The following is a 72,089-nucleotide window of genomic DNA, read 5'->3' as shown; positions in this document are numbered from 1 at the left end:
GTGTGTGCAGAGTCCTCCCAGCAGTGCCCAGAGACAGGAGGGGTGGGTGCCTATCACTCCCAGCAGTGCCCAGAGACAGGAGGGGTGTGTGCAGAGTCCTCCCAGCAGTGCCCAGACACAGGAGGGGTGTGTGCAGAGTCCTCCCAGCAGTGCCCAGAGACAGGAGGGGTGGGTGCAGAGTCCTCCCAGCAGTGCCCAGAGACAGGAGGGGTGTGTGCAGAGTCCTCCCAGCAGTGCCCAGAGACAGGAGGGGTGTGTGCAGAGTCCTCCCAGCAGTGCCCAGAGACAGGAGGGGTGTGTGCAGAGTCCTCCCAGCAGTGCCCAGAGACAGGAGGGGTGTGTGCAGAGTCCTCCCAGCAGTGCCCAGACACAGGAGGGGTGTGTGCAGAGTCCTCCCAGCAGTGCCCAGAGACAGGAGGGGTGGGTGCCTATCACTCCCAGCAGTGCCCAGAGACAGGAGGGGTGGGTGCCTATCACTCCCAGCAGTGCCCAGAGACAGGAGGGGTGTGTGCAGAGTCCTCCCAGCAGTGCCCAGAGACAGGAGGGGTGTGTGCAGAGTCCTCCCAGCAGTGCCCAGGGACAGGAGGGGTGGGTGCCTATCACTCCCAGGAGTGCCCAGAGACAGGAGGGGTGGGTGCCTATCACTCCCAGCAGTGCCCAGAGACAGGAGGGGTGTGTGCAGAGTCCTCCCAGCAGTGCCCAGAGACAGGAGGGGTGTGTGCAGAGTCCTCCCAGCAGTGCCCAGACACAGGAGGGGTGTGTGCAGAGTCCTCCCAGCAGTGCCCAGAGAAAGGAGGGGTGGGTGCCTATCACTCCCAGCAGTGCCCAGAGACAGGAGGGGTGTGTGCAGAGTCCTCCCAGCAGTGCCCAGAGACAGGAGGGGTGTGTGCAGAGTCCTCCCAGCAGTGCCCAGAGACAGGAGGGGTGGGTGCCTATCACTCCCAGCAGTGCCCAGAGACAGGAGGGGTGTGTGCAGAGTCCTCCCAGCAGTGCCCAGACACAGGAGGGGTGTGTGCAGAGTCCTCCCAGCAGTGCCCAGAGACAGGAGGGGTGGGTGCAGAGTCCTCCCAGCAGTGCCCAGAGACAGGAGGGGTGTGTGCAGAGTCCTCCCAGCAGTGCCCAGAGACAGGAGGGGTGTGTGCAGAGTCCTCCCAGCAGTGCCCAGAGACAGGAGGGGTGTGTGCAGAGTCCTCCCAGCAGTGCCCAGAGACAGGAGGGGTGTGTGCAGAGTCCTCCCAGCAGTGCCCAGACACAGGAGGGGTGTGTGCAGAGTCCTCCCAGCAGTGCCCAGAGACAGGAGGGGTGGGTGCCTATCACTCCCAGCAGTGCCCAGAGACAGGAGGGGTGGGTGCCTATCACTCCCAGCAGTGCCCAGAGACAGGAGGGGTGTGTGCAGAGTCCTCCCAGCAGTGCCCAGAGACAGGAGGGGTGTGTGCAGAGTCCCCCCAGCAGTGCCCAGAGTCAGGAGGGGTGTGTGCCTAACACTCACAGCAGTGCCCATGAAACGCAAAGGGTGGAGTAGCCACAGATACCATACCCACAAATTTCAGTCAGGTGCACAAAGACCCTGCAGTACATGTACCACATGTGTGCGAGGCTGGGAGTATACGCATGCATAGCGCAGCAAAGAAAACATGTACACATGAAGTCATGTCAATAGTCCACATACACAAGTACAATGACTACCAAGAATGCCAGGAATGATGCAGGTGGAGACATCGCTCAGCATGCATGTGCAAAGTAGAAGGAGTCCGTCACACACCCAGCTAATGTACACACAGCCCTGCGCTAAATATTGGGAACACCCTGCAGGGAAGATGTCAGGGTACACAGAGGAAGGAACACACCTTGGGACGATGTCACCATGCAGTAACTGCTTACATGAACAAAGTAATTTAGCCAACAGCTTGTGATGGCACACAGATACCAGGGTCCATCCTATGACCAGCACAAGACTACATTTCCCACACACCCAACACATTATCACCACCCAAAATCATGTAGCAGCCGCACCAACAGCAATATCAGAAAAGCAGTAGTGTTCAAAGGAAACAAAAATGGCTTTAATCAGCATGATCAAAAATTGTATGTTCGTAGAAAGTTCAATATTTACAAAGCCCATAGGGCAGTCCAGAAGTCACAGCTGGATGGGGGACACAGTGGGATGCATGTCCCCTAGCTTGCCTGCACAGTTACATTCCGTCGTCTTCCACAGGGGTGAGGGCATCATGTGGGAGGGAAGAAACAGGCACCGCAGCGGCAGGAGGGTGAAGGGTATGCGTCGTGGGTGCAGGGATGGAGGACTCCACCACAGGGGGTGGGGCAGGGCCAAAGGTGGAGGCCAGGATCTCGCTGCACACCGTAGCAAGGTCCTCCAGGGAATCCCCTGCACCTGAAGGAACCACAGGCCCCAAGGAGGGGGGGGGGGTCAGAGGGATGGGTCGCAGCGCTACTGGGGGAGGGTGTAGACTGGGGGGGGAATCAACCACCCTGACCGCGGACTTCCTTGACCGCTTGCGTGGTGGCGTCACTGTGGGGCTCAGGGACAGAGCGGCCATGAAGGAGTCTTTGGGGGAGATGTGGCCAGGAGAGCTGAGGGGAGGGGATTTGGAGGGAGTGGATTGGGTGGAATGCGGACTCCCACTCTGGCCGCGTGTCACACGTTTGCCCCCCGACCCAGTGGGTGTGCCTACTTCACCCTGTGTGTGCGTGTCAGGAGGTGTACGGTGGACCTTCCCTGCTGGTGTGGTGCCTGTGTGTGTTGTGGTGGGTGCATGCTGACGTCTGGGTGTACGTGGGACAGGCATGGGAGTGGGAAGTGTGGATGGGGCAGGGGTAGGGGGTGGGACGTAGCGCTGCAGGAGACCCACTGCTGCAGTCAGTGTCGAGTCTATCGACCTCAGCAAGCTGCGTTGGTCAGCCTGCGATGAATGAATGCCCTCCAAGTATGCCTCCATGTTGTTGAGGACCTGGCTGTGGCCATGGAGGACATTAAGGATCGCAGCCTGACCAATCTGCAACTGCCGCTGGATGTCCACAGACTCGGCATTGGCGGCAGCAGTGGAGACAGGGGCTGGGGGTGCGGTGCCTGGCAGGAAGGAGACATGTGGTGACCGGGCACGTTGGGAAGGGACACGAGCAAGTGGGAGGCGGCTGATGGCAATGGAGGGGGCGGGGCGAGATGTAGTGCCGCTGTCAGCTGCTGGTGCAGCCGCCGCCCACTCGGAGAGATTATCCTCGGACCCGTCAGCTTCATACTCTGTTGTGCCAGTCGACGGTCCCCGGCTTCACTCTCCTCCGCCTCTGTCCCACTTGATGTGCCAGCCCCGATGTCACCGCTGGCACTGGTGCTCGGTCCCTCTGCTCCGTCTGTGCCCATGTCTCCCTCCGTGTCCCCCGACGATGCTGTGGGCAGGGCGAAGAGACAGAAATTAATTATACACCTGTATACATATGTCACATGAGTCCAATCTACATAGGTCACAGTGCATAGCCTGAAACAAAAGAAGAGTTACATCTACAAAACAAGGTACATATGTAGGGCATGCAAGACACAGTTGTTTGACCCACCATGCCACTGAAAAACTATGGAGAGCATGACACAATAGCAAATGAGATCGAATGGAATTTCGACTGAGGAGCAAGGCCCTGGGGACAATCCAGCACTGCATCTGCACCACACAGCGTGGCAGGAAATAGGGATGAGCAGGGACCATATCCAGGAACAAGAGGCACATGCAGCATAGATTATATTGAAAACATGCCCACCATGACTGGCCCACTGCACCTTGAGTGCATGTCCAGACATACATCACACACTGGCCGATCCTAGCAAGGAGATATCAGGTTGTGACATGAAGGCCATGCCCGCACCACCCACCCCCTACATGAGACAATTATTTGGAGACACAGGAAGTACTTACATCCCTTAGTCTGGGTGAAATGCACATGGGATGCAACAATTCAAGATTGCACACAAAATACCCAAGGTGCGCCTGTCCTAATAATCATGTACAAATGGGCATCATCAGATGATTGTAACAAGACACACAGGCAATGTCCACCGTGAGTATGAACAAGGAAAATCAGGTCAGGCTGTACGGTGGACACTTGTACTACATTTCACGTCAATATACATTTGGCCAGGGGACAATGGCACAGAGCACAACCTATGCTGTAGACACAGAGATTGTCGACATATTCGGATTACACACATGATACCTAGGAAAATATGCCCCTGGGGACAGTAGTGGCCACACAACTCCATGCTCCTGAATGGGAATGACTGCAACACACGCTACCATCCCCACACTATGCGTACCGCACACTCATGCACATCATGTCACAGGCCACCACATAGGACATGCGTGCTGTAAGGCCTCACACTTGAGGGACTAACTCCCATGTCTGGACTCAGCATTAGTGCCAACTGACATGGAACCCACAAGACCAGAACTGGACAGGGCACAGGCAAGGTCCCAAAACCTGTTACACACCACCCCCACACATGATGCTGCAGGCATTGTACACGTGGAGAAGGTGCCAGGCTACATAACCTTGTGACGGAGTGACTTCACACAGAGCAGGGAACACATTGCAAGGAGGGGAAGGGAGGCAGGAGAGCACTGCAATACTGTGCGTAACAGGATCTGCACAGCACCATTAAACCCTGGCAGTGCATCCATGGAACAGTGCACTTACAAATGCTGGTGAAACGCAACAAACACACATGTACCTACCCCCTTCCTGCTGCTGCATCTCCTGTAAGCGCCTGTCCAAGTCTGGAAATACCACCGCCAGCACACGCTTGTGGATGTGGGAGAGACGGCGGCGCCCGCGGTTCTTATGGCTCTCAGGTGAGTCCCCCAGCAGGACCCGTGCGATCCTCCGCGTACAGCACCGGATATCCTGCCAGCGTTTCCTCACCTGGGACAGGCTCCGCCTCCGACCATCCGCACTCCTCACGGCACTGACGGCGGTCAGCCAGATCTGCTCCTTGGCAGAGGCGCCTACCTGTGAGGATGAACAAGTGACACTACATCAATACACCAGCAACATGTCACAGAGACACATATGAGAACAAATTAGCTGGTTACAACAAGGCATGTCATGCAGCCAACGCATTGCACCTTTGCCATAGGGATATACTCCTCTGGGGAAGGGCAAAAGCAGTACGTGCCAGTGAAAGTACACAGGTGGAATGAGGGCAAAGACACAATCAATTATAAAGGCTCACACTGTGCATCACACCCACCCCTCCTGTCTCTGGGCACTGCTGGGAGTGATAGGCACACACCCCTCCTGTCTCTGGGCACTGCTGGGAGTGATAGGCACCCACCCCTCCTGTCTCTGGGCACTGCTGTGAGGACTCTGCACCCAACCCTCCTGTCTCTGGGCGCTGCTGGGAGTGATAGGCACCCACCCCTCCTGTCTCTGGGCACTGCTGGGAGGACTCTGCACCCACCCCTCCTGTCTCTGGGCACTGCTGGGAGTGATAGGCACCCACCCCTCCTGTCTCTGGGCACTGCTGGGAGTGATAGGCACCCACCCCTCCTGTCTCTGGGCACTGCTGGGAGGACTCTGCACCCAACCCTCCTGTCTCTGGGCACTGCTGGGAGTGATAGGCACCCACCCCTCCTGTCTCTGGGCACTGCTGGGAGGACTCTGCACCCACCCCTCCTGTCTCTGGGCACTGCTGGGAGGACTCTGCACACACCCCTCCTGTGTCTGGGCACTGCTGGGAGGACTCTGCACACACCCCTCCTGTCTCTGGGCACTGCTGGGAGGACTCTGCACACACCACTCCTGTCTCTGGGCACTGCTGGGAGTGATAGGCACCCACCCCTCCTGTCTCTGGGCACTGCTGGGAGGACTCTGCACCCACCCCTCCTGTCTCTGGGCACTGCTGGCAGGACTCTGCACACACCCCTCCTGTCTCTGGGCACTGCTGGGAGTGATAGGCACCCACCCCTCCTGACTCTGGGCACTGCTGTGAGGACTCTGCACACACCCCTCCTGTCTCTGGGCACTGCTGGGAGTGATAGGCACCCACCCCTCCTGACTCTGGGCACTGCTGGGAGGACTCTGCACCCACCCCTCCTGTCTCTGGGCACTGCTGGGAGTGATAGGCACCCACCCCTCCTGTCTCTGGGCACTGCCGGGAGTGATAGGCACCCACCCCTCCTGTCTCTGGGCACTGCTGGGAGGACTCTGCACACACCCTCCTGTCTCTGGGCAATGCTGGGAGTGATAGGCACCCACCCCTCCTGACTCTGGGCACTGCTGGGAGGACTCTGCACCCACCCCTCCTGTCTCTGGGCACTGCTGGGAGTGATAGGCACCCACCCCTCCTGTCTCTGGGCACTGCTGGGAGTGATAGGCACCCACCCCTCCTGACTCTGGGCACTGCTGGGAGTGATAGGCACCCACCCCTCCTGACTCTGGGCACTGCTGGGAGGACTCTGCACCCACCCCTCCTGTCTCTGGGCACTGCTGGGAGGACTCTGCACACACCCCTCCTGTCTCTGGGCACTGCTGGGAGGACTCTGCACACACCCCTCCTGTCTCTGGGCACTGCTGGGAGGACTCTGGACACACCCCTCCTGTCTCTGGGCACTGCTGGGAGGACTCTGCACACACCCCTCCTGTCTCTGGGCACTGCTGGGAGTGATAGGCACTCACCCCTCCTGACTCTGGGCACTGCGGCGAGGACTCTGCACCCACCCCTCCTGTCTCTGGGCACTGCTGGGAGTGATAGGCACCCACCCCTCCTGACTCTGGGCACTGCTGGGAGACATCAGGCATTCCCCCCCCTTGGGACCCCCCCTACAGTACATAGCATGTGTGTCACACCTGTACACAATGGCAGAAGTCACAGTCACAAAAAATGGGACACAGTCTGTGCTAGTAGCTCTGCACTCACCTGATACCCTGGTCGCCCATACAGCAGGGGGTACTGTGGGAGGATCACATCCAGCAATGCCAGGTTCTCCTCCAGGGTGAATGGCTGTGACCTCTCCACAGACCTTGACATGGTTCCAGGGAATCAGGAGCAGCAGCAGTGTGGTAGAATCGAAATATGTGCAGGCAAGTGCTCCCTCATGGGACCTGGCTGCTTTATATCTGCCTTGCTGGCCTGTTTCATGCACAGGAGTACAGAGTGATTGGTCACTCACCTTTGCATCCTATGTTTCCTCCAATCCCTTCAAACCTAGCACAGTCAGTGAGTTCTTATTGTGTTTTTTTCTTCAGCATGATGTCAACCCCACAAACACATTGCAACAAAGTAGATTCATTCCAACTGACTTCTGCTGTGCACCTTCCAGAACAAATTCAAACGTAAAACTTGGTCTCCATGACAACCAGCATGCATGTAGGCCTTAATACTTGTCCCTCATGTGTCCCCTATGTAAAATTGAGCTTCACCCACAGGTACGGTGCGTTCCGGGCCCCTAGGGCACCCCAAATGCATAGCAACGGCCTGTACACGCGTGCGTACGTTCACTATCACTATGGGTGTCCTCGCGTATGAGTACTCGTACTGGTACGGCCCGTACACACGCCTGTACGTTCACTATCACTACGAGTACGCATACGCGAGAACACCCATAGTCGTACGGCCCGTACACACGCCTGTACGCTCACTATCACTACGAGTACGCATACACGAGGACACCCATGGTGATAGTGAGCGTACAGGCGTGTGTACGGTCCGTACCACTATGGGTGTTCTCGCGTATGCATACTCGTAGTGATAGTGAACGTACAGGCGTGTGTATGGGCCGTACCAGTACGAGTACGCATACGCGAGGACACCCATAGTGATAGTGAGCGTACAGGCGTGTGTACGGGCCGTACCAGTACGAGTACGCATACGCGAGGACACCCATAGTGATAGTGAGCGTACAGGCGTGTGTACGGTCCGTACCACTATGGGTGTTCTCGCGTATGCGTACTCGTAGTGATAGTGAACGTACAGGCGTGTGTACGGGCCGTACCAGTACAAGTATGCATACGCGAGGACACCCATAGTGATAGTGAGCGTACAGGCGTGTGTACGGTCCGTACCACTATGGGTGTTCTCGCGTATGCGTACTCGTAGTGATAGTGAGCGTACAGGCGTGTGTACGTGCCGTACCACAGCGAGTACGCATACGCGAGGACACCCATTGTGATAGTGAACGTACGCACGCCTGTACGGGCCGTACCACTATGGGTGTTCTTGCGTATGCGTACTTACTGACCGTACACATGCCTGTACGCTCACCATCACTATGGGTACACATACAGCAGCACTCCCATAGTGATATGGGAACGTACACAGGCCCTCTTAGCATCGGTACGGTGGTTTTCACACATCACAGTGGTGACAGGCAGCACACAGGAAGGAATAGGGCTGACATACTTGTCCATGGATGGACATCAAGGCATTGTCTGGGCAGTACTACATGTGTGGGGCACAGGTGTGACAGGCTGTGATGTGGCACATTACTCCTGAGTCGAGAAGGCACCAGATGTATGATGAGATGTGTACAGATGTAATGTGTGACGGTGCAATGTGTGCCAGGCATGCCCTTGACTCCTTTGACATGTGTGCATGTCGTACTGCACACTTGGGATGAGCGTCACTGGCATGGCACGGACACCAACACACGGAAGTCTCCCCTGATGCCCGGTACAGGGGTTACCACACCTGACATGTCACTACCCACGGTGCATGATGTGACTATGTCATGTATGTGTGGGGGGTTCCCATTAGGTTGATGTTGGAGCACCCTCAAAAGCTGCAGCTGTTGCAGCAACCAACATGTGTCTGTGTGTAGATTGACATTGCACACTGTTCCGCACACCATGCCACATGTGGTATCGGATGTGAGGTGCGTATGTATGCATGGGACACGGAGTAGCGTAACAAGGACATGTCTGCATCCTCTCTATGAATGTGTGGTGAGTCATGACATGTACACCTTCATGGCAAGGTGTGTGGGCTGTCCTAGTGTAATGTCATGTGACCTGTGGCTCTAGTGTTCTGCTACCAGTATCTGCAATCGACATCCTACTTCTGCTGATGTGTGGATGTACGTCACTCCTGTCTTGCGTCTGGCTGTTCACTTGCACTGGGACACAGCTAATCCCATGCCATGGCATGTGGAGGTTCAGAATCTCCGTGTGTAGCTGGGTCTTGGTAGGAGTGTCACCTGGCAGCCATACGTGTCCAGGGCATGTGGCACATACCTGACTCCGTATGTAGCATATGTGTATAGACAGATTGACATGTGCTCAGTACAAAATAATTGTTGTTGTGGTGCACTCACTCTTCCTTGTCACTTCCAAATAACTGCAGAGCGCCGCCTCTTCCCCGAGCAATTCCGGACTTGGCTGCCATGCGGGAGAATGACTGTATCCGGTGCTACCGCTTCCCCCAACGGTCGATTCTGGATTTGACGGCGAGACTGGCACCACACCTGCAACCGCTGCACAGGTATCCGACGGCACTGACACCCAAGCTGAAGGTAATGGCAGCCCTACATTTTCTAGCCACGGGTACCTTTCAAAATACCATAGCTCATGTTGGTGGCATGTCCCAGAGTATGTTCTGCCGTGTGCTGCATGATTTCTTAGAGGCCATGTTGATACACCTGGATGACTTCATCCATTTTGCTACCCCTGAAATGTTGACTGGGGTCAAGCGTGGATTCTATGCCCTGGGAGGGATGCCCCATGTCATTGGGTCCATAGATGGGACACATGTAGCTTTGGTACCACCACAGGCACAGGAGGTAGCGTACCGGAATCGCAAGCACTACCACTCCATCAATGCCCTTGTGGTGTGTCTGTCGAACATGGTGATTTCACATGTCTGTGCTCGTTTTCCAGGATCAGCACACGATGCCTACATCATGAGGCGTAGCAGGGTGCCTGAAATGATGACGCAGCTGCGCAACGAACGAGCATGTGTTGTTGGTGGGTACAGTCTGTCTGTCCTGTATTTTGCTTAGACTTCCAGCACGACCGCTTCTCCTGTCCTGCTTATGTCCATGTGCTTTCCATGTAGGGGACGCTGGCTATCCCAACATGCCATGGCTGATCACACCTCTCCGCAACCCCATCACGCCGGCCCAGCTCCGCTACAACACCGCCCATGGCCGGACAAGGCGAGTGATAGAGAGGACGTTTTGCCTCCTGAAGAGCCGATTCAGGTGCCTAAACAAGACCGGCGGCGCCCTCCCATATGCCCCGGCGAAGGTCTGCAAAATCATCATGGTCTGCTGCATGCTGCACAACATGGCAGTTGAGAAAGCTGTGCCACTCATTCTGGATCAAGATGACGAGGACCATCCACCCGTGGAGGACGAAGGTCTTGGCAATGGGGCTAGTGATGTGGAGGATGTGGAGCCGCAAGAGGACATCCGGACTCGGCTCATGCGCGACTTCTTTGCTTAGTGGTGAGTACCAGTGTCTGAGTGTGCACGCATTGGTCCCCGTGTGGCATGTGTTGTGATGTGTGTCTCCACATGCATGTATGGCACGTGAGTCAGAGGTGTGTGTGGGTGTGTCACTGGAGTGATGGTGCCAGTGATGGTTGTATTTCCCCAGTCATAATTGTGACCTAGCATGTTGTCATCCATACATGTGTCGAGTAAATGCACATGCAAGTGGCTGTGCTTTTTGTGGCTGACTTCTTGTGTGTCTCTCTTCCCCAGGTACTTGCGCATGCCGTCTGCTGCTTGCATTGTTGTGGCACTGCTATTCCTCATGGACACGTCATCGTGTGCTGACTCAGCGTTACACGCACGGACAAGTTTGGAAGTCTCCTTAGGGTAAGGGATGCATCAGGGGTGTATTGGGTGTGGCAGTTGTTTCCGATGTGTGCACACTGCCCCTGTCGATGTTTGGTTCCTCTGCAGACATGTTGCATCACCATGGTACACATGACATGCAGCTGGGTACACCTGAATAGATGGTCAGACTTGTTGACAGTCATCTGTGATGGGATAGTGGATTGTGATGATGGCATCAATGTGTGTAACACTGCCCTCGGACACATACGGTTTGCATTGGCTTGACATGGTGTGGGACTTCCACATCAGAGGATCAATGGTGTATGGCAGGCTCTCCGTGAGCAGCAGGGGGTGTTTAGCTGTTAGCCGACACTTGTGTGCCAGTTCCATGGCTATCACGCATTTGTGCTGCAGAAGGGGGGTGCCAGTGTTGGACCCACATGTTACTCCACATGACCTGTGGATGTGTACTCCGAGTTGCCTCTGCATTCCCGAATACATGACTAATAAAGGTGTCCCTATGCCTCCAAGGTGCCTCTTCTCAGTCAATGCTGGTGTGTTGCCACGGTGCATCCGGCATGTCTGGCATGGTTTTCCCTGATAGTGGCTATGTGTCTATGTGTCGAGTAGCACGATGCAAGCTGTGTGTGTGGGATGAGACTGTGTATTGTGCATGATGTCCATGACTGTGTGGGTATTGTGACATGTGCCATTCCCATGCATCCAACGTTGGCCAGGCCCCAATTATCTGCATCCACCGAACTCAAGCTTGCAGGACATGGTTCTGCCACCTGTCTACACATACCTGGGTGCCCCCCAGGACACTGGACATGATCCCTGACCTCTGCGCATGACTGTTGCTGTACTCAATATGTCTGTCGGCACGGTTGTGCGGCCACCCCTCAGCTGGTTGGGCCCATCACGGGTGTGTATGGTGCTCCATGTCTGTCTTGCCTAATACACTGTGACCCGTGTGTCCTGTGCCAGACTCAGGCCCCAGGGTGTGGATGGTTGAAGTCAAAAGAGAACTCAGGCATGTTTAGACTTTACAAGACACATGTAAGGTAATAATGCAACCAGCAGGCATCTTCTCTTCATGGTGTGACTTTTTATTTTAGGGGGGGGGGGGTATGACATGAGGGGCTTTCCGGGTGTTTGGAATCCAAAGTTCAGTAGGGGAGTTGGTGTCCTTGCCATTGGAAATCCTCAGAGTCCATGCCACAGTCTTTGTCAACATTGGTCAGACAGTGACCAGCAAGGCCATGTGGCAGAGAATGTCTTTTGATGCTGTGGTGCTGTTGCTCCAGTGGGCCAGGTGCCATTCCAGGTGTCCTGGGAGATGGTGCTGTAGCGCCGACCCTCACGGTCTTTTCCGTGGACGACCCGCCCTCCTGCGGGGACCCTCAGAAGCAGGCCGTGACGATGTTTGGGATGCTCCATCGGATGTTTCCTCCTCCTCCTCCTGATCCCTCCCTGTGGGTGGTGATGTTCTAGGCCTTCTGGCGCAGGGAGTGTTGCCCATGTTGTCGGCCATCCGACGGAGTGTACTGTGAATTCCCCTGAACACCGTCACGAGCTCAGCCTGTCTGTCCTCCATCCTCCGTTGGTGTTGCAGTAGACAGGCATGTAGCTCTGCATGTTGCTGTGCCTGCTGGGTCTTGATCCCCTCGAGGACGGACACAACCTGGGCCATGCCCGTGGTGTCCTGCCGGTATGTGTCCAGGATGTTTCGGACATGGGAATATACCGGATCCCCAGCCAACTGGTCAGGCTGGCGCCTCCGCCGTCCTCCACTCCCACCACCCCTGCCCACTTGCACCTGGCCTGCCCTTGTGGGCACATCAGGTCTCCGGGACCCCTGAGGGGTGGCATTGGCATTGTCTCCTGCCTCCTCCTGGGTGCCCGGGACACCGTGTCCCTCCTGGCCAGCCTGGCTGCTTTGTGGTGGTGGGGCAGGGATCCTGGGTGTCTCCTGGGATGTTGCAGGAGTGGGGGTGGTGGTTGGCCCCGTTGTACCTGACGCAGGTGCTGCAGGTCGTTGGACACCAGAGGGGCCAGGTTGGTCGGGGTCGTCCACAGAGTGGTGAGAGTCGTCGCTGCCGGTGGGATCGGCCTCCCGCAGAGCCGGGTCCTGTGAGTCTTCCCCCCCATTGTTGGGGGGTGAACCACGAGGTTGACCTGTGTGTGAGAGAGACAATGTTAATTTTGTTCCATGCAACATCCATGTTTCATTAGTTTAAAAGTTGGAACTTTTCCTCTTGGAATTTGGATCTGTCTTGCATTCCACTCACAGTGCACTTGTGCATGGGTGTGTCCCTTGGGCACAGCTTTGGCGACTTTAACTATGTGTGGCACAGTCTTACTTGCTGCGTCAAGTGTGACTGCAGTCAGCAGTGGAGTGGGCAGGTGTGGCGAGCCGTGCATTGGCGCCTTCCGTGTTGCACTGTACGTGGGCACATGAAGTTGTTCCACACACTTCAATGATGCAGGTAGCTGTCGTTGTGCTCGTGCACAGGTTGTGACATGGCCCTGTGTTTTGCCATGGAGGAGAGGGGGTGTGCTGGCACTGGCCACCCTTGTCTACATGCACGCAGTCCACCTGCTGACGAGCAGACATTCCCACACACCACAAGGCTGATTTGCTCTCCCTGTGTCTCCCTCCCTCTCTGTTCCCCTCTCCCTCCCTCTCTGTCCCCCTCTCCCTCCCTCTGTGTGTCAGCCTCCTCCCTCTGTCCGTCTCCCTGTGTCTCCCTCCCTCTCTGTCCCCCTCTCCCTCCCTCTCTGTCCCCCTCTCCCTCCCTCTGTGTGTCAGCCTCCGCCCTCTGTCCGTCTCCCTGTGTCTCCCTCCCTCTCTGTCCCCCTCTCCCTCCCTCTCTGTCCCCCTCTCCCTCCCTCTGTGTGTCAGCCTCCTCCCTCTGTCCGTCTCCCTGTGTCTCCCTCCCTCTCTGTCCCCCTCTCCCTCCCTCTCTGTCCCCCTCTCCCTCCCTCTGTGTGTCACCCTCTGTCACCTCAGCCCAGCTTCCTGGGCACACACTGTTAGCAGTTCTTTGAATGGCCCTTGGATTGTTGCTGTGAGTTTGATTCTGATCTCCAGGCACCCATTGGGTGTAGTGTGTGTGTCTGCGCTGCTGCTGTGGTGGTGTGTGCTGCCACTCTTTCACAGAGTTGGCTGTTCATTAGCTGCTGTCATGTGCAAAACAGTGCCTTCACCCCCATGTTTGATGCATGGCGTCCGCCATTTGCTGGCGAGTCTTTCCTGTGTGGGGACACACTGTTTGTCTGGCTGTGACCTAGGCCATATGGGCAGAGGGCATTGTTGTCTGCTTCTGAGTTGCACTCTGTGATTTTTGGGGCCCACCCTCCCGCCATCCGGCTTATCGTGTCATGTGTTGGTGTCTTCTGTGGCCTGTGACTTGACATTGTCCAGCTGGGTGCATGGGGCATGGTGGCGCCAGTGGCATGTGCGTGTTCATGGAGTGTGGTTGAGTCATGCGATAGCTTGGGGTGGTTGCGTGCCTGTTTGTGAGTTTGGTTGTGGATGACGTTCCCCCCATGTGAGGTGCGTTGTTTGTGTACTCAACCGGGTCTCGGAGTCCTCCTAATCCTTCGACTGCCTCCACCGGCAGTATGGCCATCACCCTCTCCTCCCAGGGATGGTAGTGTACGGGTCTGCGGGACGGCCCTCCTCCAGTGACGTTGGCCTGGTTGTGGTTATCCGTCATCTTGGCTCGGACCCTCCTCCGCAGATCGTACCACCTGGCTTGGCAATCTTGCTTGTTCCTTCTGGTGTCCGCAACAGCATTCACAGCATCGACGATGGTCTGCAACATGGCTGTTTTTTCGAGGTGTGGCTCGACTCTGAGGATTTCATCGACAAGGACCTCCAACTCTCGGTTACTGAACTTTGGATTCTTGTTAGTGGGCATGGTGAGGGGTGTGGGTGTGGATGGTGGGGGGGGTGTGGATGGTTGTGGGTGTGTGGGTGTGGTTGTGCAGGTGTGTGTGTGAATGTGATGAGGGGGTGTTTGTGAAGGTGGTTGTGTGAAGGTGTGCAAGTGTAAGGTGTGGTAAAGCTTCTAGTATGGTGCTGTAGGTTGTCTGTGGGGTCTGGCAGCAGTGAGTCTGTTGCAAAGGCTCATGGTTTGTGTGTGTGGGCCCTTTTTATTGGGCCATTGGTGGGTGTGGCTGTGTTTGAAGTTTGGGTGGGTGTGTTATAAGGAGTGGTGGTGTTTTGGTCCTCTGTTTGTTTTTGGCAGTTGCAGGTCAGTGAATGTGTTGTTTTAGTGGTTGTTGGACATGTTTAGTGGCTTTGTGCCATTCGAATGGTGTATTCTTGTGTTGTTTTGGTTTGTCCTGGTTGTGTACGTGCGTTTTTAGCGTGTGTACGGGGTGTACATGGGCCATTTTGTTGTACAGTGCCGTCCTTGTGTGTGGCTTGGTACGACTCGTACATGCGGTTGTGATGTTGGGGCCTGGGGTGCGCTCCGTACTTAGGATGTTGTGGTGGGGGTACGACTCTAACGTACAGGGGTGTACATACACGGGTGGGGGTACGACACGTACACGGGTGTACATACACGGGGGGTACGACATGTACAGGGGTGTACATACACGGGGGGGTACGACACGTACAGGGGTGTACATACACGGGGGGGTACGACACGTACACAGGTGTACATACACGGGGGTACGACACGTACAGGGGTGTACATACACGGGGGGGTACGACACGTACACGGGTGTACATACACGGGGGGTACGACACGTACAGGGGTGTACATACACGGGGGGTACGACACGTACAGGGGTGTACATACAGGGGGGGTACGACACGTACAGGGGTGTACATACACGGGGGGTACGACACGTACACGGGTGTACATACACGGGGGGTACGACACGTACAGGGGTGTAAATACACGGGGGGTACGACACGTACACGGGTGTACATACACGGGGGGTACGACACGTACAGGGGTGTACATACACGGGGGGTATGACACATACAGGGGTGTACATACAGGGGGGGTACGACACGTACCGGATGTACATACAGGGGGGGTACGACACGTACACGGGTGTACATACACGGGGGTACGACATGTACACGGGTGTACATACAGGGGGGGTACGACACGTACATGGGTGTACATACACGGGGGTACGACACGTACAGGGGTGTACATACACGGGGGGTACGACACGTACACGGGGGTACATACACGGGGGGTACGACACGTACACGGGTGTACATACACGGGGGTACGACACGTACAGGGGTGTACATACACGGGGGGTACGACACGTACAGGGGTGTACATACACGGGGGGGTACGACACGTACACGGGTGTGCATACACGAGGGGGTACGACACGTACAGGGGTGTACATACACGGGGGTACGACACGTACACGGGTGTACATACACGGGGGGTACGGCACGTACAGGGGTGTACATACACGGGGGGTACGACACGTACAGGCGTGTACATACACGGGAGGTACGACACGTACAGGGGTGTACATACACGGGGGGGTACGACACGTACAGGGGTGTACATACACGGGAGTACGACACGTACACGGTTGTACATACACGGGGGGTACGACACGTACAGGGGTGTACATACACAGGGAGGTACGACACGTACAGGCGTGTACATACACGGGGGGTACGACACGTACAGGGGTGTACATACACGGGGGGTACGACACGTACAGGGGTGTACATACACGGGGGTACGACACGTACACGGGTGTACATACACGGGGGGTACGACACGTACAGGGGTGTACATACACGGGGGGGTACGACACGTACACGGGTGTACATACACGGGGGTACGACACGTACAGGGGTGTACATACACGGGGGTACGACACGTACACGGGTGTACATACACGGGGGGTGCGACATGTACAGGGGTGTACATACACGGGGGGTACGACACGTACACGGGTGTACATACACGGGGGTACGACACGTACATGGGTGTACATACACGGGGGGGTACGACACGTACAGGGGTGTACATACACGGGGGTACGACATGTACAGGGGTGTACATACACGGGGGTATGACACGTACAGGGGTGTACATACACGGGGGGTACGACACGTACAGGGGTGTACATACACGGGGGGTACGACACGTACAGGGGTGTACATACTGGGGGGGGTACGACACGTACAGGGTTGTTCATGCACGGGGGGTACGACTCGAACGTACGGGGGCTGGGGGGAGTGTTGGACGCGTATGCGGGCACATGTCTCCATGGTTGCTATGGGTGTTCGGTGCGGACGGTGTTTTTTCCATGCGGTTGTAACATCGGACGCATTTCACATTTGTACGGTAAATCGTCCGGGGACGTGTCGGACACGTTTTCCGACCTGAGGACGTGTGGTGAGTTATTCCCAATGCGAATCGTATGGTCTTTTCCCAATGCGAATCGTAATTGGCAGTTTTTACGGCACTTGTACGATTCGTACGGTAAAAGGACCGGATACGAGTCGTACGGGGAAATTTTTTACCGGATCGTAATTGGCACCTAATATGCATGTGTTATATGTTTTTTGTTAAGTGTTTTACTGGTTTGAAAATATATGTATACAATTTTTATATGTTAATAATGGTTTTTTAAGTCAATTTTTTGTTTTAGTACTGTAGCGGGTTGTGGGTTTATAGGGGAATAGGGTGGGAAGTAATTTAATTATATGAAATTAATTATACATTTTTAGGAATTATAAATTAATTTTAATTAATTTTTACGTTTAAGTTCTGTAGCGGGATGTGGCTTTATAGGGGAATAAAGGTGGGAAGTAATTTAATTGTAATTAAGTAGTAATTTATTTTCATTTATTGGTATTGATAATTATATTATTGTTAATTAAGTATTAATTGGTAATTCATTTTTATTAATTGGTAATTAGTTTTTATTAATTGATTAATTGATAATTATGTTAAGTGTATTATTTTATTATTGGAGTGTGTTGTGCGTTTATCGGGGAATAGTCTTGGAAGTAATTGAAATCTTATTAAGTAATTATTACATTTGTTGTTGGGGGTTGATAATTAATTAATTGGACATTAATTATTAATTGGTAAATATTTTAAATTATAAAATTTGGTAATGAAAAATAAGTTGTTGTTGATCAATCATTAATTGTGAATTAAATATGATTAAATATTCTGGGGTCGGTTCCGATCCTGGAGAAATATTCCCCGTACGAATCGTATCCGGATTTTTTTACGTACGAATCGTACAAGTCCCGTACAAACTGGCAAGTACGATTTGTATGTAAAAAACACCATACGAATCACATTGGGAATATACCCCGACACGTCCTCGGGTCGGAAAAAGTGTCTGACACATCCCCGGACGTTTTTACGTATGACTCGGTAAACCGACGTCCGAACGCGCAAGTACGATCCGTCCCGTCCGTCCAAATCAACAACCGTATGGTAAAAACACCGTACGGAGCAAACCTCCACAGCAACCATGGAGACGACCAAACATGTGCCCGCATACGCGCCGAACACCCCCCCCCCATGTCCGCGCCGTCCCCCCAACCCCCCATATGTCCGCGACATCCCCCCAGTCCCCCCGTATGTCCGCGACGACCCCCCAGCCCCCCCGTATGTACGGTGCGTACCCCCACCCCCGTATGTACGGAGCGGACCCCCACCCCCGTATGTACGGTGCGGACCACCACCCCCCGTATGTACGGTGCGGACCCCCACCCCCGTATGTACGGAGCAGACCCCCACCCCCGTATGTACGGTGCGGACCCCCACCCCCGTATGTACGGTGCGGATCCCCACCTCCCCGTATGTACGGTGCGGACCCCCACCCCCGTATGTACGGCGCAGACCTCCACCCCCCTGTATGTACGGTGCGGACCCCCACCCCCGTATGTACGGTGCGGACCCCCACCCCCCCGTATGTACGGTGCGGACCCCCACCCCCGTACACTTTCCCTACTGTTGCACTCTCTGGAGTTGGAATAGTAATTTTTACCCCTACGCTATCCAACACTTTCCCTAATGTTGCACTCTCTGGAGTGGGAATAGTAATTTTTACCCCTACGCTATCCAACACTTTCTCTACTGTTGCACTCTCTGGAGTTGGAATAGTAATTTTACCCCTACGCTATCCAACACTTTCCCTATTGTTGCACTGTCTGGAGTGCGAATTATAATTTTTACCCCTACGCTATCCAACACTTTCCCTACTGTTGTACTCTCTCGAGTGGGAATAGTAATTTTTACCCCTACGCTATCCAACACTTTCCCTACTGTTGCACTCTCTGGAGTTCGAATAGTAATTTTTACTCCTACGCTATCCAACACTTTCCCTAATGTTGCACTCTCTGGAGTGGGAATAGTAATTTTTACCCCTACGCTATCCAACACTTTCTCTACTGTTGCACTCTCTGGAGTTGGAATAGTAATTTTTCCCCCTACGCTATCCATCATTTTCCTTGCTGTTGTTTTTTTGGGAGCTGGAGTAGTAGTTTTATTGTCTGTACTATTTAATATTTTTTGTATTATTTTAGCTAATGTAATATATAATTAATTTTAACAATATTCAAATTAAATGTAATTTTTTAAATGTGTTATATATAATTATTTAATTTGTATTCATGTTATTGTTTTATGTGTATGATGTATTTGTAATTTATAATAATTTTTAATAATTTATAAGTTATTAAAACAATTATTAAAACTGATTAAGTAAGTATATATATTATATATTATATGTATAGGTTTAATTAATGTTTTATTAAATTATATATATTTATTATTCATTTTAAACATTATAAAATATAATTGATTATGTTTATTTTATTTATAAGTATTATTTGGTTTATTTAACATATTTTTTTTCAACTAAAAAATACCCTATATTTTTAAAAAGGATATTTTTGACATTCTATATTTTATTTTCGATATTTTTGTACTTACCATGTTGTAGATAGGATGTCGATATTCTTGACATCGATATTTTTGTTCCGATATTTTTGTAGGTCGATTTTTTGACCTTCGATATTTTGTCAGTGATCCCCGATAATGAACCCCCGCAACTCCTACTTCCGTGGGCGACGGCTTGTGTCACTGAGCCCAGCTCCCACCAATGTGGTCCCAGTTCCCCCATTTGAAGCACCGGGGTAGCTTCAGTCCTGCCCCTCCCTTCATCTGGAAGTCCTTGTGGTCTTATCTGTACAATGGAATCATCTTGATTGGAAGTGAGGGCCAGGAGATATGTGCTAGTACAAGCCCGATGACAAGAAGTTGCAGGATCCATTGCCCTTTTAGCGTGGGGTTTGGGTGTTGTCCCCCCCATCTCTGCATTGTCCCATGGAGGGCTTCAGGATGCTATTCAAGAACTATTTTACCTCTCATTTCCTCCTTGGTGCAGGTGGATGTTTGAAGCCACCTCTCTGTTTGATCTTTGAGGCGAAAGTACAGTTGTTTAGTTTTTTTTTTGTTTTTAATTTGATGTTTATAAAAGCATGTTAGTATGCTTCTTCATCATGACCTAAATGTCCCAAGGTAGTTTTTTTACTTTCCTGTATTCTGTTGTTCCTATGGGGTTTGAGCTTGGTATGTGTGCCTTTTGCTTATTCTCATAAGCTATGGGGCAGGAGAATGGGTCCATGCATCTTGCTCCCAAGCCCATGCTTAGGAACTCTTTCAAATATAATAATTTCTATTCAGTCTTCAGCTGCAGAATATTTATGTAGCACTGAAGAACGTATATTTGGGTGAAACCTTGAGGCTGCAAAGATATTAGGGGCATATTATCAAGAGAGGTGATAAAATTATCGCCGCTTTAGTGGCAGAAAACTGCCGCTAAAACGGCAATAATGGACTTGATAATATGCCGCAGAGAATTCCCATAGAAGCCCATGTTAGATGTGAAGGACATCTAACCTGAGCTTCAATTGGAATTCCATAGAGCATATTATCAAGGCCATTATCGCCGTTTTAGCGGCTGTTTTCTGCCGCTAAAGCGGCGATAATTTTATCACCTCTCTTGATAATATGCCCCTTGGTGAGTTGAACCAGCGACCCTTGATGTTTTCCAGCAGTTGTGATTATATTAATGAACAAGCTACGCCCCTGTTTACACTGAGACAAAGCCCTGGCCATGGAGACAAAACATGCAGTTTGAATGTGTGTGCATGTACCAAAGAAGTACATTTGCTTCAAGAACCTAACACCCAGTTCTTTACAAAAAGCTATAGCACAGAGGTGCAAAACACCCCACAAGTGAAATGTTTAACTATGCTCTAAGTGAAATGTGATATTTCCCAGTCTCCTGCCTACCCTGACATAATAAAACAAAATCCCAAACCTAATGAAGGACTTCATTCAAACTTGATCACAGTCTGAGACAGCAAGAGATTAACTACTGAGAAAAGGCTATGAGAAGAGCAAAAACGGCTACATTCATGTGCCACTTGACTTACAAATTCTGTGAGCACAGGTTCCTATGGATTCCTCTGTTGTGCACACAGTGATGGTCCACACACACCCTTGTAGTGGGGTGCCCTGCTCACACCATTGTGGAGTTGTCTGGGTGAGCACAGTGCTGCTGCTGACTTTACTTCTCTCCCTTCCAGACCCCATGCCTCCCTCTCCACAGCCACACCTCAGTTTACCACATTCCCTCTCCCTCCTCTAGCCCCGCCTCCTTCCTGTTCTGATAGCAGGCAGGGAGTTTTCTCCGGTTGCAGATTAGAGCGCAGGAGTGCCAGGGCTGAGTTCACTTGGGAGGGAGAGAGGCGAGACGAAGGAGAGCTGAGGACCCAGGGGACACCGAGACCTCTCCTCCTTCACCTCAACACCTCTTCATCACCTGCCTGAAAGGTATCTGCGCTGCAGCTGTTTAACAATTACTTGACACGTTTGTTTCAGCAATTTTCAAACTTGACATAAAGTTTCGGTGGGTCCATTTATCTATGCACACTATGCAAATTTGTGTGAAAAATATGGCTGCAAGTGGTTCCCGGTGGATACAGTTGACAGGACTTTATTTCTGAAATTTGGAGAACAGCTTTGGGGAAATGTCGGTTGTTGTCAGTGTATTATTGGAACAGGTTTTTTGAAAACAGGAAAAATTAAACCAGAAGTGTGCAATATTATGTGGCAGCAAATCTGCTATCATAGAAGGGGGGAGGGCATGCCAGTGTAGCGATGACCTAGATAATTAGAGGCTTATTTATGAAAGATTAATAAAGCCACGCAACACCACCCCGCGTGGCTGTGAGTGGCCTCATAAATCACCAGTAAAGCGCAAATCGCTGCGTTGCCTGACTATGCGCCCGGGAGGCAGTTTATATGCGTTGCGGTGGGTTTTCCCATGCAACACCCATGGAATTTGATGCTGCCCCAGATTTACAGGAACGCAAACCTGGGGAAGTGCCAAATCCATATGTCCCTCTGAGGTGAGGCACAACGAGGGGAAAAAACGCAATTTCTTCTCGATTTTTGCTTTCTCCACGTGTGCTGCATTCTGCAGCACACATGGAAATAGGAAAACACCTCTTAGGCTTGTTCGTGTAGTGGAAGATGCCCCTTCACGCACAAAATCAATCCTGACTGCAACGGAGGCACCCTTGCACCATCGTGCAAGCGCGCCTATGTTGGCACTAGGGTGCCGAAAAGGCACTAGCGCAAGGAGAAAGGACTGTAATGCATTGTAGCGCTTAAATACGATGTATTTCCTGCCCTTTCACCTTGTCTGTGCTGGGGGTACGCACCGTACATACACGGGTGGGGGTACGACTCGAACGTACACGGGTGTACATACACGGGGGGGGTTCGACACGTACAGTTCGACACCTACACGGGTGTACATACACGGGTGGGGGTATGACTCGAACGTACACGGGTGTACATACACGGGGGGTTCGACACGTACAGTTCGACACGTACATGGGTGTACATACACGGGGGGGTTCGACACGTACAGTTCGACACGTACACGGGTGTACATACACGGGGGGGTTCGACACGCACAGTTCGACACGTACACGGGTGTACATACACGGGTGGGGGTACGACTCGAACGTACACGGGTGTACATACACGGAGGGGTTCGACACGTACAGTTCAACACGTACACGGGCGTACATACACGGGGGGGTACGACTCGAACGTACGGGGGCTGGGTCGACTCGAACGTACGGGGGCTGGGGGTGGGGTCGGCGCATACATACAGGGGCTGGGGGGGGTACGGCGCTTACCGGGCCACCTACTCTGGTCGTTTCGCGCCGTACTTCGCTTTTCCGGCACTTTTTGGGTGCCGTGTAAATATTGCCGTCCGGACTGCTGTCGGTTCGAATCGTACTTCCTGGGTCGTGAAACGCTGCCTGAAAGCGTCCCGACGTCACGTCGCAGCATTCCCGGATCACATTCGTATGCATATTTTCGTCGGTCGGTGTTTTTTACGATTCGTACGGAAATGGTGTTTCCGTGCGAATCGTAATTCCATGTTTGTAAAGTTTTACAACCGGGTATGAGTCGGACGGAGAACACGCTCCGACCGACGGTTCGTACCCGGTTTTTACCGGATCGTAATCGGCACCTTAGTGTGTTGGAGGAGGTTGACTGACCAGTCGTGATCCGGAGCCTTGTACCTCAGTTAGATAATACCATGGGTACTCAAATAGCTGCAGATAGGGGTAGTTGTGGGAGTAGTACTCCAGAACATGTATCAACGCCCCACTCCATGAGTATAGTTGGGGACGGACTGGAAGTGAGCGAAACTATCGATAATGGCGGGGCCTCTCCTCCCGTGGATCTGCCATTGGGAGTCAACCCTGGGGACACCTTATTAGAAACCAACACCCAAACACGAGGAATCTGTCCAAATTCAAAAGATGGTGACCTATTGGATAGGAATAGAGTAGTAGACGGGAAAATAAAAATTCTGTCATGGAATGTGGCTAGGATAAAGAGCAAGTTATCTATCCCTGAGTGGAGTAATTTTATAGGCAGGCATGATATCTGTCTGATGCAAGAAACGTGGGCTACGGAGGAGAATCCGAGGACTGGCTATGCCACCTTCGATATCCTGGCAACTTCAAGGGGCAGAGGAAGGCCTTCGGGATGTCTCACAATATGGGTGGGGTCGCATTTGGGCGTTAAGGCAGTTCAGATACCAACCAACTCCCTTGACGTCCAATGTGTACTCCTAACACTAAAAGATAAGTCAAGGGTTGCCTTAATAAACGTATATTCCAGACCAGTTAAGAACGGCCAAGAATCTGGCACCATTGACATACTAAAGCACTTCATATTGTCTCTTGACCCCCCAGCCGCTCTATTAGTAGGAGGCGATTTCAATTGCCAATTCGAGCCCCTTGAGAGCCCTGGCACGGGAGATTTGAATGATGAGGACCAGTTCTGGCATGTTTTGGACCCACAAATTTCTCCTGTCAGAGCTTGGATCCCTCTGGTCCTCCAAATTAAATCTTTATCTCTTGCAATGTCCTTAAGGGCCTGCAATGGGAGATTGAAACCCGATCGTCCGGGGTTGGCAACGTTCAACAGACCAGGGCAAAACTCTATCATCGATTATATGTTAATGGAAACCAGACACTGGGATAAGATACACGAGTTTACGATTTACCCTAGACAAGACAGTGATCACAATGCCCTCGTTTTAACCCTCAAACCGGGAAGCTTTGGACTAACAAACCCTTCCCCCAATCCTAATAGCTCATCACTTCCTGTGTTGCTTTCTAACAATAGGAGGAGGGTTAAATGGCCCTATTTCCAGAATTCCCCTGCCAAACTTGCGAAAATATATCAGATAGCATTACCATTCCTTTCTGATATGGGGGATGCAAGTGAAGATAAGTCAAGCTATCCCACTGAGATTCACACACATTTAGTTGACAAGTTGGTGGATCTGTTCAATCCCGTGGGGAAAAAACCTCAGCAGGTTAGGACACATCCCTGGTACAATGACTCTTGCAGAAAAGCAAAAAAGGATTTGCTTTCTGGAATAAAAGATGATGACAGAGTTAACCTTAAGAAACTCCGCCTAGAATACAAGAAGGCTATCTCTAGGGGAAAGAAGGACTGGGAGGAGCAAAGATGGGAGGAACTCAGGCTAACCCTGTCTCGAAGAGACCCCAAGGCGTTTTGGGCTTTTGTGAACTCTGGTGAGAGTAGGGGAGCCTTGACCCCAACTGCAAATATAGCACCCCAAGTGTGGGAAACGCATTTTGGGGCACTGTATGGGGACTTGGGTGATCCTACCAATCCTGACCCACCCAGTGAGTATAGACCAGCGAGAGGGAGCGACTCTGTCCTTGGTGTTACTGAGATCTGTTTCCCGTTTGCCGCCTCTGAGCCCCAACAGGAGCACCGATTGTTCGGGCCCCTGGGCGGCGGACGGAAAAAGGATTCCTTGGTAGGAGAGGGTATTCCTTTCCCAGAACTGCTCGAGGCCATTACCCTCAAAGAAGTAGAGTCTGCAATAGTAAGGCTTTTACACAATAAAGCACCCGGTTTGGATAAGATGCCCCCGGATTTATTTCGCTCCCAACCAAAAATTTGGGCCCCGTACTTGGTGGTATTATTTAACTCAATCCTTAAGGGGGCTGACCCACCAGATACTTGGTTGGGTGCGGAGATAGTCCCCATATTTAAGAAAGGCTGTCCGCTAAAACCGGTAAATTACAGACCAATCAGCTTTATAGATACCTCCCAGAAATTAATGGGCAGAATTATCTTAGATAGAATCTTGGGATGGATAGAAGAAAAGAAAATATTGACTACACTGCAGGCCGGGTTTAGATCAGGGATCTCAACCATAGATCAAATTTTCCGGCTCCAGGTCTTATTCTGGAAAACGGTGAGAGTGGAGGGTGGCAGCCTCTACCTCATCTTTGTTGATCTGCGCGCTGCTTTCGACCTTGTCCCAAGAGGAAAGTTGTGGAAAGTCTTGGCAGATATGGGTCTTTCTCCCTATCTACTGAATATTTTAACCAGACTCCACAACGGTAATTATGCCCGGGTTAGGTGTGGGAGGCATGGCGATTTGTCTGCACGCTTTCCTGTCAGGAAGGGCATGCGCCAAGGGTGTGTCTTGGCTCCAATATTGTTCAGTCTCTACATTAACGGTCTTGTGGACCATCTAGCTGACATAACTGATAACGATGCCCCTAGGTTGGCTACTGGAAGAGTGCCCGCTCTGATGTTTGCAGATGACACCTTGTTGTTATCCAAAACATCATCGGGCATTCAGCGTATTTTGGATGCTTTTCTCGCATTTTGTATTGCCCGAGGCTTGGAGATCAACTTGGATAAGACCAAGTTCATGATTTTTAATCCCCCAAAGCAGACTCGCCCAAATCCCACCCTTAATGGCTCTCCCGTCGAGAGAGTCAGGACTTTTGTCTATCTTGGGATTACTCTGACAGAGAACTTTGATTGGGGCCCACAAATCTCGAAATCAAGGCTTAGGTTGTCCCAAATAGTGGGAGGGATTAGTAAGGTCCAGCGAGCCTCGGTCTTTAAACCAGCAGCACCGGCCGTAGAAATATACCGACTGCAAGCTAGAACTGCTTCATTGTATGGAGCCGAACTCTGGGGTCACAAAAACATTTCCAAGCTAACTATGGCTGAGCAGGGTTTTATGAGAAGTCTTGTGGGTTTGCCAATAAGCACACCGCTTATCCCTTTACGATTTGACCTGGGGTTAGAACCAATTGAAGATTTAGCAACTCTGCGGCCCATGCTCTATTGGAAAAGACTCTGGTCGGTGCCAGAATTGGCACCATACAGAGAGGAATCCATAGAGGTCTGGGCTCTAATAAAAAATAAGAACATCGCATGGTTATCCCACATTAAGAATCTTAGCATAAAGATCGGCAGGACCGAGCTTTGGGAATCCCCGGAGGTGTCCTGTATAAGGACATCTAAATCGGAACTCACAGGTCAGATAAGGCAACAGAAATTACTTGCCCTACATGGTTCAAGCTCTCTGGGGAAACTTACTAAAGAGTTCCTCCTAATAAAAGCCGAAATGCGAGCAGAAGTCTTCCTAGATGTAATCTATCCACCTCTCGCAAGGAAGCTCTACTTGCAGCTGAGGCATGGTAGCTTACCGCTCAGGGCATTCACCCACAAATGGGCAAACCTAGAAAATACTGCCTGTCCGGCTTGTAAATACAAACAAGAAGATGTATGTCACGTTATGTTTTTCTGCCCTGCGTATCAACCAATAAGGAAAAAGTGGCTCATTCCCCTTTGTAGGAATCTTGGGTTCAGACACTGCATGCAGGCTTGCAGGGTCTTAACATATGACACTCACCCCCCCATTGTTTTTGCTGTGTCCCGTTTTTTATATGGCTCATGGCGAAGAAGGAAAAGTTTTCTGTAAATATTCTCACCTTTTATTTACTAATTCTGTCTTCTTTGATAACAATCAGTTTAATTCATTCTTAAATATTGTATTAACTTGTCCTTATTTATTGTTTTAATGAAATGTGTATTCTTGTATGTATTTTTATCTGTGCTTTTATGGTCTCTGACCGAAATAAAGTTATCAAATGATTCGCAACTTGGGGAGATGATCCAGGGGGACATTTTTCCCCTTTGGGAATGGAGAGGCTGGCCTCTGGGGGAGCAGACATTGGTCCAGAGAGCCACTGCCTGCTAGCCGCGATGTCGCACCAATGGGAAACTGTTATTTTGAAAAAGATAACACTGGTCCCTTTAATGGACAAGGGCTGTTTCCCCCTTGAAATGAAAATGCATGGGCTAAGGTCTGCGGTCCCTTGCAGCCTCCATCCAAGTATTTACAGCCAATCGCAGTGGGTTTCGAAATGCAAATTGCCAAATTAATTTTCATCTTGCGGGTCGTTTTGTGGCCCCTTGTGATGTACAGTGAGTGTTACAACCTAACATTATTAGTACATAGGTTGCGTCACAAATTGCATTCCCATTCTTTAAAGTCAGTGTGCATATTGCACATTCCTGGTATGTGAGATGTAATGGTACATAAGATCCTGTATCCTATGCTCCTTTCTGTGAGAAACCTTCCTGTGTGCTCGGCTTCCTTCGTGGATATCTCCCTCCTTTGAATTGCTTCTCTTGATCTCTTCCTGGCCACTCGTATTTTGAAGATGGGGTAAGATGACATCACTGCTCCTCCATCGAATCATCTAGTTCAACTCAGTCACATTTTTTCCATTCACAAGTTAGGAAAGAGGGTTCAAAATTCAAAAACAATTTACAATTTTTGGGGGTATTTAGGTGCATTTTGCATAGTCAGAATGTACATACTGCCTCAATACAAGCCCACTGTAGGAAGCTGCCTCTGTATATACTATACCAAAGTAAGGTATGATGTGCAGAGGTAAAGTAGATAATACCTTACTCTCTATTTATGGTAGTGTGGGCGAGCAGAAAGGCTTTATCAGAGGGTAGTGTTAAGCATTTATTGTAAACACTCAGGCAATAAATGATGTCACACACTCAAAGACTGAACTCAGACCAATTTTTCTGTATAAAAATATTATTTCGTTGTTTCTATTTTTCTAGAAGCAATCCAGGCCTGGTACAGGAAAGTCCAATAATACTTACCTAGAATAATGCAGTTAAATACAATTTGAATGTAGTTGAATGCAAGTGGATTGATTACCGGTAAGTAATTTGTTCATAAAACAGTTGGAATGACTTTTCAGATTACTGTGCACGTTATATGTAAGATTTATTTTTAAACTACTTTCTCTACTCAGTGTGATATGCCTAGATATCATACTGGGACATTTCCTAGATATAAGTAAATACGTTTTTATAAATATGCAGTTTCTTAAGGTTTTATGCAATCCAACTCCACACTTAGAACAATTTTCACAAGAAAGCAGTCAATACAGTCCTATGGGAGAAAACCAGGTTATTGGTTTAACGGTAAGTACTTAGGTTTGGGAGTTGTGTTTCTAGGGTTAGAACAAGGGTTCCCCCAGGGTCAAAGGTGCACTCTCAATGCACCCTCAGCAGCACTAGGGCAGCCGGGTGCAGAGTACTGAGGCCCAATGCTATCCAATGGGGGATAGGGAGTCTCCGGTTGGTGGCTGCTCATCAGCAGGCCACAAAGTTGTGGGAGCAAAGCACCCACAGCGGCTCAAGGGCGGCCAGGTGCAGGGTGCTATTTTTAAATTGGGTGACCTGTTGTTTTCGACGGGGATTGCCGGTTTTGGATTTTTGATGCAGGCTCGGTCCAGGAAGTCTTCTTGGAGGAACCAAAAGCTGGGCCGGTAAGTTGGAGGGCTTGGGGATGTAGGTGCACCTCAGGTTCTCTTCTCCAGGGCGCAGGGCAGCTGCGTGCAGGGGTGCCTTTTGAGGTCGGATTTCACCTTACTGGGCCACTTGCGGTTGGGGGGTCTCCGTGCAGAAACTGCAGGTGATGTCGGGGAGTCCTGGAGGGGTCAACCCACGGTAGACTCAGACTCTGGAGTGTTGAGGGACCTTGCTGGGACCGGTGGGCCACTCAAACCCGTGGTGGCAGGCTGGTGTGTACCAGTCAGGGAACCCACCAGAGGCTAGTTGTTTTTCAGGGGGCATCTCTAAGATGCCCTCTGAGTGCATTGTATAATAAATCTCACACTGGCATCAGCGTTGGTCAATGATGCTGAGAAATTTGATACCAAACATCCCAGAATTCAGTAATGGTGCTGTGGAGTTCATAATGACAAACTCGCAGACCATATACTCTTTTATGACTTTACGGCACTTACAATGTCTATGAATGGACTTAGACACTGTAGGGGAGTGTACAATGCTCATGAAACTGTACCCTCACCAGTGGTATAGTGCACCCAGTTAGAGGGGTATCTTACCTATATCATAGGCAGTGGGTAGCAGGCATGTTGACTCTTCACTTTTTTCTGCACCAAAACATGCAGCCTGCAATTGCAGTATGTATGTGTATTAAGGTACAGGACCTCTAAGGGTGGCACAATATGTGCTGCAGCCATTAGAGGCCTTCCCTGGTTACAGTGGCCTTGGTACCCATGGTACCTTTTACAAGGGGCTTACATGTGGCCAGAGAGGTGCCAATCGGGTGTACAAAGTTACAGCTTTGGGAAGGAACACAGGCCCTGGGAACCTGATTGGCAGGGACCCAGGGCACATCAAGCCATGGTGCATCAGAAATCTGACAAAAAGTGGGGATGGGGGGGTTACTGCAACAGAAACCCAGCTTCCTACACCCATTAACAAGCAAAGTATCCTTTTGGGATTCAGAAAATATTTACAAACCATGATGACCGTAAAGTATTGTGCTACCAGTTGGCTTAGCAAATTTGTTGGAATTCTATACACCCTGTATCGGTTTCTTCTGCCAAACACAAATAATCTTAAGCTTTCACAGTCTGCTGTAAGGATGGGGAGGGAGAGGGGGAGGGACAATGGTTGCAATATAATATGACCTCTATTATAAACTTGCATTTAATGTATCAATTGCATGAAAGAATAATCATTACCAACTTTCATGTATCCACAGGTTCACGAGCGCTTCCATGAATCCGAAGTACCAAATTGCGGCTATAGTGGGCTTCTCCCTTTTGTTGGTAGCTGTCATTGCGGCCATCGTTTGCGCTGTTGTTTACACCTCCAACACGAGGAGCAATGCAGTGAATCATTACCAGTACGTTCCAATCATCGACGATGATGACTTTTTAATCGTGAAAAATATGACCACTTCACACTGATTCTAAGAGCAGATAGACTGGATCCCCACCTGGGAAGCAGCCAACCAGAGAGCATGCCCCACACGAGATCCCAATGGATTACTTCATTTACTAAGAAGCTCACCCCGGCCAACCGTGAATGGAGGATGCTGGAGAACCCAAGACTTCCATGCTTTGTTCAGTCTGCTCTCCTGTTCGCAGCAGGTGATGAGAGGGAAGCCCTTCAGCTGCTTCATAGAAGAGTATGCTGGCCTCAGTGACTCACTCACTACCAAACTTTGTGCATCTACATGCCTAGGGAGTTCCTCATCGCTTCCATGGAGAAACCGTCAGCTCAGTTCCCTGCAGACAATAGCCTGCTGGTCTTTCATACATGTCACTGTGTCTCTCTGCCAAACATCTCAGTATCACCACTCCAGAATGTCCTCACTCCATCCTATGAGAGGCTCCTAATCACCATGAAAGATGGAATACGCGCTACCTCAACTCAAGCGGAGATTGCGGTGCTTCTGAACGTGGGCCAGGAGCAGGTATGGAGAAGAATGCCATATTGTATTCTGCAATGCCTTATTCAACTTAAACTATTGGAAAAGTGATACATCCCTGCTTGATGTGTGTGTTGTTTCACATCCTGCATTCCACTAGCTAGTGCAAGAAATGCAATCTTTTGAGACCTTCGGCCACGGCAACAACTGTACCTCTTGAAGGGTCAGTTACTGCCTGACTGGTTTTGCGACTCTGGCAAACTCCTTCCAACTGCACTTAAATGACCAACAAAATCCAACTGCAGTTGGGTTTATTTCATCTTCAAAAAGTATGTTTCTGTCGCTGTTACTGTAGGGAACACTATCTTACCTGCACCGTACCCCCCCAACCTCTTGGTCGCATTCATCAACCTCCTTGCCTTCCAGTCTTTCAGACCTTTACTCACCAGCTCATACCACCTCTTTCCACACAACTCCAACAAGATATGTCAATTCTCCTCAAATCCACCACCAAATGTCCATAATCTGACATGTTTATGGAACTTCTACGTCTGCAGCCCCTATTGTCATTCAACTCACTTGGCATTACATCAAAAACACATCCTTTTCACTTAAATCTGAAGTCCACCATTCTACAATGGCCCCAAGCGACTCAACCTCTGGCATCCCCACTACGAAATCAGGGTGCGCCCTCTGCTCTGCAACTTCCCCCCTCCTATCCACCTTGGGGCTTATTTACAAGCCCCTTGCGCCACTTTTGCGTCACTTTTCCCATGTTAAAAATGACGCAAAAGTGGCGCAAGGGGCTTGTAAATAAGCCCCCTTGATTTTATGTGCTGCATAACAATGCTGAATTCAGCATTCCCAAGGGTGGAAGTTCATAGGTCAGCGCACATACAAAGGTATGTCTTAAGGAGGATACCATTTCCATAACATGATACCTTTGAGAGTCTGTTCTGAAACAATTGTGGGTATTCAGCAAGATGGTTTGGTAAAATAGGTGTATGGCATCAATCATATCGGGAAAATATAGCATCGCTTGATTTTAAAACACAGTTTGACTGGTTATGGCGCAAAATAAAATAGATTTAAGATGGAAGACCTGGAAAGGATCATTCCCTCGCTTTATCAGTGCACTGCCACTATGGCAGTGTACCAGCAGTGGCCATCGTCCGTGGTACATATCAATATTATTGATGCTTTTGCACCCCTCACAAAGACTGGGTGCAGAATCGGAACAGAATCGGAGATGAACAGCTGCAAGTAAGAAGAAAACTAAACACAAAAATGTGGAGCATGGAGCCCAGTGACGAGAATCAGCAATGTTTTCAAATAGAAAAGTGAATCAGTGGCAGTGATGTGCTGAAATGTGCAATGCTGATTCACATCTCTTTCCTTGATTTATCAAGCATGGGGGTTGGATATTCTCAGGTGTGAGAATACTGTTGTTTTCTAGTTTGTGGGCGAGTTGTCTCCTGGCAAATGGGGAATAACCACAGAAATCAAAGTTTCCCACAAGATCACCACAGTAAGTCCTGATGTATGGCCTGTTTCCAATCCAGACATTTCACCAGCTTTGTGCTGGTGTAATGTATTGGTGAGGGCAGGGCTTTAATTGGGATGAAAAAACTGGGGGTCTCTCAAAGGGGGGTGGCCAATGTAACTAAGGGCGTTGCTAAAAAAAACAGAACCTAAAAATCTGTGCTTCCCACAGTGTGCAGCCCGACTTGTATTTTGCTGTTTCTGTCATTGCATCCAGATCAGAGGCGCAACTAGAGCCAAATTTTGGGGGGGGGGGGGCTAAGAAAAAGTTTCGGGGGGTGCTGAATCTTTTAAGCCATAGGCAGAGTGGAGCTGCAAGGGCTCTTAGAAGGGGTGAAACAACATCGAGGCCTCATCAACATGCAAATGGTCTTTTAAAGACCTGTGAAGTGCTCGGGTGCGGCTGTGTGCGCGCCGGGAAGCTGTCTCATCCCGGGCTGCCACACACGACGGGGGGGGCTGAAGCCCTGTGAGTCCAATGGGTGTTGCGCGCCTGATCCAGATATATGATACAAAAAGTACCATCATACCTACAACAAGCCGGCACTATTGGCTTTGTCAATGGTTGTTAGTTGCATAGGATAAAAAAGCAGCAACTATGGCTTGTATATAATATTGAAAAAGGTTCACCTTAAAGCCCTGGTGATACCACAACGATGTTGCTGCTCCTGCGTTTCAAAAATAGAAGGGAAATCCAGAGAGAAAATGACTCTCTTTAAAGCATTTCCATTCCCCTACAACACTCACCTGGCATGACATCATGCCGTAACTTCTCCACTAGTGAGAAGTGAGCACTGTGAGCATCGCACATCGATGTGCCTGCTGTCACTGCAGTCTGGAAAAAAATGGACCGCCTGTGCCAGGGCACAAAACTGTGCCCAATAGAGACCCGTTTCGAGGCCCCCTTTATGTATGTGTGTATTTATGTACAAATGGATATATATGTCAACGAAACCGTATAAAAGACCAAACTGGGCACTCTCGTGCTAGTAGATTAATTATAAATGTATTTAATGTACCGGTGCAACCACAATAAAACTGACACAGGCGTTCCGGCCACCTGGCCTTTCTCAATGTCAGTGACCCCCAGTGTCGATCAATTTTTTAACCTTTCTTCATTTCATTGCTTAACAGTTCATCCAAATTAACAAAATCGAATACAAAAAAATCAAAGAAGGACTGGAGCCATTTGGCTTACAGGCAGAGACAGTTCAATGCGGTGGCCATCTTAGAACGTTGATGATTACATGTTAAATACTCAATCAAAAAGGAACATAGACATGATTCTCACCCTAAAAAACATTTCAATCCATGGTAAACCATTGTGGTTCATCAATCAATTGAAATACAACAAAATTGTACACCGACCGCTTTCAAAATTGTCAAGCAGTGGCAAAAATTATTGAATACAATATTCTACCATATCCTCAATACATTTCGAATAAGAAATCACTGCAGAAATTCATCATTGTGCCCTGAATGTATCTATATTTATATATATGTATGTATACGTATATATACGTATATCAATATATATATGTATATACATGTATATATATGTGTGTATATATATATTCACTTAAAAAAACCATAGGTTTCACACATGTTATAGTTAGGTGGACATTTCACTCGTAAAAAACCAATGAAATTCCCCCGTTATAGTTAGTTCAGATAACTATAACTCACGCGCCCGCAATCCTCTTCTCATGATGTCACATATTACATCACTCATGACATGGTCAGCGGCATCACTCATGACATCACTGATGACATCATCCTTGTGATAGAGTGGCGGTCGCGCGAGTTATAGTTATCTGAACTAACTATAACGGGGGAATTTCATTGGTTTTTTACGAGTGAAATGTCCACCTAACTAAAACATGTGTGAAACCTATGGTTTTTAAAGTGAATTTGCAAGGTTTTTTAAATGCTAATTCCTAACTATAACGTGTGTGAAACCTATGGTTTTTTAAGTGAATTTGTAAGGTTTTTTAAATGCTAAGTTATGTATGTATCATTATATATTTTTTTTTAAAGTTCTTCACCCTGCGCGCACGGTGCGCGCACGGTGCGCATACCCCGCGATTTAAAAAAAAGAAAAAAATAATCTTTTTTCACCCTTCGGGGTCCTTCAGAGACCCCCTGACAAAGGCTATGGGGTCAGGAACTCTCTACCCTGCCCCCTTTATACGTTCGCCACCTCTCTTTTTCACTGTTGCACCCAAAACAAACAAAATGGCGGCCGACATTTCCTGATTTCGACTGATTCGAACTTTGACTGACATGTAACCACCAATCAGAATTACGCTCGCGCACGTTAGGGTGCGCGCACGGTGCGCGCACGGTGCGCGCCTATAGATATTTATGTACTTTTAACTGCAACTTTCTCAGGAACTACTAAACAGATTGGCTCAATATATGCAAAAGGTACATGCCTGACCTGAGGACTACCTCTCTGCCAAATTTCAAGTAATTCTGTTCAGCCGTTCAGGCTGTACCTTCGACTAAAGGTCCTAAGCGAAAATGCATGGGGAAAACGCGTTTTGGGACCCCCTTTTTTCTCGGCCCCCGCTTGACGAATCACCCCGAGACTTTCAGGGTAGGAGCTGAGCGGAGCGCCCCATTAGTTTTGAAAATTTTGCAAGCATTCGTCAACTGGCGCCAAAGTTATTCAAAATAGAATTTTCAGATTTCCTATGGAAACACGGTCCTAACTATAACTATCTACTGGCGACCGCCAGTAGATAATATATATATATTCATTTATTTACCAATATCTATTTACCAGTATATGTTATTTAATTAAAATGTGAAATACAAAATAATATTTTAAAATATAGTTTAATTAGTAATGCAAATCAAATATATAAAAAATGTTTTATAGATATGTGTGTGTGTGTGTGTGTGTATATACATATATCACCTTGAATCATTTGTTCACTTGCACGCTGTCTCCAGACCGAAGGGTGCGTTGTCAAATGGGATCTTTGCTGCAAAATCCAATTAATTACGAAAGTCCTTAGAAAAGGAAGACGAAGCCATGTGCGATTAAACTTGATTTATTTTTCAAGCCGCCATTGGACGCGTTTCAGCTGATCCCAGCCTTGTTCACCAATGGCGAGGCAGTATTTCCGGCATTCTTTTAACCGGCACCACTTACAAACTACAAGTTTAATTGCACAAGGAGTCATCTTCCTTTTCTAATGATTTTCGTAAATATAAATATTTATATATATATATTATCTACTGGCGGTCGCCAGTAGATAGTTATAGTTAGGACCGTGTTTCGATAGGAAATCTGAAAATTCTATTTTGAATAACTTTGGCGCCGGGTGACGAATCCTCGCAAAATTTTCAAAACTAATGGAGCTCCTACCCTGAAAGTCTCGGGGTGATTCGTCAAGCGGGGGCCGAGAATAAAGGGGGGTCCCAAAACGCGTTTTCCCCATGCATTTTTCCATAGGACCTTTAGTCGAAGGTACAGCCCGAACGACAGAACAGAATTACTTGAAATTTGGCAGAGAGGTAGTCCTCAGGTCAGGGATGTGCCTTTTGCATATATGGTGTCAATCTGTTCAGTAGTTCCTGAGAAAATTGCAGTTAAATCACATAAATATCTATAGCCGCGCACCGTGCGCGCACCGTGCGCGCACCCTAACGTGCGCGAGCGTAATTCTGATTGGTTGTTACATGTCAGTCAACGTTCGAATCGGTCGAAATCAGGAAGTGTCGGCCGCCATTTTGTTTGTTGTGGGTGCGAGAGTGAAAAATAGAGGTGGCGAACTTGAAAAGGGGGCAGGGTAGAGCGTTCCTGACCCCTTAGCCTTTGTCAGGGGGTCCCTAAAGGACCCCGAAGGGTGAAAAACCTTTTTTGTTTTTTTTTAACGCATGGTGAAAAACCATTAAAAAAAAAAATTAGCATTTAAAAAACCGTACAAATTCACTTAAAAAACCATAGGTTTCACACACGTTATAGTTAGGAATTAGCATTTAAAAAACCTTGCAAACTCACTTAAAAAACCATAGGTTTCACACATGTTATAGTTAGGTGGACACTTCACTCGTAAAAAACCAATGAAATTCCCCCGTTATAGTTAGTTCAGATAACTATAACTCGCGCGACCGCCACTCTATCACAAGGATGATGTCATCAGTGATGTCATGAGTGATGCCACTGACCATGTCATGAGTGATGTAATATGTGACGTCATGAGCAGTGGGTTGCGGGCGCGCGAGTTATAGTTATCTGAACTAACTATACCGGGGGAATTGTCCACCTAACTATAACATGTGTGAAACCTATGGCTTTTTAAGTGAATTATATATATATATATATATATCCAACCAAATTCCTCTGATACGGGGGGCCTCCAACCCTGGCAGGGCGGCATCGGCAACACAGGTTCAGAGCATCCTGCTGTGGCAACACCAAAGGAAAAAAAAAGCCGACGCCCGACTCCGAAAACGTGTGTTTTTATTAGTTGAAATGGGCGTCAGTCTTTGATCTTCTCCAGACGCGTTTCAGCTGCTAAATCAGCCTTAATCATTGGAAGGGCATACTTTCTGCGCAAGCAAATTCATGTTGCTCGCTATTCCTTCATTGCCCGTAAGGCACTTCAAAAGTATGTTGCAATTTCGGTAAGTTTGTGCTGTAGTGCTAGGTCATCAATCTCTCACATGGGGAATGAATCCAATCAAAATCTCATCCGCGTCTGAAACGTAGACTACTTACCACCTCTCCTACAAGTTCAATGGACTAAATGTGACGATTAACATGTATAATTGAGCTATGTCGAGACACAGGAACAGTTGACCTATGTTAGGCTGGAAAGGTTCCATTTCATGTGTAAATGATGTACATATGTCACCATACCTTTTTCCTGTCCTTCACTCACTGACTCACCACCTCCTACCCCACACCCTCTTCTTTATCCACTTCGAGAGCATTGTAAATAACAATTTCACTGTTATCTTTTGGAGCAACTGTGTTGCCATCTAAATGCTTTGAATTAATTTCGCATTTAATGCTTGTCAAAACTTGGAATTAAATGTGACTAGAGCATTACATAAAAAATGAGTGGTGAATGCTTTTGTGCTATCAAACTATATTACAATTTTCTACCACGTCCAGATATTTCACTGTACTGCTTAACAGACCCAGGTCTGGTAGTTTTACGTGGGTCACCCCGTTAAAACTTAACACAGACTTCATAGAAGTCAGATTTACTGTTTGAACTTCAATTTAAGTAAACGTCGGTAAAGCGGACTTTGGAGAGGTTAGATATGTAAGATATGCCATTCCAGTTACTAATCATTTTTTTGTATAAAACAAGCTTTCAAATACTCAACAACATTCAAATATTAAAACATACTCAAAATCAAAAAATATATGAATTATAAATAAATAAAATAAATGTAGCACAATAAATAAAATGCAATCATGCAAACAATTATAAAACGGAATAAATACATGTAAAACAAATGTAGATCCCTCCCAACAACCCAAAAAACACCAACAAAAACAAAAATGTAAATACATTATAAATAAAATATTAACTTTAAAATACTAATGAAGTAAGGGGTCTGCAAAACTCATGTAATTTACTGTTGTATAATTATTTGAAGGTACCACACAATTACGTGAAAATATGCACAAATATGAGAAATTCATGTTGCAAATTGCACGAATGGTCTGTTCAGATACGACTTCTACTTTGGAATCTAACTTTGAGTGCATTTCCAGTCACTTGCATTCAAAACACTGCCCCTTGCATTTGGACTTGTAGTTTTGCGCTCCGAAATTACCTGAATAGTACATCTCATGTTAAAATTTCCACCATAAATTATGCAATGTAGGGTAATGGCATTATTCTGGAAATCTTGGCATTATGTTAAGTGAAATACCAAAATTACACCAATTAAAACGGCATATTTAAATTTTGCCCCGGCCTAATTAAAACGTACAAATGTTGCTAAAAAAAAGTAAGCAATTATTATAATAATGTAATACGCAAAATAATATAATAACAAAGATATAGATATATATGCATATTACATTAAATAATATTTAATTAAACAATACCACAGTAAACAATAAAATATCAAATGGAATTTAAAAAAAGGATATTATGGGGTCGATTCCGATCCTGTAAAAAGGCCCTATGAATAGTCGTACGGAGCATTTTCTCCGTACGACACGTACCAGGTAAACTCATTTCAGAACCTAGGAAGTACGATTCATACAGAAAGCCTTTTCCTGTACGAATCGTACAAAAGACCGTACAGCAAAAAAATACCCACGATTCCGATCCGGAAGTACGCGACGTCCGTACGTATTTCACCAGCGTTTTCGGGCCCAGCAAGTACGATTCGTACCAACGTCACTCAGTACGGCTCTTTGTTTACGGGAGCCAAACACGGCCGGAAAAGCAGAGTCTGATGCAAACGGCAATGCCACGGAGCCCCGGTACGCAATGTACAGCCATGAACCCCATCGTACGTGTCTTCCCGGTCCTCTTGGCCTACGACCTGGTGCACCGCACCCAACGCACACGCCGCAGAAGGTGAGAACAACATGCGTGGGTACGGTGCGTATCACACATACCCCTACGGCGCCATGACAACAGTGGTACGGACCGTACCCACTCATGAATGCATGGGTACGGTGCGTACCTACGTGCTGGGGGTACGCACCGTACATTCGCACTGGGGGTACGGTGCGCACCTACACGCTGGGGGTATGCAACATACATTCGCGCTGGTGGTACGGTGCGTACAAACTTCGCTTCATGGCGGGCAAAGTCATTCCCCGTGTACGGGACGTTTTCCGTACGAATTGTAAATTGTAACGCCGGCCTGGATCGTACTAGTACGGTCGGACTTCATTTTTACGATTTGTACGGAGAAGTGTCCGGGTCCGTCACGTACTAATTTTCCCCCTACGATTCGTACGGATCGGGCAGATCCGTATATACTTTTTCCCGTACGGATCGTACTTCACGGGTCGGGCGTGACTTGTACGATTCGTACGGAAAAAAATACGGATACGAGTCGTAAGGGAAAAAAAATTCCAGGATCGGAATCGACCCCAATATGTATATATTAAACAATGTTTTTACCTCTTATATATTGTCCCTTGATGTTTTGCTGTCATTTTCTGAAAATACTTGGCCATTCTCTTCATTTATAAAATGATATTCAATTCCTTTATTCAGTATTCATATTCTTGTAGCAGGAGGTATCTGGTACTTTCAGTATGCCTCCACACCCTGCTTTGGTAGTATGAGGCCCTCGGTTATAACGAATAATGCATCTCCAGTTCTTGTTCCAAAACCTTCCTGAGTATTTCTTTAAATCCAGGCCATAATTGTTATGTCACCTAACATGTCCAACAAATGTGTATAATGGTGTCAAAGTGCCATCTTCTATCCCTATCCACAGCGGCAATGTCTCTCTTAAAGGATTGTGATAATTCACTGAATCACTAGTTTGTGCGTTTTCACCTACTTAGAGGCCAATTATGATGTCGTCAGGAAACGCTCCGAATGGGATTTGGATTCTGTGAATCCGATTCGGGACCTATTTTCCCAGCCGAATAGGTCACCGTTCCAGACGACTGAGTATGATGCCAGGATGCCCAATGAAGAGAGTTTCCGAACAAGCGAGTTCGATGATGATTTGGACAGCCGTTATGAATCGGTTTGTCTGAGTCAAAACCACTGTGGGATTTGGACTTCGGGGGCCCGCAGCAGGCTCTCTATCACCCGTAGGCCTGTGGACATTGTGGTAGGCACAATGTGGTTTCCACCACAGGGTGCAAGGTTTTCCCCACCCACCCATTTTTTCAATGGGAGCCTGTGTTCTTGTTCAGGATACAGGCTCCCATTGAAGTCAGTGGGAGTCCAACCGAACTGAGTCCATAAGCATCCAGACACATTGTAATCGGTCGGTAGGACTCCCCAAATATGAGTCCTATGGAAAGCATTCCTAACCCGATTCGATGGGAATGCTTTCTCGATAACATCGTAATCGGCCCCTTAGACAGGTATTCTTATCCGAAATTGCCCCTTACCAGCCCACGGAGAAAATATGCTCATATGAAATATCACAGCATGATGATGTAACAGTATATGTAAGCAAATGTACAGATAAGTGCAAATTGTCATTTTGTCTAGTCATTATGTAACTTTACACTCCTAAAAGGAGTTGTTTACACAATCGTGTTCTAATTAGGTGTGTAAATACGTTTATGACACGTGCCTTGTGAAATCCACAAAAAGCCTCAAGGCTGATTTAATTTCAGAAATGGACCCAGAGATTACCCCAGACGGTTCATTGGCAGATAATGTTCCCTGGAAAGTATAATTTCACTTTAGTTGGAAGAAGTGAAAATATGTGGCTGGTCAGACAATGGAGTTTTATTTTGCAATTAATCAGGCAATAGTGTGAGTGGAAAATGAAAACCAGTCATAACTAGAGGTGTGCAAGTTCAAGTAAACTTTTTTGCCTAAAATTTCATGAAATTCCTTGACAATTTCACATAAATACAAAAAAGAATGCTATCATTGCAAAATGTGGTTTATCAGCATCTTCCGTGATGATTTCAAGTGAATATATCATTTAAAACAGTCTCACAGGATACTGGAAGGGGACTAGTTCACACAGAAAATGTCCCTTCACTGGTATCTTTCTAGATTGTATACCTGAAGTTCATGCACACTTAAAAATGTAGGCGAAATCATGAAATGCGAAATTTTCTGTAACACAAAATTCTGAAATGTCCTAAATTTTACTGCTGTAAATAAAATATTACTGTTAGAAAGTGGGTTATTATTAGTGGTAAATATGCATCTAGCACTGGCAATAAGGCCACTAACACAGTCAAGGGCTCAGAATAGGTCTCAGAAAATGTTTCCCATGCTCAACCCTTGGTAGGTTGGCTGCAAGCAGGCAGGCTTAACTTCAGGGACAGGTATGTAAAGTATTTAAAAACACCAATTCAGTGAATAATTAAGACACAACACATAATATAAATCCAACACCAATGTATAAAAATAGGAAATACTTGTATCTTTAAAATGACACCAAAGCAACAAAAATCCAAGGTAGGAAACCGGAGATATGAATTTTTAAAGCTTTAGCACTACATTGGACAAAACCCTTACAAATCCACTGGAATCACTCAAGGCTGGGGATTCTTGGTGACGATGGTCCAAGTGAGCTCTGTTAACCTGTAGGTTGCAGGGAGTCCACTCTTTATTCCTCTTAAAGCAAGGTACATCCAAAGGACTCTAGACCCAGATAATGCAGCACGCACTGTCAGTCAGAATGCAGAGCCTGTTGATGCAAATCAAGTTTCCAGTTGGGCAAGTCTTGTTTTTCTCTTAGTTTCAAGCAGCAGATCTGAGAAGCTCTGCACTTCTCACATATTTATTAAGCGATATCTGGGGTCTAGAAGGATAGCCCTCCTGTCCAACGAGATGCAAGGCAACACCCCAGAGCATGACCACTTCTTCCAAAGTGTGGTATAAGCTTCTCTCAGAAAGCACTATTGTTCCAAAATTCAGTATGTCTGAATTTCCAGCAGAGGAACAAGACTCGAAGGGGTATGGGAGCACACTGCTTCACCTCCCAGCATAGTTCACCACTTAGCATCCTGGTAAATGTAGTTCTGTTTAAATGCTTACTTGAATTTTTGTAGAAGTGTTTTGTAAAATTGAAAGTTGAAAGGAACAAGAACTAGCTAAACAAACCTCCAGTATGGATCATTTTCATAGGTCTCCTCCCCCACCATCTGCCAATTCCTGTCTTAAGCCTGCCATCTGGCTGGTTCAGAGGGCTGGGGGGTAGGTAGACCAGGTATTCTCTACCTGTCCTGTCCCTCTTTGAAACTCCATGGTTTATGACCCCTCCCCCTGCTCTGGTATTCGTGTGTTTCAGAGCTCTCTTACAAGAGATAGCCTCTCACTGGGGGAGCCATTTATCACTTCATCAAACCAGCCTTTCTAATCCCGTTAACTCTGACCAATCAGGGGCGACCACAGCAAGGCTGCATTTTGGCTTACAGAAAAAAAGTCTTATAATGATTATTAGGTATATTTTAGGATAATTCAACAATAGCATGTTGTTGGATATATCAATACCATTCTAAGTCAGTGAATGATTTATTTTTGTGACTTCCTAGCAATAGTTATTCATTAATAAACTATTGCCATGTTAACCTATGTGGCCAGGGATCTACAAGGCGGAAAATGAAATGTACAATTTCTCCAACACCAGGGCTTATAAAACATCTTTTATAAGGACACTGCTTATATCTACAAGACCTCCCACCCCTGGGACACCTAGGGGAGACATTAGGGGTTCTGAATATGCAAACATAGTGAGGATCCCCACCCCACAGTGCTCCTAGCACAAAATTCTAATTTGGGAAGCCCTTTGCTACAATGGTTGAAGTGAAATGTGCAATTTCTCTATCCCCAGGGCATATGAAACCCCGTTTATAAGGGCCTTTCTTATAAGTACATGACCACCCATCCCTGGGACACATAGGGAAGACCCTGGGGGTACCTAATATGCCACAATATTGTCGTTTATCATTTTGTCAGTGCCCTTACCACCAATGTCGAGTTTGGACGCAATTTACATTTAAAAGCGGTGCTGGAACACAGGGCTACTTTTGAAATGACCTCAGGCTCCAAGCAGTGCACACATGCAAGTGCACAAAGGGCTGCTGGCCTCTAAACTGTCATGCCATATTATATTCTAGGGACTTAAATGTAGTTTTAATCCCCCTGCCCTATTATGTACTAGGGACCCATAGGGTAGGTCATGCCAATTATAAGTGTACCCTAATATATAGCGTACCCTCATATATGTGTGTGTTTTCACTGCGTTTTCAAAATAACACGGGCCCTTGGCCTGGTTAGGCAGTCAATGGACAGTCAGAGTCAGCTACCACCAGTACCAGTCAGCAAAACAAATGTTGGTGCCCGGGGCACAAGATGACTTTGCAACATTTACAATACTTAGACCTATATTACAGAGGTAATGAAAAGCGATAATTTTAAACTTTGACATTTGTGGCAAAGGTAGGTGGAGAGACAGGGTTTGGTCTTCTTACCAATGGGCAAGTGCCTGTCATGGGGTACTCAACATCTTCCTATGACGAAAACAGATAAGTAGGTGGGAGTTGTGGCAAATACCATCATAAAAAAAATGATTGAGTCTCTCATAGATATTCGAAGAGTGAGATGTTGGGAATGTTGGTCTTTGTGACTTTTCATGTATAAATATTTATTTTTGATGTATTTAGCATATGAAGAAACAGGCACCGCAAAATGACTGTAGCCGACAGAAAGCGCATGAAGACTCACTGGAAGGCGACATCACCATGAAACCATGAAGAATCAGGAACTGGTGCCTGAGGTGTCATCACCCACTCTCCAAGCCGATACCCTCCAGGGGTAAATGAGTAGAAACACATGTTGTAGAACATTCCTGTCTTACACAGATACCAAGCCCTCTTGAAATGTATATCTTCGCTATCCAGGTATCGTCGAGTACATGGCACGGCTACCCAGATACCACTGAGAGGACCAGATTAGGATGGATCATGTCTTATTCTGGCACCCGGGCATTATGCATCTATGAACACATTGCCTCATTATCATGGAAAGTACCTTCTGAGAGTTAAGGAGCAATTAAGACGGATACCATTAGAGCACATTCATAGAACAAACTTGGGCCTAAGTGTACAAAGGTTTGCATGGGTGCTAGCATAACTGTGGAACTTTATGAGGTATAGTAGATAGCCAAACTCATTTGCACTGTTTTATATCCTGTGAGCACCTACTAAAACCCTTAGTAAATTTAGACCACCATCTTTAACATGGTGCAAATTTTGGAGCTTTGGAGGGGTGGGTGTATTAATATTAGTGGTAATTCATAACGTCATGTTCTCAGTCAAGACCTAGTGCCTGCCTGCTGTAAAAAAGTGTCTCTTGGACACAGCCATGATGCCAAGAGCTGAGAGATTTAACACATGTGAAAGGCAGTGGGGTCCAGAACGTACCCAAAGTGGGACACCTGAAATTCAGATGAAAAATTTCTGTCTCCCTAAAAGTCAGATGATCGAACTCTCTGTAGTAATAGCTGTGGGTTTCTTATGTTTTATTTCAGATAACATGAGTAATGCATTTAAAACCACCATCACTGCTTACATCACATAGGGGATCAATTATTGTTTAATTTTTGAGAACACTGATAGCCAACAAGTGGAATTTATCAAAAAGGTCACACACCAAAAGCTCTTTTAACTTGTCCTCTATCTGGCTGGTGTTTTCTCACTGAGCCTTCTCTGGTCCTCATTTACACCAACACACATTTTAACAATAGATTTCCGTGTAAACATCCACAATCTCACGGTCTGGTCTATCTGCTGCTCTTGTCCAAGGGCTTTAATAATTCGAATGTTGATATTATTTCTTCTGCAGTGGGTCGGTATCAAAAAAACTCACTAATATAATTAACAATGTTATTAAGGAGGACATCATTATGGTGTCAGTTATGCCAGTGATATCCTTTTTGTGTTGAATGTGACAATATTTAGAGCCTCATTAGCAAAGCATAGAAGGACTCAATTCATCACTGTTCTTTGCACTTGAATGTCATTACTTGTGTGTGTTGGAGTATTGACTGCAACTTTACATTGGTTTCTGTGTGTTCAGTTGGTTTACTCTCCTTTGTCGCTGACACGGTTTACGATCACACTATCTTCAGAAAGAGTAACTAGTGGTGTCTTTTATTGGCCAAGGAAACACAAATTATACAATGAATCTGATCCAAATGTATTGAATAAGTTAGTTTTATTAGTAAGTCATTGTCATGAACTGCGACAATTGTTATACCTCCTAGGTGTGTTGATAAGTTTCGTTTACAAATTTTACAAAAATGTCAACAAAAAAAAACAAGTAATACTGTATGATTGAGCCTAATTTATTGTGCTTCTTGGTTTATGTCATTGGCAGGAACTGTGATACCTATTGTTGTACTTACGCATATGTGTATGTTTCGCTTTAAAAATTCAATAAATTATTTTTAAAAACATAGGAACCCAAAATGATACAATTATAGTATGTATAGTATTGTTTACCTTTAATGGCGAGGCAGATCTATTCTAAGGATGAAGGTCTAAAATAAAGGGAAGAATTTAAGTTGGGCTTGTGAAATGAGATGCAGGATCTTGTCCAAAATAAAACTCTGATGAAATTCTGGAAGTGGGATGCTAAGAGGCTGAAATCAAAGAAGTATAAGTTATGAATATAGCTCCTTACAACGCATGCGGTTTGATCGCATTCCATTACAATTCAGTCATTACAACGACCAGATTGTTAGTATGCAATACCATTACATGGCAAGTCATTACAACGGCTTGCAGTAGGGGGCACGCTGAACTTAGGAATAGTATTATTTACTATTCCTACTCCAGTTTGCGCAACAGCAGGGAAGGTGTTGGATTTTAAATCCAGTACCGGTGCGCCCCCTACTGCAAGTCATTATAATGACTTGTGATGTAATGGTAGAGCGTACTAACAACGCAGTCATTGTAACAACCACATTGTAATGGCATTGCGTTGTGGAGACAGCGTTGTAAACGCTATTTCCCATGAGTTATGCAGATATCACTTCTCTGATGAAGTGACTGGGACATTATGGTACCATATTTGCTGGTTAAAGGACTTTCAATCCTTGCAGAATTGCTGAATGGGATCCTCGGATACCAGACTATGAACAGGGGTGTGCATAGTCAAAGTTTTTTTCTTGCAACCTTTGTGAAGTTCTAATGAAAACTATCCAAATGGTTAAAGTTTCAAAATGTAACACACAGTTTTGTCTAAAACTCAGGAGTTTTGCAACAATTTATGTCGCAAAAGGTAAACTCAGAGAGTAAATTTCTTCATACAATTGCCATTGTGCATAGAAAGATCCGGTAAAGGGTTAGTTTACAGAGCAAGAAGTCTTTACCATCTCAGCTCCGTTTGATTAAAATGAAATTATCTCACAATGCGATTAAAATGATCTCTCACTGTGCTGAAACTTCACACATGAAGAATGGGTATTTCAAGCAAGCAATCTTAGCAAATTATGAAAATCGGGAAATTTACCAAACGTGCACATTTCCTGTTGACAAGGATCTGCCCCTAATTGACGGTGAGTGGAGTTTTACTAAAAAGGTCTCTCTCATGTGATGACATAAGAGGAGCCTTTGAATGAGAGTGAGTGCAGAGTTTCTCAAATGGAATTTTCAACTACAGGTGCCTCCAAGACCATCGATCACAACGTCCTTTAATGGAAGAAACCCAAGTGCTGTGCCTTCCAATATCTGACTTAATCAGTGCTTATTTTAAGATGCTTTCAGCTAATACGTATACTTTAATACATCGCGCTACACTGAAGGTGTTCAGGGAGTTCATAATGAAATGAATTAACAGTCTTCCTTTCTTACGTTATAGCTTTTTTCATTGCTTTTTTCAAGAATTTTTCAAAAAAACATAATACATATAATATTTACAATTATAGCCATACTAACAATAGACAAAAACTTATACAAATCAAAGACGACAAATATTACTTGACATGACTTATTGAATATATACAGTGAGGTGTCCTACATTTTTCTATTAGAGGGACATTTGCAACTTTAGTCCTCTAATCTGTAGTGCTACACAGTCCGACTTGACCCTATAACATTAGGGGGCAGAGCATTAATTTGTGTCAGGGTATGGTCTTGAATTCCATCTCCCTGAGTCCACCCCTTTATGTGCAGAGGAAACAATTTATGATAGGTCTTGGTCCCTTTAATAGCGCCGACACATTTTAACCATCGTGTTAGACCTGTATGTGTTTCGCTGAAGGTCTTCTTCAGGGCTGTAAGCTTTATGGACACTTTGAGACAGCTTTTTTCTGGTGTTCTTTTACAACATGTATGAGACTCAGCCATTTTCTCTTCTTGCCCTTGGGTTCTGCCATATTGAATATTTCTTCTTGGCTTCCCTATACTGCTGTCACAGATGTTTACTATTCTGTACTTGCTGCTGTACTGTTTAATCCCCTTCTTGTTTGTCAATCAAATCAATTTTTTGTGTCAGATGATTTGACATCTTTTCTGGGATAATTTTCTATGTGGTAGCCATATCCATTTCTTTATGTGCTTTTTTTTTAGTTTGCTTCATGTAGTCATGAGGCCTGTCTTCTTTCAGCCTATCTCCAAAACAACTGTAATGTGTTACCCGTCCGGGCAGCAAAACAATCACCCCCTCTCCTCAAACCACCAAGGGCCTCATTTTACTGCCAGCCCAATCTCTGTACATACAGAGGAATCACAATGATGGTGGTTCTTTTGAAGGTAAAAAAATGTTTGGTGAATGGCAACCATTGGTTTTGATGGAAAACCACCAAACCTTTTGTTTAAAAAAAAACCAATCTTTTAAAGTGAAAACACTTAACAGAATCTTTCCAACCAGATCTGATAGCTGCCCTAGATGTGGGGCTGCTGACTCGGATTTTATGCATAGGGTTTGGACATGCCTGATGCTGTCTCAGTATTTGACTTCAATATTGGGAAAAATAAAGGAGGCAATGGAATGGTCCGTGCCCAAAGGTATACGGGAGGTGCTGCTGGGTCTCCATCTTGCTCCAAACCAAAAGAAACTAAGTAGGAAGTTTGTAATGTTTGGCTTAGCTTAGCTTAGCTAAATAGCGAATTGCTATTTCTTGGATGGGCACTACCCCCCCGAAGATTGATTTGTGGTTGAAAGATTTGAATAAATGGGCAGCGATGGAAGCGATAAGAATGAAGAGAGTGAGATGTGAAAAGAAACTGGAGGACGATTTGCGGGCTTGAGCGACCATGCTGGCAGATATAAAGGACGTACAAACTCCGGCAATATCATCCCCTATACGCAATCCCCCACAGGACGGACAATGATGCATTGTACCTCATTAGACATTAAGGAATCAATATAGTGAATGACAACACCTAAACGGACATAGGGCATTTAAAAGGGAAGGTGACGCTGAAAAGTTGTGGGTTATATGAGGATGGGAGGGGGTGGGCTCGGAATAGTTGGGCAACTGCGATACGTGCCTACTGCAATGTTGTTTAACAATGTAAACAGACTGTACTAGTAGTTGTAATAATTGCATACAGATGTACGATGTATGTAAATTAAATAATGTAAGTTCCTAAAATGCCAATAAAGAAATTAAAAAAAAAACAATCTCTTAAAGTGTGTGTGTGGGGGAGATCTAGGGGGTTGTTTTTGAAAAACTAAAAATAATGACCCCCAGAATCAAATGGTTTTTTCCCCCCCTAGACGAGGGATATATATTTTTATTTTTCTATTTGTCACCATTAGGTTTTCCCCACTGGCATGGGAGATAGTAAGCTTTCCATTACCAGAACCATTGGGATCACTGCAGACAGAAAGCCATTGGTCCTGCTGACTTATATTAGGGTGGACTGAACAAGAGTTTGATGGACAGTGTACTCTCCCTTCTATGTTTTTGATGGGTTCCCTTTTCACAAAATTCTAAATCATGTCCTAAGTCTCCTCTGGCATCTCTAATCTTAATGATTGTGAGGCTACGGAGCCCTTGCAGACACATTTGCCCCATTTTTCTGTGGGATAGGTACCCTGCAGCCATGGTGATTGATGCTGATGCCTGTAGATGAGATGAGAGTAGAAGAGCAGCATGGCCTACGTTTAGTACCCACAAAGATTGCAAGGGAACACATCCTCTTCTGGTGTAGTCTGCATTCTGAAGAAAGGCCCCTGAGCACCCAACCTGCTGTGGTACTGGAACAGACCTCTTTAGAATATTGTCTCTTTAGGCTTGCTTCATGGTCAGGGCCATCCCGCCGTGACCAGGTATGTAGTTAGAGGGAAAGGTATGCTGCAGCTAATCATCAGGAGCCTGCACTGAAAAAGAATGAGCAAAGGTCCCTAAGGGGGAGTGTCAACATTTAGGACAAACCATTGGATGATTGGCTTAGCCTGGCATTCAAACACAATTTATTTAATACATTTCTTATATTTCAAATTGAAAACATAAGGTGCCTCAAATAGTGGTGTGGGGCAGTGTGCGTGAACAAATGATTGCAAAGTGTGCAGGTGCTAAACAAATTAATTGAATTTTGCCTATACGAGAGTAGAAGTGGTTTATGTATTAGTACTGGGAAAGATAATTCTGCGGTGATAACAAAGATTAATTGAAAAGTTTGTTGAAAAATCAATAGAGATTTTGAAATTAAATTAAATGATGAATTCACAGCAGTGAACACTGTTTCCAAGTTACTAGTAGTACTTGTTTTTCACTAAAGATTTCAGGCACGTGTGTTTGGCAGCACACACTAGAGTATTGCACGCAATAGTGGAGTACTTTACGGTTTACAACAACAAGATGAATGGAATAGTTTAGTTAACAAGGAGTGCACAAATTAGTCACCACAGGTTAGGCCCCAAACAGTCCAGAAGGCAGTGTGCAGTGTATTTAAAAAGGATGACATGTACTTTTAAGTTTTACATGTCCTGGTAATGAAAAATTCTTAGATTTGTTTTTCATAACTGCAAGGCCTATCACTCCTTTAGGATAGCATTGGGCTACCCTTTTACATTTAATCAGTGCTAACTTTCAATTGGGAGCAGGTAGTCAGTTTCAGTTTGGTGTATAACGAATTGTAATTGAAAACCCTTGTTAATGCTAAAGTTGGATTTAGAGTAACAATTCTAAAAATGTCCCTTTTAGAAAGTTGACATTTTCTTGTCCTAACCATTTAATGGCTGCAGCCTGTATCGTTGGTCACATGACTAGGTGTAGCTGGCACTGGTCTTTGTGTATTGCTCCCAGACACTGAGACAAAGGAAACATAAGTGTTGTCAGGATGGGCCACCTCCCTCTTAAAGAGGGGGCAGAACTGTCACCTACCATAGTTACACATCACAGCTGCTGTGCCCAGTACCCTCATGAATGGTTTTGACACTATATTTTGTGACCCAAGCCATGCTGGTGCCAGGTCGGGGAAGATGGACACTTCAAATCCCTGTGGAGGTGGAACCTCTAGAAGCATCTCCTATTTTAAAGGCAGCACCAAGTATAAACATTGGACCCTCAGACTTAACTCTTGAGTGCACTGCTAGACCTGTTGGTACACCATTGAAAGGACTGCTGTTTTGCCTAAAGGACTGCAACTCTTCTGCCCTGCTGCACTCCTTGCTGAGAAGGAAGACTAGACCTGCACCCTTCATCCCAGGCTGCAGTGACTCTGAGGGTCAGCTGACTGAACCTGTTCTGAGCTACAGTTACACAATAAGCTCTGGAGGATTGGAGGATTCCCTGCAACTGCCCAGATTAACCTGCTGCACTGAACGTATATCTTGACTTGCCTGAGCCTTGCTGGCCTCTACTGGGTGCGTTCCTGACCCCTAGAGGTGCTCCTCAGGCCCTGGACCCTAAGGGGCATATTTACAATGCTCCTGCAGCACTTTTACACTGGACACTTTGTGATGCTTTGGAAATGCAGTGTGTTGGCCCATATTTACGAGGCCACTCAAAGCCACCCTGCATGGCTTTTGATGGCTCTGTGAGTATATGGAGTAAGGCAATGCCTTACTTTGCATGGAAGGGGTGTTGGTGTGAGTGTTCCACGCAACACCCATAGTTTTTGACACTACCTCAGATTTAAAACTCAGCATAAATCTGTGGCGGCACCAAAACTAATGCCTTACCAAAGCAGATGTAATGAGGAAAAATGTTTACATTCCTCCTATTATTTTCCTTTTTCCAAGTGTGCTGCATTCTAGAACTAGGAAAACGCTCACTTTGATTATTTTTGTGCACATAGTGGGCCCTTCCTGCACAAAAAGAGTCATGCCAACAACACAGACACCCTTGCACCATGGTAAAAGGGTGCCTACTTTGGCGCTCAGTTGCAGTTTGTGAGCTGGCAGAAAGGACAGGAATGCACCATATCTTGGAGATATGGCGCATTCCTTCCCTTCTCTTTTGATTTAGGGCAGCGCTGCTAGAAGGCATGCAGCGCTGCCCAATGCCTGTAATTGAAAGACCAACCCAATATGGGTCGGTAACTAACACCATCGACTCTGGGCAGGATTGACACTTGGAATTCACAGTGTCGTTTGCTGAACCGCAACACAGTCGTCAGGCCTAACAACTTGCTGCCGGGGATCGGAAAGCAGCGAGTGGGTAGGTCTGCCGACTCTGTTGCGAATCAGCAAACAACACTGGGAATTACAAGTGTCAAACCTTTCGGGAGTCGATGGTGTAAGTTACGGATCCAGATTGGGTTGGTCTTCCAATTACAGGTACCATACAGTAGGTTTGTTAGGTGGCTTATCAGGGACACTTTACTGGACAACCACCTGTTGTGTAGATAGATTCACTTATATTGGTCCTGACGAATCGCTGCTAGATCATAGGACAACTAGGCGAGAAACATGTTGACCACTTGATAGAGCGCTTAATTCTGAAACATTACTTCAGCAGTGCGCCACCTTGTTTTTAATCAGGTTGGAAGCCCCACTGATTAAAATTATTTTCTCTGGTACTTCCAATTTCTGTTTTAATGTCACTGTTTTCCTGGTAGGAAGTAGGTGCTAAATTTACTGCCCCATTTCTGATAAAGGACAACACTATGGATACTTTTACACCTTAGTGAGACCAGACTGCCCATAGAATGTTAGCAACTATGCATTTGGTTGCTGTGCTTGCTGGTTTTACATCTATCATTGGGGCGAGACTTCCTGCTGCTTTTGCAGGCCACTGCGAGGAATCAAGTCTGCAGGACACAGCCATTATTGGAGGTGAGCCGCCGCAGATGCTCCAGTTGCCGCTGGGGACTTCATGTCCCACAACTCCCTTCTGTCAAACACCAGAGGCTCATCTGCGCTTCTTAAGTCATGCTGCAGCCCCTCAGGGTGGTAAGTGCATGGGCCACACCAGAGCAAAGCCTTTGCCAAGCGCCCGTCTGCACCCGTCTGTGGTAGTTCAAGGCTGAGCTGGGTCACCCCCTAACATCTGTGTCTTTTGTTTCTCCACTTGTGAACGTTAGACAAGTCGTTCTCCTGCCTTCTCTATTGTAGTCATCTGCACTTACAAATGGACAGAAGAAAGGCTGTAGAACCTCTGGAAGAAAGACTGAAAGCTCAAAGCTTTGAAGACCAGATGTGGCTGTTCCAGCTGAAAGGACATTGCCGCTAAGGGATATCGATAACCTGATTGAGGAAGTGGAATCCCTGCTGGGGGTGGAGAAAACGAGAACTAGGGGGAAGGGAATCAGTCTGGTAAAATTGCTCCTCTATTTTCTATTAAATGAAGAGGTCTCATGCGATTGTCTCTCTATATTGTTTTTGCTGTTCGCCAATGCAGTGGCTGTGTGCACACTTTTCTGAGATGTATGTGCAACTGAGTTGCAACAGGAGTCACTATGTGAGTGAACGTAGCATGCTGCCTGTAAAAAGTGTGAAAGGCAACACCTCTGAAAGTTATTTTAAATAAGAGCTATGCCGCAGCCAGCATTGGCAGCATCATATCTCTTTATATTTGTTGTGGCAGGTGGAGGGGGCAACATGGGCAGCTAGAGGAGAGAGAGGTAGCAAGCAATAACAAAGATAGCGGTTTGGTGCAAACAAGAACAAGGACAGGAGTTAGGGGCAAGCAACAACATCGACAGCAGGAGTAGCAAGCAACAATATGAACTGTGGGTATGAGCAAGCTACAACAGAAACATCTAGAAGAGGGTGGGAGTGGGCAAGTAACAGCATGGAGAGTGGGAGGGAGAATGCAATTTCACAGCCAGCGAAAGGAAGGTGGGAGAGGGTAAGCTACAGCATGGACAACAGGCAGAAGGGGCAAGCAACAACACAGATGGCAGGAGGGGGGAAGTACATGAGGGAGCTAGACAAAAAAGGCACTCTCTGGTAGAGTGCTTCAACCTAAAGAAAAAGGTAGCACCTACTCCAATGAGCAGTGGAAGACACAAGTAATGCATCAGTACTCCAGGGGAGGGACAAAAACATGAAGAGGAAGGAAACTTACGGCAGCAGACCAATAAGATGCAAACAAAGTAGAGTGACAATGAAGCCAACCAATGGTAAGCAATAGGTGGCCTCCAAGTCCACTGTATATAAAACAAAAGATCTTGCTTGCACTGTCTTAGGCAAGACCTAATAAATGGTAAAATATTCGGGTTCCTTTTAAATTCTGTCGATCAATCAATTGCCTTCATTCTACCCTCCTAAGGAAGCTTCATACGCGGTAACTGTCGAGACGCGCAAAAGTAAGCTTTTATATTTACTGCGTGTTGTTCGAGCACTATGTATGCACGCTTAGAATTTGTTTTTCAGTTTCATTTTTACTATTATGAATCGTGCTCTTATTCAGTTGTGTGCTGAGAAAGCCACTTAGACCTTTTTAAATGAGTTCCGTTTCGTTCGCCGAATGTTTGTTAACTAAGCGAACTCTGTAGATAGCGCTTTCGTTATTTGGGTCTTATATGCTTTATAAAAGCAATAACTTTAGAAGAAAGTGTCAATGTTGGTATGATGTTGCTGCTAATATTACAAATGCATTGATTTATAGCTTTGAGATTGTCATGCATTATACATTGATTGTATTAAAAAACTAGGATGTTTAAAACTGTATTTTTTCGTTTGAGACTTGCTCATATGGTTTCCTCGGTATTTATCTTACAGATCCCTGATGAAGGGTCTATGAAGGACCCGAAATGCATTGGGCGTGTTAGAAATAGCGCTATGAAGCCAAAACCATATGTAATGAATAAATTCATGGAGTAACAAATTCAAAGAGCTGATGAAAGTTATTTTGAAAAGACGTTTAATTTAGAAAAGAAACACAGTTGTTTCAACAAAAAGTGCACCCATCCTAGGGATTGATGCGTCTGTCCCACTTAGCTTAAAATATTCGGGTGCTCATATAGCATGCCAAGGCTCTTGGGCCAGGTTTGCGCTATATAAAATTGCTGGAAGGAAAATGTTTCTAGTTGTGTGAGCCCAAATGGATCAACTCAAGCAAACCAAGACCATAACTCCTAGACTGCACAGGGCTGTTAAAGGTAAATCCAGCTTTCAGCATAATAATGGGACCTACAGGAATTGAAAATGGTGGTCATTGAAACCAGAAAGGGCTAACAAGAACAAGGGACAGAAATGGGAAGGCATTTTGTGTTCTCAAATATTGGGCAGGTGGCACCCTTAAATATTGCCTTTTGGTAAGTAACAAACCCACATTGCAATACAGTAACAGGTTACAAAAATACAAAATGAGCAGCAAGACCACTATATGTATTTCTCTACAGTAACACGTTACTGAATCACAATTTGTGTTTGCCACTAAATACTGAATCGGTATTTACAAGTGGAGTGTTTAGGGCTTCCCTTCCAAATACTAATTTGGAATGGGATGCAATACTGTTTTGTGACTAAAATTAGGTTGCAAAACATTACTATTTTACTGACTACACAAATGTCGCGGTAGCCCCTGCCCCTTTGTAACTGTTGACAAAAACATTTATTAGAGTACGCAGTGGTCCTGTCCCTCCCTACTCTTTAAAAGATGTTACTTTAGCTTTTCTTTCTTTTTTTTAAACACATCCTGTTTACCTTTAAGGAAAACGTGCTGCATTTAAAAAAAAGACTGCTTAAAAGAAATCACAAACACGTTGATCTGCTGACCCCAGCAGGCCACTATCACTGTGATGGCTGAGAATCACAGTGAGTCACATTTTATGGCCTATCTTATTAGTATTGTTGAGGTAGGTCAAATTGTGACCCACTTCGATTTGGTATTTTGTATTGCTGTATATTTGATTTCTTTTAGGGGTCCAGAGTATCATGTTGTATTTAAATTATATATATCTGTAACATATTGTCTTAAGGAAAACAATGTTTATAAAAAAAGAAAAATTTATAAAAAAGCATATTTGTACTTTTAAAAAACAAAAAGACAATTAGACAATGTTGATGTAAATGCAATGAGAGAGGAAACCATGAATAATAAATTAAGAAAAATAAACAACAAAGGGGCCGATTCCGAATCGTTAAAAATTTCCCCCGTACGAATCGTATCCGGTTTTTTTACCGTACGAATCGTACAAGTCCCGTACAAACTGGCAAGTACGATTCGTGTGTGAAAAAATCCATACGAATCGCATTGGGAAAATACCCCGACACGTCATCGGGTCGGAAAAAGTGTCCGACACGTCCCCGGACAGTTTTACCTACGAATCGGGAAACTGAAGTCCGAGCGCTCAAGTACGATCCGTCCCGTCCGTCGAATGCAGAACTGTATGGAAAAAACACCGCACGGTGCAAACTCACATAGCAACTATGGAGACGTCCAAATAGTTGCCCGCATATGTGCCGAACAACCCCCAGCACACCCCCCCCACGTACGCGCCGTACCCCAGCACCCCCTCATGTCCGTGCCGTACCCCCACCCCACCCCGTAGGTACGGAGTGTACCACCACCCCCGCAGGTACGGAGCGTACCACCACCCCATAAGTACGGAGCGTACCCCGACCCCATAGGTACGAGGCGTACTCCCACCCCCCCTATGTACGGTGCGTTACGCGCTGGTGGGTCCACAGCGTACCTACGGGGGTGGTGGTATGCTCCGTACCTAGGGGGGAGGTGGGGGTACGCTCCGTCCATAGGGGGGGCTGGGGGTACGGCACGTACATACGGGGGGGCGGGTGTACGGCGCGTACATATGGGGGCTGGGGGTACTGCACGTACATACGGGGTGGGGGTATGTGCTGGGGACGGTGCTTACATACGGAGGCTGGGGGTACGCACCGTCCATACGGGGGTGGGGGCACACACCGTACCCCCAGCACCCCGTCTGTACGCGCCGTACCCCCAGCCCCCCCATGTACGCATTGTACCCTGGGTTCACGTATGTACGGCATGTACCCCCAGGCCCCCACAGCCTGCCCGTGCCTGTACGCACCCTACCCGAGGCCCCTACACCAGCACCCTCACCCAGCCGTGCGCATGTACAAGTCGTACCAAGCCATAGCAAATGTGAGCACTGTACAACAACATGGCCGATGGACGCACCGCACAGACGCGAAAAACACACGTACTGAACCAGGACACTGCAAAACACCACAAGGAGAGCCAATTCGAATCGCACAACACCACAAAACACGTCCAACAAGCCCAAATACACCCAATACACTGACCTGCAACAGCCAAACAGGTAAACAGAGGCCAAAAACACAACCACCCCTTATAACACACCCACCCAAAGTTCAAACACAGCCACACCCACAAATGGACCAATAAAAAGGGCCCACACACACAAACCATGAGCCTTTGCAACAGACCCACTGCTGCCAGACCCCACAGACAACCCACAGCACCAGACTGGAACCTTTACTACACCTTACACTTGCACACCTTCACACAACCACCTTCACAAACACCCCCTCATCACATTCACACACACACCTTCACAACCACACACACACACCCACAACCATCCACACCCACACCCCACACCATGCCCAGTGACAGGAATCCAAAGTTCACAACAGCGGAGCTGGAGATCCTTGTCAACGAAATCATCAGAGTCGAGCCACAGCTCTTTGGAACATTGGTCAGACAGACCAGCGTATCAGAAAAATCAGCCATGTGGCAGAGGATCATCAAGAGGGTGAATGCTGTTGCGCCCATCCGAAGGACCAGGCATGAATGCCAAGCCAGGTGGTACGATCTGCGGAGGACGGTCCGCCGCAAAATGACCGACGAACACAACCAGGGGAACATCACTGGAGGTGGGCCGCCCCGCAGACCGGTACACTACCATCCCTGGGAGGAGAAGGTGATGCGCACGCTGCCGCCGGTGGGAGTACACGGACTAGAAGGACTCGCCGAGCCTGGTGAGTACACAAACAAATCACCCCACATGGGGGGAACCGCATCCACAACCCAACTCCCGATAATGCACGCAACTACCCCAAAGCCATCACCGGACGCAAACACATTCCAACAACATGCACATGCCACTATCGGCTCCATGCCCCATGCACCAAGCAAGGCCATGCCAAGTCACAGGCCACACAAAACACCAACACAAGACAGGATGTCCGTGATGCCGGGAGGGGGGGCCTCCAAAATCACATTGTGCAACTCATAAGCAGACACCAATGCCCTCAGCCCATATGGCCTAGGGCAGAGCTATACAAACAGTGTGTCCCGACACTGTACTGTGTCGCCTGCAAATGGCGGCCGCGTCGCAGGATGACATGGGTATGAAGACCCAATTCGCACATAACAGAAGCTAATGAAGAGGCAACACTGTGAAAGAGTGTCAGCACACACCGCCGCTGCAGCGCAGACTCACAGACACTCTGCCCAATGGGGTCCGGGAGATTCTATACAAAGCCACATGAACAAGCCAATGGCCTTTGAAAGACCTGCAAAGTGTGTGTGCCCAGGAAGCTGGGCTGAGGTGACAGAGGGTGACAGACCGACGGAGGGAGAGGGAGAGGGAGAGGGAGGGAGACAGAGGGCGACAGAGGGCGACAGAGGGTGACAGACAGACGGAGGGAGAGGGAGAGAGAGGAAGGGAGAGGGAGAGAGAGGGAGGGAGACAGAGGGAGACAGACAGAGGGAGAGAGAGGGAGAGAGAGGGAGGGAGACAGAGGGCGACATAGGGCGACAGAGGGTGACAGACGGAGGGAGAGGGAGAGAGAGGGAGGGAGAGGGAGAGAGAGGGAGGGAGATAGAGGGAGACAGAGGGAGACAGAGGGAGACAGACAGAGGGAGGGAGAGGGAGAGAGAGGGAGGGAGACAGAGGGCGACAGAGGGCGACAGAGGGTGACAGACAGACGGAGGGAGAGGGAGAGAGAGGGAGGGAGACAGAGGGCGACAGAGGGTGACAGACAGACGGAGGGAGAGGGAGAGAGAGGGAGGGAGAGGGAGAGAGAGGGAGGGAGAGAGAGGGAGAGAGAGGGAGGGAGACAGAGGGCGACATAGGGCGACAGAGGGTGACAGACAGACGGAGGGAGAGGGAGAGAGAGGGAGGGAGAGGGAGAGAGAGGGAGGGAGACAGAGGAAGACAGAGGGAGACAGACAGAGGGAGGGAGAGGGAGAGAGAGGGAGGGAGACAGAGCGCGACATAGGGCGACAGAGGGTGACAGACAGAGGGAGGGAGAGGGAGAGAGAGGGAGGTAGACAAGGGCGACAGAGGGAGACAGACAGAGGGAGGGGGAGGGAGAGAGAGGGAGGGAGACAGAGGGCGACAGAGGGCGACAGACAGAGGGAGGGGGAGGGAGAGAGAGGGAGGGAGACAGAGGGCGACAGAGGGCGACAGAGGGTGACAAACAGATGGAGGGAGAGGGATAGAGAGGGAGGGAGAGGGAGAGAGAGGGAGGGAGACAGAGGGAGACAGAGGGAGACAGACAGAGGGAGGGAGAGGGAGAGAGAGGGAGGGAGACAGAGGGCGACATAGGGCGACAGAGGGTGACAGACAGACGGAGAGAGAGGGAGAGAGAGGGAGGGAGAGGGAGAGAGAGAGAGGGAGACAGAGGGAGACAGACAGAGACAGACAGAGGGAGGGAGGGAGGAGGGTGACAGAGGGAGGGAGAGAGAGAGACAGAGGGAGACAAAATCACCCTTGGGTGGTGTGGGCATGTCCGCTCATCAGCAGGTGGACTGTGTGCATGTTGACAGGGTCTGGCAGTGCGTGAAACACCCTTCATCCGTTTGGAAAGCACTGGCCCATGTGTCAAACTGTGCACAAGTCGATCCTCGCTGCAGGAACAAACCTAACCTCACACCCAGTATACCCACTCACTGTGTTTGTTAGAACCCAGTCACAAATGCATAAGTTTCCTACCTGCATTCTCCAATAGACATGACAAAGCAACATTTGGCCGCGTACAGTGCAACACGTAAGTCGGTTCTGCAGCGCTCGCTACGCACACTTGCTACACTGCTCCCTGCGTTCAAAACTGATGCAACAACAAAGAGTGTGTCACACATAGGAAAAGTGTTGACAGCCGTGGCCAAGGGACATACCCATGCACCATGCACAATGCACAGGGACTTGCCAAGTACAGACAAGGTAGATGACACTTGGCCCTGCTGTAGACAGCACAAGTCAAACCTGTGACCACTGTACACTCAAACACCAACTCCACATGCCACCTACCTACCACAGGAACTCACATTCACTGTCATGCCAGCAGGCACCATGAGGGGATAGACACATCACCTGGTAGACCCAATGACAAATCACACCACACCCAACAGCATGCCCAGTCCCCCCACCCCTTACACAAGCACACACCCAACGGGGCAGCCAACGCAAATTGGCACTCCCACAATGGATATGTGACACAACAAGACCAATCCATAGCCAAATACGCATTCCAACACTCTTTATACAGGCCAAATAACCAGGAGTACATATCAATCTGACCCCCGCAACATACCCATCCACAAGTGCACTGTGAGAGGAATGCTAGACATATCCAACTACCCAGAGCAACTGTGCCAACTTGAATATGTATGAAACATGGATGACGCATGTAACACTATTACCATTGTCTATCTCTCACACACAGGGCAACGTCGTCGATCTCCCCCCAACACTGGGGGGAAGACACACAGGACCAGGCTCGGCGTCACGATGATCCCACCGGCAGCGACGACTCTCACCACACCGTGGATGACCCCGACCAACCTGGCCCCTCTGGTGCCCAAGCACCTGCAGCACCTGTGTCAGGTACAACTGTGCCAACCACCACCACCATTCCTGCCACATCCCAGGATACACACAGGAGCCCTGCTCGCACACAACGCAGCCAGTCTGACCAGGAGGGGCGAGGTACCCCGGGCACCCAGGAGGAGGCAGGCGACCCCGCAAATGCCATCCCTCAGGGGTCCCGGAGACCCGACGTGCCCACAACGGCAGTCCAGGCTCAAGTGGGCAGGGATGGTGGGAGTGGAGGACGGCGGAGGCGCGAACCTGACCAGACAGCTGAGGAACCGGTTATGTCACACGTCCGCAACATCCTGGACACATACCGGCGTGACACCAGGGGCATCAGCCAGGCCGTGAAGGCCCTCAACCAGATAAAGAACGTGCAGGCCGAGCAATATGCCAGTCAACAGCAACACCAAGGATGGATGGAGGAAAGACATGACCCGTGTACTCCGTCGGATTGCCAAAAACATGGGCAACCCTCCCTGTGCCACCAGGCGTAGATCACCACCAGCCACAGGGAGGGATCAGGAGGAGGAGGATTCGTCCGACGGAGCATCCCAGACATCGTCACGGCCTGCTTCTGAGGGTCCCCGGAGGAAGGTGGGTCGTCCACGCAAAAGACCGTGAGAGTCAGCGGACCATCACCATCTCCCAGGTCACCTGGCCTGGCACCTGGCCCTCTGGCGCAACAGCAGCACCTCATCAAATGACATTCTCTGCCACATGGACTTGCTGGTCACTGTCTGACCAATGTTGACAAAGACTGTGGCATGGACTCTGATGACTTCCAATAGCAAGGATACCATCTCCCCCTGTGAACTTTGGATTCTATACCCCCGGTACAGCACCTAATTGCATCCCCCCCCAAACACGTACCCCACCACCAATAAAAATATTAGAAATCACGTGATGATGCCGTCATTTAGCATTATTCCATTACATGTGTGTGTTGGCAAGTCAAACCATGCCTCAGTTTTGAAGTAACTCCAACCATGCATACCCTGGGGTCTGAGTCTGGCACAGGACCCACATGGGTCAAAATGTATCATCCAATACAGACATGCATCACCATACTCACCCGTGATGGGCCCAACCAGCTGAGGGGGTGCCTGCACAACTGTGCGGACAGACCTATTTCGAAGAGCAACAGTCATGCGCAGAGGTCAGGGATCATGTGGAGTGTCCTGGGATGGGAGTCCCAGGTATGTGTAGCCAGGTGGGAGAACTATGTCCTGCAAGCAGGAGTCAGGTGGATGTGGAGAATGGTGGCCAGGCCAAGGTTGGATGCATGGAGATGGCACAATGGGGTCTTGGATGACAGTGCCACATGGTTGTGTTGGGGGCGTGGTTTTGGGCTGCATCCTGAGTGTGGCCGTGGATTGTGAAGGTCATCCTGCAGATGACAGTGATCCATTGCCGCTATCCCTGTTGGACGGTGATGTGGCTGGGTTGCCGGATGTTGAAGCAGAGCTGTGCAGATGCACCCTGGATGTGGACAAGTGTCATGGGAGTTGTAAGGTACTTCTCCCAAGAGTGCAGGGTAGGATTGGACATGGATGTCGAAGTTGACCTGGGGGATGGTCTGTCTTGCCTTGAGGTGGATCGAACAGTGGACCGTGTGCATAATGCAGAGTGTTCTGAGGCCTGAGGTACAGATGCTGGTGATCAGCATAGCACATGTGAGCAAGCATTCCATGATGCACACCAGCTCGTGTGCGTGGACACTGTGTGCCTGTGCAGGGCCCTTGCGGGTGGGACACAAGCAGTTGACCCAGCTGTAAGGGGACAATCCGCAGATGAACACCTCAGTCGTGTACAAGTCCAGCATCAGGTGGCCAACGTGCAGCCATCTGCCAATGGATACCATGCATTATTCAATATGGGAACTGGCAAGGACTGAGACTTTGGGGAGGGTAAGGAGCACCTGCCTGTCAATGGGACACCAGATGATGATGAGATGCAGTGCGCATGTCATGGTGTAGAGGGGTATACTGGACACATTGTAGACTGACACGCTGAGACATGATACCTGTGCCATGTGTCCCACAACACCATACTACATGCAGAGACCTGGAGTACCACTCACATGGCCATGTTGGGGTACAGAGCCGGTGGGGAGTAGGAGGGACATGACCTGGTTGGTGTGACAGGGCCTGGAAGGCGTGCCAGTGCTGTGTAGGCAGTTGGAGTTGCACACTCATTATGCAAAGGTGTTGCGTGGGCGATGAGTGCATGCCTGAGTGCATGCAACAGATGTATTGGATGGACATTGCTTTGTGGCTGGCCTCAACATCATGGTGTAGCGTGATGTGGCACATGCAAGGACATGAGGCACGTGCAATGTGCACGTAGCATGTGCAGGCGGTCCAGCCTTTGCCACCGCAACTGTGTCACACACAAGCAGATTACACCAAAATGAATGGGTGGAGGGAGGAAGGGTTGTGTGTCTTAGAGGCGTGTGTGTGAGGGCAAATCTAGAAACTCTGTGTGCCCTTGCTGCAGGGCCTGCAGCAGCAGGTGCCATGTCCTGGAAACCATGCCACAAGTTGAACACTAACACAAGCATGTCAGAAAGGACTACTGCAAAAGGTGTATGAGAAGGGAGGAGTGTCTGGTTCAACATGGCACACACACAGACAATGGATGCACATGCAGCAAAGTGGCCGTTGTGGGGACTGAGATAGCAAAATACCTACACAGCCATGTACATCGTGCACAATACATATCATAATCCCTGACAAACAGCTTGCATCTTGCTACTCTACACATAGACTCATATGCACAATCTGTGACAACTATGCCAGACATGCCGCATGCACAGTGGCAAGAGACCTGCACTATACACTTTCACTTTCACCTACACTGAGACCCTTACTTGCACTTCACCTGTCGGCTTCGGAATAAAGATCTCCGTTAAGTAGGCCCCATCACGGGCGCCTGATCGGGCATTGCAGCGCTGGCCCGAGTAGGAGCAGACCCGATGATGAAGCAAGACACCTTCTTGTCAGGTGTGTGAGGGTCTTTTTCCAACAAGGAGATTACTCTCCTGCATTATACTGGTGGTTATTCTACAGTTAGGATTTGTCCTTTGTCTTTTTTCTTCCTGTTAGGAACTGCATACTCATTGTCTATATATAGTCTCTTGGGTACGTATGCTGGACCTTATTATAAAAACCCTTATCTCTGTTTCCCCTCGACTTCGTCTCCAAGAGACCTGCATTGACAGAGATGAGGCACCTTGGAGGCTGAGGGACACCTTTATTAGTCATGTTTGCCAGAAGGCAAATGCATCTATATTAACAGATGCACAGGTCATGTGGATGAACATGTGGAACCTGCACTGGCACCCCCCTTTGCACCACAGTTGCAGGAAACCCAAAGAACTGGCACACAAGTGACAGGTTTGAGGCAAACACCCCGTGCTGCTCACAGAGAGGCTGCAATTCACCATTGAACCACTAACGGGGATGTCCCACACTATGTCAACCCGGTGCATCCCTTATGTTTCCGAGGGCAGTGTTACACACATTGATGCCTTCATCACAATCCACAATCACATTACAGATGACTGTCACCAAGTGTGACTATCAATTCAGGTGAATCCAGCTCCATGTCATGTGACCCATGGTGATTCTACATGTATGCTAAGTAACCAAACATGAACAGGAGCAGTGCACACACATTCCAAACACATAGCCCACCCAAAAAGCCGTGGTGCATCCCTAACCCTAAGGTGATTTTTCGACATGTCCGTGCATGTTATGCTGATTCAGCACACGTTGCTGTATTCATGAGGAATAGCAGGAGCACAACAATGCCACCAGCAGCCAGCATGCGTAAATACCTGGGGATGAGAGACACACAAGAAGAGAGCCAAAAGAAGCACATCCGCATGCATAGGCATGTACTCGACACGTATAAGGTTGTCAACATGCTAGGTGAAAATAGTGTCTCAGGTAAGACATACTGTTATTACACCATCACTCGAGTGACACATCCAAACACCCCTCTTACTCACTTGCCAGACATGCAGATGGACCCACACATTGCAACACATGCCACACAAGGCTCAATGCGTGCACATTCAGACACTGCAACTCACCACTAAGCAAAGAAGTTGCATATGAGCCGACTCCGGATGTCCTCTTCCTCCTCCTCCTCTACATCACTTGCCTCGTCACCAAGCCCCTCCACGGGTGGATGTTCCTGCTCATCCGTATCCAGGATGAGTGGCACAGCTTTCTTCACTGCCATGTTGTGCAGCATGCAGCACACGAGGAAGATTTTGTAGACCTTCACCGGTGCATATGGGAGTGCGCCGCCGGTCTAGTCGAGGCACCGGAAGCGGCTCTTCAGGAGGCCAAAGGTCCTCTCTATCACTCGCCTGGTCTGCCCATGGGCGTTGTTGTACCGGTGATCGGCAGCCGTTCTGGGCTTGCGGAGAGCTGTGATCAGCCATGGCATGTTGGGATAGCCAGAGTCCCCTACATGGAAACATCATGGACAGAAGTGGGTCAGGAGAAGCAGTAAGACAGAAAGATGACGCTAAATACAGGAGTAACAGAGTATACCCACCAACAAGACATGCTCATTCGTTGCGCAGCTGCAGCATCATTTCAGGCACCCTGCTATGCCTCATGATGTAGGCATCGTGTGCTGATCCTGGAAAACGAGCACAGACATGGGAAATCACCATGTTAGCAAGACACACCACAAGGGCATTATGGAGTGGTAATGTTTCCTGTTCCAATAGGCTACCTCCTGTGCCTGTGGTGGTACCAAAGCCACATGTGTCCCATCAATAGACCCAATGACATGGGGCATCCCTCCCAGGGCATAGAAGTCACCCTTGACACCTGTCAACTGCTCAGGAGTTGGGAAATGTATAAACTCATCCAGGTGAACCAACATGGCCTCTACAAAATCATGCAGGACACGGCTGAACATGGTCTGGGACATGCCACCAACATGAGCAATGGTATGTTGGAACGTACCCGTGGCAAAGAAATGTAGGGCTGCCATCACCTTCATCTTGGGTGTCAGTGCAGTAGGATACCTGTGTAGCGGTTGGAGGTGTGGTGCCAGCCTTGCTGTCAAGTTCAGAATCAACCGTTGGGTGAAGCGGTAGCGGCGTATACAGTCATGTTCCCTCAGGGCAGCCAAGCTGGGATTGGTCGGGGGAGAGGCGGAGCCCTGCAGTAATTTGGAAGGGACAACGAAGAGTGAGTACAGTACAACAACACTGTCAATGTAATGAGCACATGTTGAACAGCCAATACACATATGCTACATGCAGAGTCAGGTCTGTGCAATATATCCTGGACATGTATGCCAGGCAGGTGACACTCTTACCAAGAGCCATCTACAAACGTGGATTCACAAGCTCAACATGACATGGCATGAGACTAGCTGTGGGCCAGTGTAAGTGAACAGGCAGACGCAGTACAGGAGTGACAGACATCCACATGTGTGCAGGAGAAGGATGTTTATCATACAGACAGGTTGCGGAACACTAGAGGCACAGGTCACATGTCCCTGAAAAAAGGACAGACCACACACCTTGCCATGAAGGGGTACATGTCAAAACTGATCACACATACATTGATACTACGCAGATATATCCTTGTCTCGCAAGTCCATGTTCGATGCATACATACACACGTTGCGTCTGATTCCACATGTGTCCTGGTGTGCATTATAGTGTGCCATGCCCATCCACACACATGCACATGTTGGATGCAGCAACTGCAGATGCATTGGACGGTACACCAACCGCAAGCTTATGGGAACACATGACAGACACATGACATACTCACATCGTGCAAAGCCGGTAGTCACATGTCAGGTGTCATTATCCGTGTACCTGGCATCAGGGGACAGTTGCGGGTGTTGGCGACTGTGCCATGCCAGTGACGCAGTGCTCAACAAGTCTGTACTACATGCACACATGTCAAAGGTGTGAAGGGGATGTGTGGCACATAGTGCAGCTTGACACATGACATGTGTACACAGCTCATCACACATCTACTGGGTTCAAACATGAGGAGATTTGTGCCACATCACAGCCTGACACACCTAGGCCCGAGACATGTAGGACTGCACTGACAATGACTTGATGTCCAGCCTCGGCCAAGTATGACAGCTCAAATCCTTTCTGTGTGCCGCCTGTCACCAGTGTAAGGTGTGAAACGCACCGTACACACGCTCTGAGGGCGTGTGTAGGGTCCTTATCACTATGGTAGTGCAGCCGTAGGCGTACGCCATAGTGTTAAGGTCCGTACACGCGTGTGTAGGGTCCGTACCACTATGGTTGTGTCACCGTAGGCGTACGCCATAGTGATACGGTCCGTACACACGTGTGTAGGGTCCGTACCACTATGTTTGTGTCGCCGTAGGCGTACGCCATAGGGATACGGTCCGTACACGCGTGTGTAGGGTCCATACCACTATGGTTGTGTCGCCGTAGGCGTACGCCATAGGGATACGGTCCGTACATGCGTGTGTAAGGTCCGTATCCCTATGGCATACGCCTACGGCGACACAACCATAGTGGTACGGACCCTACACACGCGTGTACGGACCGTATCCCTATGGCGTACGCCTACGGCTGCACTACCATAGTGATACGGGCCCTACACACGCGTGTACGGACCGTATCACTGGAGTAGTGGTGCCCTAGGGGCGTGGAACACTCCGTACCTGTGTGTGTATAGTGAAATTACATAGGGGACATATGAGGGACAATTATAAGGGCCTAAATGCATGCTGGTTGTCATGGAGACCCAGTTTCAAGTTCAAATTTTTTCATCAGGTGGCCAGCAGAAGTCGGTTGGAGACAATATACAAAGTTGCAAAGTGGTTGTTGATTTGACATCATGCTCATTTTTTATAACATGCAAAGGCACCCACTGGGGTAGGTTTAAAGGGATTGCAGGAAACGTAGGATGCAAATGAGATTGACCAATCACTCTGTACTCCTGTAAATGAAACAGGCCAGCAAGACAAATATAAGGCAGCCAGGCCCCATGAGAGAGCACTTGCCTGCACAACCTTTCATTCCACACCACTGCTGCTGCTCGTGATTCCTCTGGCACCATGTCCAGGTCTGTGGAGAGGGCCCAGCCATTCACCCAGGAGGAGAACCAGGCCCTGCTGGACGTGATCCTCCCACAGTACCCTTGTCTGTATGGGAGACCAGGTGAGCAGGTGAGTGCTGACTCCATTAGCTCAGACTGTGCCCCTGTTTTGTGACTGTCACTTCTGGCATTGTGTCCAGGTGTGACAGACATGCAATGTTCTTCAGAGTGGGTCCCAGGGGGGGGGAATTCCTCATGTCTCCCATGCAGAGCATGCTGTAGTGCATGTCTGCACTCCTCACTTGCATGGTGCTTACTGTGACAATCACTGCATGGTGCATGCCACATTCAGCCTGGCTAATCCTCTTGGGAATGTTGTTTCTACAGTCCTGATGTGATTCCGTGGTCCCCCCAGTGTGACAGGTGACTGTACCCAAAGATGTGTGTGAGTTGAGTGTTCCTGTGGTGAGAGTGTCCAAATGATGTGTTCGTCCCCTGGACATTGGTGTGTGTGTAAATCCCCTGTCATGTGGGTGAGTGTCTATGTGGAGTGTTGCACCCCAGCTGCATGAGGGATGCATATACCCTACCCATCTGATGTGAGCAGGGAGCAGTGATGTGTGTCTGACATGCTGAGCCTGCCCCACACCTGTGACAACCCCCGGTCTGAGGTTCTGTAGCGATCCGAACCCGTGAATTCGGTATCGTAGTACTGACACGATTTTGGTACCAATGAACCGCAAATGATCCATTACATGCATGACAGTGTTTTCGCTACGCAACTAGCATGAATTCACTGAGAAATAGGGCATTCTGTTGTAAAGTCGTGGCATCCATTTTAGTTACGGCATCCATTTTGTTTCTTGCCCTCACATAGTCAATGAACGGGCAGAGTCACCTTGTTAAGGACACGTAAGCCCGAGCCCCGAGAAAGGCTGACGCTACATGACTAGGCAGAATCAAGCTGCCTCCCCTGCCTGAGGCCAGTCCTGCTATACTGGTTCTCGTGTCCGTTGTCCTGACTGAAAGGCCAAAGACGGTAGCCATGCCCGTTTATGATCCATAAACACCTCTTATCCTACTTTTCAATCCTTTGCACCTGGCTCTGCTCCTCTCCTTCTGGGCTTTTACAATGGGGAGGTTACGATTTTTATGATGGGGAGGTTCGGACTAAGAATGGAAAACTGTCAGGGGAATCTGATCGAATACCGAAAACCTACGACTAATTATTGTTTGATGTCAAATTTACTGTTTGTTTGGGATACCGGGTTGGGCATGAGAAATATTCGTGTAATGTAGCCTAAAGACATTTTGCGTGTATTTAAAGAGTAACCCACTTAATGCAATTTGAACAGTCTCGTAGATTCTGCCTCTGTGTGGTTCCTATGATTTCTGTGTCCCTGCAGTAAATAAACCTTGGTCTTTGACGCCACCATCGAGAAGCCCGTGTCTCTGTTTATTTGTGCACCGGGACAGGAGGAACTCAGGGGTCTTCGGGTGTTGTTTCCCTGACACCTCTGGACTCTTAAAAGTCCAGAACCTCAAATTGGCGCCCAACGTGGGGCGACGTCATCCGGTACCGGTCCAAAGCCTGAAAAGTTCGAGAAGTTTCGTGTGAAGATTCCGGAGGGAGGTACCCCGCTTCATCGATCCCTGCATGTCGTAAAAGTGGCCCGACGATCTCTTCCACAAGGGTTCCTGTTCCCAGACGGCTACAGAGGACCGCTGCCCTGACTGTCGCCCTGTCTTGGACCCGAGGTGCAGACCTTAGTACGGCGAGACGTAGACGGGTTCTCCTTGGTGACGTCTTCCACATTTCAGTTAAGTATTAAGTGGGTTACGCTCAGTTTGGTTGTTCCTTGTTGCTCTGGTTTAATTTGTAGATTATCATTGGTTGCTCTTGTCTAGATAATCTTTGTTTTGGTATTAGTTCATTTTGGTAGGCCTAAGTTCTTTGCGCATTTTGGTTGGAATTTGTCTTTGTTTGTCATGACTACCAGTAGTAATTGTTTCTTGTCCTGGTTACGTTGCAACGGGGATTCCCGGTTAGAGGATTCGTGTTCGGTTCCTCCGATTGGAACTCCTACATATGAGCTCTATTGTAAACATGGTGTTGGTCCTATTACGTATAATGAAGTATGGGTCCGTTATACCAGAAAAGATGGTGTCCTTAGTTGGCCACCGCATGGTAGCTTCGAAACCGAAATTCTAGACAATCTAGAAAAGAAGTTGTTTAAGAGATAAGCCCGGCCGGCAATGTTTGATTCTTTTCGCGTATGGCGTAAAGAAGCCAAACAGAGAGAAATTAGGAAGACGAAGAAAGAACAGAAAGAGAAAGGGTTGACTTTAATGGAGTCTGCTAGGCAGCTGCATGTCAACGAGACTGAGAAAGCAATGGAGATGGCGAATAGAAAATATAATTTGGCAATTGATAAATGTTACCCTGTATTGCCATCATGTCCTGCTAAGCTGATGGAGGATCATGAGAAGGATCCTCTGTTGTCTTACCTGTTGAATTCACCTCCACCGTATGCACAGGGTATTACAGTACCACAGTTACTACCTGTCGTACAGCCAGCTGCTGGTCAGCCTGGAATAGTTGCTCCACTTCCTTTGATTGCAACTCCTGTCTTTCCCGTGGTTAATGTTCCTTCGGCACCCCCTCTTCCTGGGTCGGCTGTTCCGTCTTTGCCTGTCGTTTCACAAACTGCATTACCTGCTACTCCCACCTTTACTATTTCATCTGCTTCAGCTGTCCTGTCCTCGAATCCTGTGAACATTCTGACTCCACTTTCCGTTTGTCGGAAAATAACCGACTCTGTAACTAATATTTTAACTCCTCTCTACAGGTCTTTAATTGGGACCCCCGTTTCTGACTCTATACAGAGACGTAGCCAGCTTCCTGGTCCTCAGGAACGAGAAATGTTAGATTCGACAGCTCTTAGGTGGATGTCGAAAGCTGTGAAGTATGATGCACAAAGAGTGTTAGATACTTTTATGCAATGGAATGAACCTACTCAACGTTATGTTTTTGACGTGATGTGTTCTCTTGTGCGTGAAGAATGGGAAGATGATGATTTAGATTCCGTCCCCTCTGATCTGATAAATATTCAACAGAAGTTCGCCGCAGGAATGGTGATAGGTTCAGAAGTAAGGGGAGCGATAGAACTGATTTTAGCTCATAGGGATGATTCCCCTCTTCGAGCGACAAGAGACCCTGACGGTTCACCGATTACTACTAGGAAAAAACGAGGTCAATATCCGATGAGGGAAGTTCCGCCGATATGGCGTGATGCAGTTCAAGCTGATGGGGCTAATAATATTGTAGCTGCCCCGGCACATTTCCAGAGAATGTGGATACACATCCCTTGGAAGCGGGCCGAAGTATTAGCAGTAAAACAAGCGTTACCAGATCCACGTAAAAATCCTGCTGGTTATTACAAAGAGTTAACGCAGACAGTTCAAGCGTGCATCATGAATTTGGCAGACATTGAAATGTTATTTGGTAATGTAGTGCCACAGCCTATATGGGCCAAAATTCGGCAAGAGAACCACCCAGTCGCCTTAGGAGGTGATTGGCCAGCTATTGTAGCAGCAGATGCGCAACAAGTTGGCGGTGCTAAACCTGAACCTCTGATTGCTGCCCTACCTGGCAGAATAATTAATCTGATGAAAACGCTGATGCCAGCATTACGTGTCAATTGGGATAAACTATCGGCATGCAAACAAAAGAAGGATGAAAGCGTCTCTGACTTCTTCACTAGATTTGAAGAGACCTTCGTAGACCACAGTGGGCAAGATATGAGTACTGAGGGAGGCCAAAGGTTGTTTGTCGACAAGTTTGTGTTTAATTTACTACCTGAGCTTAGTAACAAGTTAAAGGATTCTGAAAGTGCATGGGCAGTGTCGACGACAGCACAGATACTTGCAACTGCTCAGTATTACGAGAATAGAGAGAAAGAAGAGAAGGAAAGTCAGAAAAGAAAACAAAAGATTTAAAGACTAAAGTTCTTTTGCAACAGGCGTATCCGCCTCGTTCCAATCAGTCAGATTCACAACAGAGGCCACAGTATCAGCAACAGCCACAATTCCAGCAAGGGACGCCCCAAAGATTTAATTATGGTTTTCCCCGACAACAGTTAGCATGGAATCAGTGTGCTTATTGTAAAAAGGAGGATCATTATAAGAATGAGTGTCCAGTACTGCACCCACAAACTAGTGGTGTCCCAGCTCAGAGAGGTAATGTTGGGTTTATGCAAGCTCCTAGAGGTAGAGGACGTGGTACTATGACACCACAAGCCGATCGCCAATCGAATTATTTCGATCAGCGAAATGCACAATCAGCGCAAACAGGTAGATCTCCACAGTATCATGTTGAAGATTACTATGATCATAATGAGGAGATTCAGAGAAGCGAGTACTAGGACAGCCACAGGCAAAGAAAGGGAGTAGTATCAGTTCCAGTTGATCAGAGTGGACCTTATGTCGCAGTAGTTACCTCAGGCGTGGTCGAACCGTTTCTGTTGGATACTGGTGCGGCAAAAAGTTCAATTATGCATGCGAAACTCCCTGGCGCACCTTTGTCTGGCTTAACGAACACTTCAGTAGGTTTCTCAGGCGCCCCTGTTCACAATCCTGTTTCTAGTCCTTTATCAATATCTGTTGGGCCAT

At 47.9% G+C, this 72,089-nt stretch overlaps 1 pseudogene across 1 annotated transcript; it reads left to right on the top strand.

The window, feature by feature from the left end:
* The first annotated feature begins 21,529 nt into the window (after nt 1-21,529).
* LOC146796991 (uncharacterized) lies at nt 21,530-48,780 on the top strand (annotated as a pseudogene). Its single transcript, XR_014969671.1, has 3 exons — nt 21,530-21,655; nt 30,312-31,028; nt 43,840-48,780. The product of XR_014969671.1 is annotated as an uncharacterized LOC146796991 (transcript).
* Nucleotides 48,781-72,089: the final 23,309 nt, after the last annotated feature.

This window comes from Triturus cristatus, chromosome 10, assembly GCF_964204655.1.
Source record: "Triturus cristatus chromosome 10, aTriCri1.1, whole genome shotgun sequence".
Classification (NCBI taxonomy): Eukaryota; Metazoa; Chordata; class Amphibia; order Caudata; family Salamandridae; genus Triturus; species Triturus cristatus.
Note: the sequence above shows the minus strand (reverse complement) of the source record. Positions and strands in the feature narration are given on the sequence as shown.